Source organism: Pantherophis guttatus, chromosome 1 (assembly GCF_059756535.1).
Source record: "Pantherophis guttatus breed Tessera chromosome 1, ASM5975653v1, whole genome shotgun sequence".
In the NCBI taxonomy this organism is placed as follows: Eukaryota; Metazoa; Chordata; class Lepidosauria; order Squamata; family Colubridae; genus Pantherophis; species Pantherophis guttatus.
In genome coordinates this window covers 203,616,632-203,687,270 of record NC_142063.1, presented here as the reverse complement: position 1 = coordinate 203,687,270, position 70,639 = coordinate 203,616,632, and the positions used below count along the sequence as shown (strand labels likewise).

At 38.4% G+C, this 70,639-nt stretch overlaps 1 protein-coding gene across 1 annotated transcript; it reads left to right on the top strand.

Annotated features, from left to right (window-relative positions):
• The first annotated feature begins 13,156 nt into the window (after window positions 1–13,156).
• FOXO1 (forkhead box O1) lies at window positions 13,157–61,460 on the top strand. The gene is made up of 3 exons (XM_034432245.3): window positions 13,157–14,840; window positions 55,788–57,140; window positions 58,514–61,460. The coding sequence occupies exons 1-2, from the start codon at window positions 14,268–14,270 to the stop codon at window positions 57,129–57,131; spliced, it is 1,917 nt and encodes a 638-aa protein (XP_034288136.2). The 5' UTR covers window positions 13,157–14,267; the 3' UTR covers window positions 57,132–57,140; window positions 58,514–61,460.
• The last annotated feature ends 9,179 nt before the right edge of the window (window positions 61,461–70,639 follow it).

Below are 70,639 nucleotides of genomic sequence, written 5' to 3'. Positions count from 1 at the left end.
GGTTCTGGAATTTTAACTGGGTTTTCATTTATTTTTGAGCTATCTGCCTTTCAAAATATATTATGCTTTTTACTTTTGTTATTATTTATTCCATTTAATTATGTTTGCATTATTGTAGTTAGTTGCTTTAAAAAACACCATGTGGTTGAAAAGAGAATTTTGAATATTTTGAATATAGGTCTAAGGTTTTGTAAATTTCTCCCATTATATTATTTTTATAGCAAGATTTTAAAAATGCAGAGTACAAAAAATGCAAACGTTAAATAATGAAAGGAACAATGAAATATTAAAGAGAATTAATAAATCACCAAAAAATTTAAACAGAACATAGCATTTTTTCTCTTCTAAAGAAAAGAAAAAAAGATACCACACAAAAAATGGAAATACCAATCTAATCTATTTGTCTATCTATTTGTCTATCTGTATATCATCTATCATCATCTATCATCTACATATTTATCATCTTATAATACTATATAATTATCAAATAGAAAGAGATACTATTCTAGTGTAATAAATATCATGACATCTATACCAAGAAAAACACTTTGCTTCATTTTCTGATTAGGTGAAAATATTGCCTTTCCCAAAATAGATAAATCACACATTTTCAAGATCCAGTCTACCACCCCATACTTTCAAATATATATTCTTTGGGAAGTATAATAGATTTGAAATATAATGTTTTGTTGAATCATGTTACGGTAGTCTCAAGTCTATTGTTTTCTAATTAAGCATTTTTAAGGGTTTTCAAATACTGATGTGGCATTTTCAGATATTCTATATCTTTGGTTCATGGTTGATAAACCCCAGTGATATCCGCTCTAACTATCAATCAATTTTATATAGATGAGTATAGAACTACCATAACAATTGCGCTAACATAAAATAAAAAGTATTGATAGAATAAAATAAGGTATTAACATAAAATTACAGAGTATAGAAATTAAAATGCCAATTTTTTAAAAAAATTACAACCAATTTTACAATGAATAATCTAAACACTATAAATGACTGGGATCGATAAAAGGACATAACTTAAGTAATGCTAGAATTTATTGAACACTATGAGGATGTAAAACTATGCTAATTTATATTAATTCCAATACTCCTGAAACCATGTTAGGGTTTGTTGGGATTAAGAAAATTATAGTGAAGCAAATTATAACAAAGAAATAGCAAAATGAAACAAAAAGGAGAAAAGAAAAATGTGGAGAGGAGGAGAAGGAAGGAAAAACAAAAAAAAAGTGGGGGGCAAAGAAAATATATTGAGTTATGGAAGCCTAGTTAAGCCTTGATATCACCTCATTTGGAAGAGTTGTTCTTGTTTAATCATAGCTCTGACACAGATCAGGCTACATTGTCTGAGTTCTCTGCCACCTTTACAGCTAGCAAGAGTAATTAACCTCAGGCCTCCCCAGGTATTACGTTATACAGTACATGGGGAAATATACATCACATGACCCATTGTTTCAACTTTCCCCTCATTGCAAGGACAAAGTAACAGCACTTTTGGTATGTTAAAACAGAGGTTCCCAACCCCCAGTCTGTGGACGGGCATTGGGCCATGCTAACAAACGAAGCCCCATCCGCAGGAAACCACACTCCCTCCGGTCCGCAGAAAAACCTCTCTCCATGGAACCGGTCCCTGGTGCCCAAAAGGTTAGGGGCCGCTGTGTTAATAGACCTTCCTCTAAAAGGGGAGAAAGTTACAGTGGGCAAGAGTAAAAGCTCTTCTGGTATTGGCAGGACAATATTGTAGAGGTAATGTGTAGGAGCCCCACTTTTTTGTGGATTTGTTGAATTAAGATATGGTGGAGATATAGCATCTTAGCCACTGAGCCACCGCATCCCATTGTACCTCAAAATAATTGCCAACAATCTTTTGAAAACAATTACTTTAAAATCCTGTGAATACTTTATAAAGATCTGAGTTTGGTGGTCAGGCCAGTTTCATAAGATACATTGTCATGCAGCCTTCTTTGACTTAAGGATAGGCATTAGAAACTTATATAATTCTTTGTTGGCCAAGTGTGATTGGATACACAAGGATTTTGTCTCTAGTGCATAAGCTCTCAGTATACATACAAGGAACAATAACTGCCTTGAAGAGCTACACCTTTGAAATTGTTACAACAGGAGATATCCCCCGCAGTTGCTACAGCGGCAGTTTTTCTAACCAAATCATCAATTCTGAGTGGCAAATGTTGCTATCTTACTGAACTTCTGAACCATTAAAGTCTGATAGGATAAAATTGCAACATAAGCAATTATCTACTTGTCTTCCCTTCACATGCAAGGAGAACTGACAGTTAAAACGCAGAGAGAGCAAAGCTGACTAATTACAAAACTTGCTGGCTTTGTATATGTCACTCTGTATGTTAACAGACAAAAGCAGTGGCAAGAATGTGTACATTTTAAAGCATATGTACAGGGGTAGCCGAGTGCTGGTGGAACAGGGACCACAGTGAATGTAATGTAAAAGTTCCAGAAGGGAAATTTGGGAGAAATTACAAAACAACTGCTTTAATATGAGCATATGATACTTGAACTGAAGGTAAAATGAGAAAACACGAGGGAAAAGCTTATTAACCAAGATACAAATTGATGCTGAGTTTGCATGGATCTCTTGATTTTTTTTCAGCTTCATCCTTTATTTGTTGAAGTCAAGCATTTCATTGCTAGGCTGGAATGAGTGAAAATGCAGTAGCCCATTACTGCTACATTGTTTGTGAGCTCATTGGAAAAAGTTGTGCATGAACATTTGCAGAGTAATTTAGGGTATACTTATATACATTTCTTTCTATGTGTACCAGAGAATGCATGCACAAAATTGACATTTACTGTGTACATTCTCCTGTAGTCTGTGATACACAAGGAGCACACAACAAATTACAAACTTTACTGCAAATTCTGGAAAAAATGTTAATTTTGGCTTATATGTAAGTTCTATCTAGTCCTATGCAAAAGGTTTGAAATGTATTTATTCAAATATAAATTTTAATGTGATGTATACTTCATCCATCTCTAATTCCATGTGCAAGGTGCCAAGGACGGTTACAACAATGTGCTCACCAACAGAGCTGAGCTCACCAACAGTCTCAAAAAATAAAATTTGGGGGGACTAGAGCCCTCTGCTTTGTTTATCTTCAGCAATATGGATGTTCCAAAGCTGGCTACACCCACTTTTTCAGGCTGATGGCACCCCATGTGCCCACAAGGCTGAAAAGTGAGGCCCATCCTGAGGGAGCAGAGCTAAACCACATGTGTACAAGCTGATCTCTTTAGCCTGCATGTGAAATCTAAAACGTTGCCTTCAACCTCAGGAAACCTTCCAAAGTCATTATAAATGTGTAATTTTTAATGTGCCAGAAGTATTGGCTACGTGGCTGAAGATATTATATACATTTACACTTAATTTAAATATATAAGTCAAATTTAGTTTTTCTCTTCATTACCACAAGGAGTCTGATCCTCAAAGGCCAAGGATAGGCTTCAATCCAGAACAAACTGGTCATTCCTGGTCTGAATGAATAAAAGGCACCTTTGGCTATTACTTAAGGTTCTCCTACAGTAAAAAGATGAAAAAACCCTTGAGTCAAGCATGATTCTGGGCATTGTCTCGACATAAACATGTAATTTGATTTGCAATAATTTTGAAATGCTTGTCATTAATGCTTAACTTCCAGAGTATTTCTGCAACTTTAAAATTCTGGAATTTCCTTGCTTACCACCCAGGTGTAGCTCTGCTTATGTCTTTTAGCTGTGCCAAGATTGGTTGGGAATTGCTATTGGCCATGACACAAGTAATAATAATTCATAGCCATATTTAAATAAAGAGTTGGTTGTTACATTTCTGGAACCTCTCTCAATGTTATAGACTTTAAAAGTGTGTCAAATCTGATTAATCTCTGCAAGCAGACTAAGAACAGTGTTTGGAAGGATAGTTGGGGACCGATTGCAGCAACTTCATGCTTCTTAAAAGTGATTAGAACTGTGAGATCATTACATCATGATTTGTTGGATTATATACTGCAGAAAATGACAAGAAGTCAAGGAAGTAAACAGGGTTGTAAAACATTGAAAATGGATTTTTAAAAATGCTAATCCTTTTGCAAATCTGACCTGAGACTTTTTAAAATTAAAAATGAATTGGGGTGTAATGTGTCAAAATATATTATTTCCAGGTTATTATTCAAAGATTGAAATTATTCAATATACAAAGGTGCTCTGTACGATTAGACTCTTCCAGCATATTGCAATACAAAAATAAATAAAGGATGGATCTCAGAGGTGGTATGTGGGCAATACTATAATAGCTGTCCAGCACATCAAAACAGCAACATGATACTGAGAAAAATACATAGCTTTTTGTGCTGCATTTATTCTCAGGTACATTGCCCTTTGCATATGGGTAGACCCACATCATACAATCAATACTGAAACATGATCTACATTTACATCTTGTGACTAGTCCTGGCTTTTATTAAAACAGACGAGTTAGGGTGTGTTTTGTTTTGTTTTTTGTTAAAAGGAGGTTTATTTCATTTATGTATAAAATGTTTTACTTCATTTTAACTCAAGGTGATGAACAATACATGGAAAGTAATGAGCTCCAGCAATATTTCCAGAAATGTATTTTTAGGTGTTTTGATACTGCCAGATGGTAATGTCTTAATGATGGGGGAGTGAGGGTGATTGGATAACCAGGGGAATAGTAATAATTTAATATGCACTTTGAATCCCTACAACCAGGCTGCAAATCTCTACAATGTTTAATTGAAACAACATTCATAAAGTATGTATTTGTTACTGAAACGGATTATTCGGTTTAAGGTTGTATACAAAATGTGGTCCTGAATAGTCAGCAGTGACTTGTTAATTGCATCACGTTACTGATGCTCCTTTCCAGTTGAAGCAATTCTGACATGAAATGTTCCATCCATTCATTCATCCACAATATCAAACAGACCAAGGAAAGGCTAGGATTAAAATACGGTTCCTTTATGGTCCTCCTCCTTTAAAGACCAGACCTGAAACAGAGTTGCCTAACCAACCTGCAGAAAAGGGTTATGTCAGAGTTTTGAATGAGAAGCTGGAACTGCAGATAGCTCCAAGACCAAGACCTCCATGTACCCAAGAGCAGAGATACACAGGAGCACATTTCATTGAAATATAATTAAAATGACACCCCCTGCACCAAAGCCTGGAATTCAGCAGGTGTGACTCTTGCCTACATTTCTGCAGTTACCTTACAGGTAGACTTCAACTTGCGACCACAATTGAGCCCAAAATTTCTGTTGCCAAGTGAAACATTTGTTAAGTGGGTGTCGCCCCATTTTACAACCTTTCTTGCCACAGCTGCTAAGTGAATCACTGCAGTTGTTAAGTTAGTAACGCGGTTGTGAAGTGAATCAGGCTTCCCTGTTGACTTTGCTTGTCAGAAGGTCGCAAAAGGCATTCACATGACCCTGGGACATTGCAACCATCATAAATATCAGTCAGTTGCCAAGCATATGAATTTTGATCATGTGACCAGGGGGATGCTGCAACAGTTGTGCGAAAAATGGTCGTAAGTCACTTTTTTCAGTGCTGTTGTAACTTCAAACAGTCACTAAATGAACTGTTGTAAGTTTATTTACAATGTTGTAATTTTAAGATATCTTTAATATGCCAGTGTTCCTAGTAATGCACCCATTGAAAGCAGAACTCCAAGGCAGGTGTCACGGTTCCAAGTAATACCTGCAATGAAAGAAGACTCCGAGGCTAGAAGTTCCTCAAACTTCCATTTTATTAAAGATGTCATATTAACACATCTGGAAAAACCTGAATCTGAAAGCTTCCAGGTTTTCCCCACCCAAAATAAAGTCTAAATCCCTTCCCACATGTCCATCACATGGTCCAATCAATGCACCGTCCCAACTGGAGATGCCTCCCAGTCACGCCACTCCAGATGCAAGGCAGGATGTCCTTGACTCTCAAAGAAAAGAATGTTATTATGGCTAGATATCTCTCCAACTCCATATAATCCCCCGTCCCAGTTTCCCACAGCACTAAATGTGGCAGCCCTGGAGATCCAAAGTAAAAGATGGCTTCCAGGACTGACAATAGGTAGATTCCTCAAAGAATATATTTTTGTTTTGACGGATCAGCTGGTCTATCTACTTCCCTCCTCTCTTCCCCCTCTCAGGGCTTGTGGCAACTTTGAGGCAGCAAAAGATGGCTTCAGCCAGGTTCGCTTCAGAGTTGACATAATAATAATGTCCATGTTGGCCCTCTCATTGGGCAGTAAGGCAATTGCCTTACCCATTGGGGCAGGCACGGCAGTCTCCCAAGCTCCCTGGACATTCCTCTCTCCTGGACAGAATTGTGCTTCCCAGCAGCTCCTTGACTCCCTAACTAGTCTGATCTTAACCAAGCCAGTCATAGGCCCTGAATATTTAACTGTTTGTCTACAACAGCTCCATTGTCTGTTTTATCTTGGGGAAGAAAAGGATGCAGACATCTTTGCAAAACATGGCACACCTTTTGCCAAGTTTAGTTTGCCAATCATTGCTATTAAGAGATTTTAATGTCTTTTTCTATTGTTTTGGTTTTCTGATGGGAAAATGCTATGTTGGGGGAAGGGAAACAAAGCTTACCATAAGGATCAAGAGTCTATTCTTTAATATAGTAAGATAACATTGCAAAAAGGAATAGTTCTTCATAGAACTATTTTTTTTTTTGCGCTTCTTAATAATCAAAATGCTTTCATATGCATATTTTTTCTGAAGGAAATGAATCTGCGCTTTGTGTTGTGTATTTGGTGCACACCAGGAGTCTGCAAAGCAAGCAACTTGACCAGATGTATAGGTGCCTCTCTGGAAAAAAAAAAAGCACAGGAAGGAAGTGACAGCTTACTTCACCCTTAAGAAGCATTCTTTGGGGTTTTCTTTTCAGTCATTTCTATCAAGAAGTCAGACATTTCCCAATTTTGAAATGAATTTCTTAGCCAGGTTAAGTAAAATTTGGTGAAAATTTGCTGCAGCTTGCAGCATGATGATGCACGTTTATAGTTAAAGTTTTATAATTTCTTATAAAAGGGAAACAAAAGAGACTTTTCAACAAAATAATCATAAATATTTTATTCAATTAAAATATTCTAATGTTTGTTTCAGATATAATGCAAGCTGCCATGGCGAGATAGTATGTTATAAATAAAGCCAAGTTTCGTTGTTATTGTTCCCACCTGTAGGGAAAATTCAAAAGAAAAAAGAAAACAGGTGAAAGTGTGGAAAACTCCTGGACTGCATAGATTGGATTCTAGAAACTGTGCATTCCCCCACTTCTGGGAGAAAGTTACGGTATTTTTTACTGTAAGGACCTTCTCAGTCAGGGCTTCTGACTGGACCATAAAACAAATTTCTTTCTTCAACTACCACAGTCCTTTTGTTTCTTCCAAGTCTGGCAGTGTGAGACTTCCTGGGAATCAGGCTTGTTGTGGGGGCCTCTTCAGGTCACAACAGGCGAGTCTGTTCCTGCACATAACCAAGTCAGTTGTACTGCACCAGCCTGTTTTAAATATTTGCTATTGACTTTTTAAAAAATAATTAAGCATGATAATGAAATGATTATAATACATGAGATTTTCATGAGGGCATATTCATGTTAATTAAATCTAACCCCATTTAAAGCTATTCCTTCTTTCAGCATATATGTACGTGTGGCTATACACACACATGCTGTTTCTTGACATTGCTATTCGCTTCAAGCATGAAAACAAGGACTTAGTGTTCTTCTGGATAAACTTGTGTGTTTTCCTATATGGGAAATGGAACAATGGTTTAGACTTCTGGCAATACAACCTTTTGCACTTTTAATCTCTCCTGAGCTTGAGGAACTGACATCCTGCAGTGTATATAGCCTTCCAACTTTATGGTTGAAAATAAATACATTAGGCTCACTGTTCTAAACAAGCCGATATATAAATAAAGGAAACAAAGCATACAATTAACATTTCCACAAATCATAAACTCCTCGGATGGCTGTGTCAATACCTCTTTCTAAGCTTAATTGTTCCACAAGTTGTTGAGATACAGCTATGTTTGCTGCCAAAAGGTGGGTACCTTGGACCTTTTATTTATATTCTAGTGTACAATAGATTAAAATGCTGAATCTGGGGGGTGGGGGGAAAGTGGCCCCTGTATTTATGAGACAATGCTAGGAATAAAAAAAAAAAGTCATATTAACGCCACGTCATCCGCAAAGGCTTGCGTTTTATAGATCTCTTTTCTAATTTTTAGGCCTTTAATTTCCTCGTTATTTCTAATGTTCCGTAGCAAAACTTCCAGAGCCAAAATGAATAGTAGCGGTGACAAAGGGCAGCCTTGCCTTACACCTTTCTTAATTTGAAAAATTCTTGTCCTGTCACCATTTACTAGAATGCTCGCCCTCTGATTATCATAGATAGTTTTTATCATTTTTTCGAAGTTTTGCCCGAATCCCATTATTTTAATTTGCTTAGTCATAAAATTCCAGTTTAGATTATCGAATGCCTTTTGGGCATCCAAAAAAACTAAGGCCAGCTGCTTTTCTGGATGTTCTTCGTAGTACTCTAGAGTATCTAATACAATTCTCAAGTTGTCCCTAATTTGTCGTCCCGGGAGAAATCCATTTTGGTCTTTATGAATCCAATTATTTAATATTTTTTTGGTTCTTTCTGCCATTATACACATGAATAGTTTGTAATCAGTGTAATCAGTGTAATAGTTTGTAATCAGACCCATTAATATCTGGACAAAAAGTACTAGAGGAATTGGGCAAATACGGGGAGGTGGCAGGCTTTAAATTGAACAAATCTAAAACCAAAATACTTACTAAGAATGTAACTGAGATGCAGAAGAAAGAGATAGAAGAAACCTTGGGCTTACAAGTTGTTCCAAAAATAAAATACTTAGGAATTTGGCTAACCAAAAGGTGCTCATCTCTAAAAGAAGACAATTATACTCCATTAATTAATAAATTAAAACAAGATCTGGACAGATGGAAAAAGATCAAATTATCACTTATTGGCAAAATTGCGGCAATTAAGATGAGCATCCTCCCCAAGATCTTATTTTTATATCAAAATTTACCAGTAATTTTAAAGAAAATTTTTTTCTCAGAATTAAATAAGACCGTTAGGGAATTTGTTTGGGAGGGAAAAAAATCAAGGATCTCACTTAAAATTTTACAAGAAAAAAGGAATGTGGGAGGATTTGGACTTCCAAATTGGGAAATGTATTATAGAGCAGCAAAGCTGATATGGATAAAGGATTGGATCACCCTGGAGAATAAGAGAACCTTAGTGTTAGAAGGACACGACCTACAGAAAGGGTGGCATGCTTATCTATGGGACAAAGACAATAAAAAGAAAACCTATTTCCACAGGCATAAAATTAGAGACTCCCTAATACAAACGTGGGTGGGAATTAGGCAGAGATACTATTCAAAAGTCCCAAACTGGCTTTCCACGGCAGAGGCAATGATTTACCCCAACAGGTGGGGAATGGAGAAATTGTGCAGATACAAAGACATTGTCGATGGAGGGGGAAATATTAAATCTAATGAAGCCCTGAGAGACCAAGGTATAACTTTAGATTGGTGGACTTACCTGCAAATAAAATCAAGATACCAGAAAGATAAAGAAGAGTATGGCCTAGAATTAGGATATAATGGATTAGACAAAATTTTGATGGGACCAGGGAAAAAAGCGTTGGCCAAGCTGTATAACTATTTGTTAGAGGAAGACAGAGATGAGGATATAATTAGAAATCAATTGAGAGCATGGGAGAGAAATATTGGACACAGTTTGAATTTTAATGAATGGGAAGAAGCCTGGAATAAAAATTATAAATTAACTAGAGCAGCCACATATAAGGAAAATCACTACAAAATGCTTCATAGGTGGCATTTGGCACCTGCAAGATTAGCAAAGATGTTCCCCAATGCGCAGCCAAACTGTTGGAAATGTGGCCATGGCCATGGCACCTTCTTTCATACGTGGTGGACATGTCCCGAAGCAAAAAGGTTTTGGAGCAAAATTTGGAGATGGTTGAAAGACATACTTAAAGAAGACATTGATCTGAACCCAGAAATATTTCTCCTGGGAATGGTAAAGAAAGGATACGTAAAGGAAAAGGTCCACCTCCTAATACACATAACTACAGCTGCCAGACTAGCATATGCTCAATACTGGAAAAAGAAAGACCTACCACCAGATGACCTTATAATTAATAAAATATTAGAGTGTGCAGAGATAAGTAAATTAACTCATGAGATAAATGACGATGAAAATTCTGATTATGATACTGTGTGGGGAAGATGGTACGAATGGATAAATGGTAGAATTAAGGAAGAAACAAAAGGTGCAGAAATTAATTAGAAATGTATAGTATAACTGACACCAGACACTTATTCATGTATATATGTATAAACACTGCGAATCCGATGTTAAACAGAATTGTTATTATATTTTATTTGTGTATAAAAAAAAAATTAATAAAATTATATTATTAAAAAAAAAAAAAAAAAAAAAGTCAGCCTATGAAGGCAGTGTAGAAAATTCAGCAGGGACCTCATCTACTAACATTAGACAATCTCTTAGGAAGATCTTGGATTCAAGTTTGCTACATGGTAGGTCTGTTTGTTATAAGCTTCTCTACAGGTAGTCCTCATTTAGTGACTGCCTTGAACAGAAACATTTGAGGTTACGACAATGATGAAAAAAAAGTAACTTTGCAACCAATCTTTGCATTTATGACATTTTCAGATCTTTAAAGCAAAGGAAAGCTGAAATAAGATTGTAAGCACAGCAGCAGTTGCACTTAGCAATCTCTTACTTAATGATTGAGTTGCCAGTCCAAATTGGGGTCACTAAATGAGGACTACCAGGAATGGAGAAGCGAGTAGAGCTAGAATGTATTACAGAGCCTTGGCTCAACAAGCTCTGGGAAACAGATTTCAAGTTGTACACCAGCCACTACACCAAGGTCAGGAAATGGAGGAGGGATATACTGTGAGAATAAGATGTATTTTTCCTCTGAATCTGAAGTCACTATAAGTGATTTTTGTTAAAAGCCATAAGGTGGGAGTACTACTAGTATACTAGTCTATATAATATCCTGTAGGTTCCCTCCCTAAGAGCTTTGATTTCATTGCCAGGCTGGTGGTCCCCCAAAATTTGTTTACTGGGACTTAGATGAGTGTAGTGTACTTCTACTATTATTGCATCTCTAAATGATATTCATCTAATGCTCTTGACCATGGTATTATTTTGGACTATTTATTAAAGACTGGAGTTAGGAGGACACTGTTCTTTCTGAGTAGGTGGTGCCATTTGATGTTGGTGGGAGAGAGGAGTCTTCTGTTATATATTTGCATCCCCAGGCTGAGTAGAAGAGATGGTGAAAGTCTTGACCTGGAGCATGGATTTTGTGGCGACTTCTAGTTTCTATTGATACAGAACAGGTACTATGGATGATCCATTTGTAGGTCTTGATGGAGTTGCACTTCATTTGGAGGATCAACTCTACAATATGTGGATTCTTCTGGACTTCTGGCTCCTGCTAGAGCAGCAGATAGAAATGGTGGTGCACCATTTGCCATCTTTTCTAGATGAGAAGGTTCCAAACACAGGGAACCATGCTGTTATCAATTCCCGGTTAGGCTACTGCAATTTGTTGTACATGAAGTTGCCCTTGATGTTGTCCTGGAAGCTACAAAAGGCACTGAATGTGGCTCCCTAGTTTGTAACTAGCACTAACAAGTTTAGTAGCAGAATCATCTCCATCCTGTGGGAGCAGCACAGTTCACCAGTAAGCTTCTTGGCTCAACTCATGGTGGTGATGTCACCTCTAGCTCCTTTTATGGATTAGCTTCTTGCTACCTTTGAGGTGGTCTGCTTCAGGAAAAAACTGAATACAATATACATTATAATGGGAAGCAGCATCTAAGAGATTATGTGAGAGATCATGGTCTTTTTGATGCAGCCTCCTCATCTTGGAAGAGTTTGTCTACTCCAGTCAGAAAGCCACCTACCCTTAATAATACTCTGGTTGTATTAACTGCCCAGTTAATACTCCGGTTGCAAACAATGCTCTTCCACAGGGAAAACTCCCATTACAGGGAGAGTATGGAATTTATTTATAGATTTTAGTTGAATTATTGCATTACTGTTTTTAAATTATTATTATATTTATATCATAGGGCATTTTGAGTATTGTAAGTAGGTGGCATGCCAATGACCTGATTATTCATTAAAAAAAAAAAATCTGGAACTTCGTTCCCCCCCCCCTGCCTCCACCCCACATTTTTAGGAAATTAAATTGCCAAAGAAAGAGCGACTGGATTGAGAGGAAGGTGAATACTGAGGAAGGAGTAGTTGGAAGCAATTGATGAGATCTTCCAAAAGGCAGGAAGGCCTGGTTTGTACTGCGCATGTGATGGAGTTGAGTACTGTTTGTAAGCATAAATGAGTTTGGAGAGGCATGGTGAATGGGGTTGCTGTAAAGTTGGTTTAAGATGGGTTTTTTTTTAAGTCTTGTGCTTTTTAATATCTTTGCTTTACCACACTTTATTATTTTTGCTTTCCATGAGTTTATTCTGAGAGAGAACAGTGTGCTCAGTATATAATTTTTTTTGAAAAAAAAAAGGTCTTACATGGCCCTAGTCTTCGCATACATTACTCTTATTGTGCCTGAAGGTCTCTGCTGCACCCAAAGGCCTTCCTGCAAGATCCTACCCCAGATCGTGAGGATCTTAACTTGCTCAGCAGATTAATAAAGGGTCCCTCCTCCCCTTAGCCTCCCGTCTATCGCAGCGGATCTGAACAGTCTCCATTCTGCGAGTAAACAACCCACATTTAAGCCGGTCTTTAAACTTCTTTAAACGGTCTTTATGCTTTGCGTTGTGCTTCTTTCAGATAATAATATTATCTTATTATTTTCGCGTTCCCCTTTCATTCCAAAGCCCCGCCAAGGTCTACTGATGATCGGAACGCGTTTCTGGAGTTTTTAAACCGATCTAAAACGCGGCTTTCGATCTCCCTCACGGCGCTCGCCGCTCACACCCTCCACCCGCACATCCTGCCTGGCTCACCGCAGCCGCACCCCTCGCCCCCCCCTACGGCCTCTCCCGCGGGCACATGCCGTCGCTCCACGCGCGCGGGTGGCTCCATCCGAAGAGGAGCGGGGTCCCGAGGCGGGAAGGAACACGAGACGCTGGGTTGGCCCTGAGCGGCCGGAGGGGGGGCACTTCAAGAAGCCCCCACCACAACTCGCCGCGGGCAGCGCTTCCCCCCCTCTTTAGCTTGGACTGCGAAAGTCCAGCTGTGTTTGTGGTGGGGGGGCTTGGACTGCAAAAGTCCAGCCGTATTGTGTGTGTGTGGGCTTGGACTGCGAAAGTCCAGCTGTGTGGTGGAGGGCTTGGACTGCAAAAATCCAGCTGTGTGGTGGGGGGCTTGGACTGCGAAAGTCCAGCTGAGTGGTGGAGGGCTTGGACTGCAAAAATCCAGCTGTGTGGTGGGGGGCTTGGACTGCGAAAGTCCAGCTGAGTGGTGGGGGGCTTGGACTGCAAAAGTCCAGCTGTGTTGTGTGTGGGGGGGCTTGGACTGCGAAAGTCCATCTGTGTGTGTGGTGGGGGGCTTGGACTGCAAAAGTCCAGCTGTGTGTGGTGGTGGTGGTGGATTTGGACGGCGAAAATCCAGCTGTGTTGTGTGTGGGGGGGCTTGGACTGCGAAAGTCCAGCTGAGTGGTGGGGGATTTGGACGGCGAAAGTCCAGCTGTGTGTGGGGGGGGGACTTGTACTGCAAAAGTTCGTGTATGTGCTTGTGTGTGTGTGTGTGTGTGTAGGGTGGGGGAAATGCCCCGACGCGCTTCCCACCCCAGGGCAGAGGAGAGCGCCTCCCGCCTCCCGCCACCCAGGCGGGCAAAGCCTTAGGGGCGTTTCTTTCGGCCCTTTGGGCCGCCCCCTCGCGCTCGTCCCTTAGGCCCGGGCGGAGTGGGCGGCGCTGATGCTCGTTCCTCAGCCAGGACGTCGAGCTAACTGCGTGAGCCCTGCCCGCCTGTCGCCCAGCCAGCCAGCGAACGAGCGGCCGCCGCGGGACGGAGTTGGAGTTTGTCAAGTGGCGTCTGGCGCTCAACAGGAGGCCGCTGCCAGACGAGGAAGCCGCCCGCCCGGCTCAAGAAAGCTCGCTCTTCTCTCTCTCTCCCCCCACCGCCCCGCTCCGCTCCTCCTTCGCCTCCTTCGCCATGGCCGAGGCGCCTCACCCCGTGGAGACCGACCCTGATTTCCAGCCGCTGGCTCGCCCGAGGTCCTGCACTTGGCCTCTGCCCCGTCCGGAGCTCGCCCCGTCCAGTCCGGGACAGACGCCCACTGCAACTCCGGCGAGGGCCGCGTCTCCGTCCCGCTGCGGGCTGGTTACGGCCCTCGGCGCCTCCTCCTCTTCCTCCGCCGGCGGTGACCTGCTGAGTTTGCTGGAAGCGGGCGGAGGCGAAGGCTTCGAGGCGGGCAGCTCCGGAGCCGGAGACCTCGGAGTTTCAGGCGGTTGCCTTTGCGGGGAGTTCCCGTGCCTTCAGCACCCGCAGCAGCAGCAGCAGCAGCATGCAGGGCCCGCCGCTTTGGCCTCGGTGACGGGCCCTCGCAAGAGCAGCTCTTCCCGCCGCAACGCTTGGGGCAACTTGTCCTACGCGGACCTCATCACGAAGGCGATCGAAAGCGCCCCGGAGAAGCGGCTCACCCTCTCCCAGATCTACGAGTGGATGGTCAAGAACGTGCCGTACTTCAAGGACAAGGGAGACAGCAACAGCTCCGCCGGATGGAAGGTTAGCAGGCACCGGGATTTGTGGGGTTTGGGGTCGGTGGCATCGCTCCCCCGCCCGGCCAACTCCGGCCAACTTTGCTTTCGGCGTAGAGGAAATGTGGAAAGGCACAGACTCTGCCTTGCCGAGAGGTAACGTGAGGCCGGCGGAGGAGAGGAGGAGGGAAGTGGAAAGAGCCGAGCAATGTAGCTGCTCAAGACCCTTGTCGCTTCCTCCGCTTCCTGCCCCTGCAAATCTGCAGAGAGCCAGCGGGATAATCTCTACAGGTAGCCCTCGATTTACGATCACAACTGAGCCCAAAATGTATCTTGCTGAGGAATTGGTTAAGTGAGTTTTGCCCCATTTTACGACCACAGTCGTTAAGTGAATTACTGCAGTTGTTAAAAGTTAGTAATAGGGTTGTTAAGTGAATCTGGCTTCCCCATTGACTTGACTTGTCAGAAGGTCGCAAAGGGGGAAATCACATGACCCCAGGACACCGCAACCGTCATAATATGAACCAGTTGACAAGTGTCCGAATTTTGATCATGTGACCTTGGGGATGCTGCAATGGTCTTGAAAAATGGTCATAAGTCGCTTTTTTCAGTGCCGTTGTACCTTTGAATGGTCACCAAATGAACTACTGTAAGTCGAGGACTACCTCTAGTTGGCTCGTATACAGTCGCTTTTTCCCCTTCCTATTGATGCTGGGATGTCTAGGGGTGGGTTTTCGTGGACTTTTAGTTTCCCACTGTGTCCTCTTTCTTCTTGGTGTTCGCTGATGAAGAGCCGCTTGGGCAGTGTTAGGTTGAAGAAGGGTCTGCAGATCCTTTGGTCCTTTCCTGTCTTTGTCCCAGTTGCTATACATAACTCGCTAGACAGCTGGTTTCAAGCACAGCTGTGTCATTTCCTCTGGTATTTTTGAGAGGCCCTTGAGTGAACCAGGCACTTGAGCAGTTTTGCTTGACTAATGCAGCCTTTCTGAACTTGATGCTCTTTGAGTCTTTCACGCTCCCACACGATAGTCCAACACATCTGGAGGGTGTCAGGTTGGTTAAGGTTGGATTGAGGAGTAACTGGATATTACAGGTCTAGCTGTATTGCAACGTTGACTTATTTCTATATTGCTTCCACATTATACCAGATTTTCTTCGTTCTCTGAAATCTACCAGAATTCATAGCCATGGTCAGTTAATTCACGTTAAGCATCTATATCTGATAGCTTTGAGAAAGTACAAATTAGGAAAAACAAATACTGTATCTCAACAGTATAGTTTGGTGTTTTTTTTTAAAAGAAAGGTACTGCTACACTCATATTTTACTAATGTATCTTGGTGCAGATGTTACCTAATGGACGGAAATGACTAGTTGAAATGCTTGAGCTTTTGGGGGTTCCTTCCAGTTGGCAAGATATTACAGCTTACTAACATTTGAGAATTTCTCATGGGAGTGGATATGTTTTCTTGGCTCCTGAATTCTCACTAGCTATTTAAGTTCAGTAAAGTAGCGTACAAATATTATCTGAACACTTTCCAAAGGAAAAAATTGGAGTCGAGATTTTTTGGTAGAAGGAAAAGAACTAAATTATTAATATATTAAGGAGATATACTGTTAATTACAACAAATTCCCAATGTTGTAATGTGATAATTACTGGTAGAAAAAAGGACAAATGTATTGAGGGAGAGTGGTGGCAGTCTTCATCAAAGTTAGCCTTTTGGTGGTGTCCAGTATTGTCAATCCCAGAAGAACATTATGGAAATATATGAGCAGTGGAACTTGGTAGCAAGTCATTTGAGAAAAGAAATAGTTTGTTGGCTTTCCCATCTCCATTTCTGAGAAAAAACTAGTTAACAATAATCATTTGCTTAGCTAACATATTATTAAACAAAGCATGACCCCCAGATTTAAAGTTTAGTTTCATATTGTTAGCTTTAATTAATTCAATATTTCAATTCTAATAAATAGATCCCATAAATACAATGAACAGACCAATAGTTTTCATTTTCAGGAAAGGAAAATAGGAAACACACTGCAATGAAGTCACTGGCAATCCAGTAAAGTGCTCAAATGTTTACGGATTGTTGAGATTGAATGTTCAATAAGACACTATTTCCAGTTTCCTTTTGTATGGACGTAATTTCAAATATAATTGATCTCTGTTGTTTATGTAGACAGCTATAATTTGAGTATGTCACAAATACTGAACTTCTCTACAGAAATCTGCTATGTACTAATACAGTATGAAAGCAGGAAGTATTCCTGCCTTTAACTAGTTTAGAGAAAAAAAATGCTTTTCTTGGTGAAGTTTTTTTACCCAGGAAAATGTATGCTGATGAATATTTTTACATAGCATGGCTGTGCAAGGTTCTAGCTGCTGATGCCCACTGAATAGGCTAGTATAGGGTGAAAAATATGTACAATATTCAGTATTCTGTAACATGCATCTGTTGTATCTTATTCTCAGTGTCTAATTGCTTAAAAAGCCAATACAAATATTTGTGTGTGCCTCAATATTTGCATTATTTGGCAAGTACTTTTCCTTGAAATGCCCTTTTTATACAATTCTCTGGAGAGTACATTTGATAGTATATACAGTTTTAAAAATTGGAAATCAAGGACTACTGCATTCCGGTTTATACTAGAAAACTTCAACTTAATTTGGTTAAATTTATATCAAATAAATATATCCCTAGACACAAATAATTGTCTTGCATTTGATTGATTCAAAACTAAATGACACTTACACGTTTCATTACATTTCTATTCAGCAATTTTTAACATTCAAGTAAAATCTAGTTTTTATAAATCTTGGTAATATATTTACTTTGAAATAATTATACATGATAATAAAATACACCTGTCTTTCTTGAGTGCTGGTATAATGAGTGAGCCAGGCATTCCTGACTGTCCATGCTTTTAACCTCTTTAAGATGAAAAATGCTCTTACAATATATTACATTTTTTAGTTTTAAAACTTAAGACATTGCAAAAACAACTAATCAGACTACAGTTTGGCTTAGCAAAAGCTGCACCTTTCATCAGTTTGTTCATGTGCTGTCCGTATCCCTTGAATTATATAACAAAGTATAATAATTTGTATGGATAAAATTAGAGAAATCGGATATGGGCTGTAAGACTCCAGTGATCACTAGATGGCAGGAAAGAGACACAGAAAACTCCATTTTGTTTGCTCCCATCTAGTAATTGTCCTGGGTTTTGCAGGCCAGATCTGGTGACCCTAGAAAAAATAAACAGTAACAGTAACAGAGTTGGAAGGGACTTTGGAGGTCATCTAGTCCAACCCCTGCTCACGCAGGAAACCTGTACTAGGAATTCGAACCACCGAACTGCCAACCTTTCTGATCGACAAGCTCAGTGTCTTAGCCACTAAGCCACCAGCAACCTCTGTTGTAAAATCTGCATATAGATCACAGCCTACTGCTCACTGTGCTGCAGAAATGCTCTTTGAGTCATCTGAGATTTCTGTCAGTAGAAGCAGCCAGAAGTAGTTTTCAGTGATTTGCCCTTTTTTTTTTGCATTTCCAATCTGCTTTGAAGGCTTTAAAACAACATGGAAAATGGTGTGGTGAATTGTACAGAGAAGAGGAATTGCCAAAAGTACTATATAATTTTTCTGCTCACAGTGGCCTGCATAAAAATTTGTATTTAAAATTCTATATTTCCTTCAGTGTTTTTGGCGATATAACCTAATAAAGCTAATCCTCAATGATCTCTAATTGTTACCGTAATTCTGGAAAAAAAATATACAATTTTGTCCTTTGAGCACCAAGAAATTTGTGTGAATCAGTTTATTTGAATCTTAAAAAATGAACTGTAATCTGCCCAGGTTAAATGTCAGTAACAATTTGTTCCATTTTATAGAGAAACTGGTTTGGAAAGATGGTTTGCTATGATAGGATTAAAAGGAGATTTCTAGTATAGGATGTGGGTTTTTTGTCAGTGTTTTAGCTCTTCAAACAAGCTTGGAGATGTAGCTATTCACACTTCTCAATGCCCTCTGTTTGAACTGATGGATTTGTCAATTTGATTTTTGAATGTAAGTTTTACTCAAAAAGTAAATCAAGTAAAATAGATTTACTCATCTATACGTCGAAGTGATGATGTAGATTGCATTGTGCTCTATATTCATAAGTCAGTACAGACTGTTGATGACAAAATTACCTGTTACTGCTGGTGAAAATTATGTGAAATTTGTGTATTTGACTCAGTTTACTTGTTTTCTGGACTCAAAATTGAGGACAATGTTATAACCAGTAAAATAGGAGCTTCAGCATATCCATGTGAATTTGATATTCCATATTAGAAAGGAATATACAAACAAAGCAGCAATTCTTCTCAGTTTTAAGAAAAGAGATCATTTGTTTCCTGAGTGTTTTTACTTTTTCATTACTTAAAATACTACATTTGTTGCTAATGAAAACTGTGACTCTCCCATTCTTAAATGTTTCTTAAACTTTTGGGCAAAAGTTTGCAACTGGCTGTTTGGGGCTATAATCTCTGTAGCCAGGATAATCAGTGGTCAGAGATAACCTGAAGTTTAGAAATATCCAGGAATTAGAATTGTATCCTTAGGGGTCATTTTAGTAATTCTGAAAAGTGAAGAAGTATAGAAGTCGCTCTGCTTCTGAAGCACAAGAATAAGTCTCCACACCACAACCCAAAAGGATGAATACAGTTCTACTACACACCAGAGTAGATTTTTTAAAAGGAAGTTTTTAAAGAGATATGACTGGTATAACAATATACCATTATATAAAATATTTTCAAACAGTATACTAATTTTTGTTTGAAAACAACAAGAGTTTCATTGCACCTGCTTTCTGAAATAATAGGGTTGCCTCAAAAATTACCCTCATCTGGTTGTGACATCTGGTATAATTGTTCCAAGTTATACCGCGTGAACTAAAAAAGCCTATTCGGTTTTCTGATATTTCCATTTTTTAAAGTATTTAGGCTGAGCAGGAGAGAAAAGTCCCACTTTTTTCCAATTTTTTTGCAACTTGGAGAACTGGTGAAAAGGAAAATCAAGTTCAGTTGGACAGTGGAATTATTGTGAAGCTCCAATGTGCCTTTCAAGTGAAGTGAGAAATGAATTCTGAATTATCTGTATTTGTCTGAGGCACAGACATAAGAAAGTATACAACTGATAATTTCTTTGTCTGCAGCTCGGATTTCCTGGTTTCATTTGACACTTTGATAATCTCTCATTAGAGTGGAAAAAATGACAGCCTCTGATAGGAAACAGTGTAGAAACTCAGGACCTCTCAGTGATGTGCTAACAATGTTTCCTCCTCATTCTGTTTTCAAAAAGTAAAAAACAGCTTGTATTTCTTTAAATCCCAGTCATCCTATGTTGCAAAATTATATTTTTCCTTTAAAATGCCTTGCATATGCTTCCTATGTTGGAAAAATGGAAATCACTGGTCCGGTATATAATATTGAAAATACTATTTTTGCATTATTGGTTCATACATGCAACACAAGTTTATCAGACTGTCTGTGTATTATGCTTGCATGGATGTATGCTGGTATTTCAGGTGGTGCTCACAGTCAAATTTTCTAGTTCAGGTGGAAACTGAAATTCTTAATGTCTCGCAACAACTCCTCATTAATAAAATATTAATGAAATATTAAATAAAATATTTAAGAATCTATTTATCTGTTTAATCTGCAGGATCATTGCAATGCTAAACATAAGTTTTATAATGAAATGGTGACAATGTGCTTATTCCTGAATAGACTTCGCTGCAGAAAAAATGCTGGTTTGTGATGTTAATTCAAAGCCCACTAATAGGAAGGTTCACAGAAGAAGAAAAAAACTGCTATATTTAGAGCATCTTAAATTCTTATTTGTAAATAAATCATTGGATGTTACTTGTTTATTTAAATGATTTATGTAGCCACCTATGTTGGGACTGTGACACTGCACTTTTACTGATTAAATTAAATGAGAAAAATATGTCAGTTTTACCCATATAAGTCATTTGCATGAAAAATGCTGAGTTTCAGGGCTTTCCTCTTTGGCAAATTGATTGGTTTTTTTATGCTGCCACCCCCCATAGGAATAACAAAACATCTGGCATCCTTTTACCTGCATAATATGCCTTGCTATCCACTTTGCAAGCTTATAAAAGACATGTGAATTTCCAGCACTTCATATCTGGGAAACTGCTTTTAATATCAAAAATAGCTTTGCTTTTTTTTTTTTTACTTTGATACACTATTTGCATTGTTTTAATTATATTATTATACTGTATTGTATACTCTACTACTATACTTATAGTAATCATACTAATACTACATTATATTTTAAAATTTTTATGTTGCCCATCTCACTGATGCAGCGACTTTGGGTGGCTTACAGTTTATTATGACTTTATATACATAATCTAATACCTTTCTAATGTTATTTTATATGTCTTTGCCCAATAAGATACTGTTGCTTGGGATAACACAATTAACTATAAAATCATAAAATATTTATTCAGTAGAAACTATTTTGAACTTTTTCAGGGTAATTCAGGCACTTTTTTCTACATATATTTTCTTAAAAATAGACAGTTAAAGATTTGTATTTCTGCATATGAAATCACTTTTTATCTGGAAATCAGTGGGCCTTGGCTGATGTCAAAAAAACTTAAGTTGGACTGCATTTGATTAGTACTTTATTGGGAAGTCACTACAAAAGAGCAGGCCTATAAGAGGCTGGGAAATTAAAAAAATAAGATAAAGCAGTGACAACCACTTCTGTAATGCTGCCAAGAAAACTATAGGGATGTGCCACACACATCATGAGCAGTTGAGCTCAACTTGACTTCACTTATAAGTTTAAGAATGAGGATGTGGATTTGATTTTGAAACCTGTCTATTGTACAATTTTACAATTATATTGTTTTTTCTCCTTTGTTTCCAATGTAAGTAATAATAATTTATTAAATTCATACGCCACCCAACTCCCAGTGACCCTGTTATTTCCCAGCTTTCATTATTTTTTCTGCATGTATTGTTTCCTGCCCCAATGGTAGAAAAAAATCTTGAGCAATCCTTTTCTACTCTGTGGTCCTATTTGTTACATTTTCCCACATTTTACTAGAGAAGTGGCAAGAAAACTGTACTTGCATGTCTAAATGCTAATTGAGGACACGTGTAATTTTGACACCTGCCCAATGTACAGCTTAAAGAGCTGCAATGTTAAAAGCAGACCCCAAAGGGAATTTATTAATACTAAATAGCTTGAAAAAGACAGCTTGCTGCCATCCAATAATTGACTGCCAAGAGGCATGTTTAAAAATATTTTTTCAGGATGTGCTTTCCCATGTTTTACTGCCTCAACATTTCCTCTTACTGATTACTGTAATGGTTCTTCTTTTATATGCTTTGCCCAGGAATTTAAAGCCAGTCAGGTTAGATGGAAATTACAAGAAGAATTACTGGTTGTACTTTCTTTATACTTTTCTCTTTCTCCCTCCCTCCCTCTCTCTCTCTCCCTTTCCTTCCCTCCCTCCCTCCCTCTTCCTCTCTCTCCTTCTTTAAAAATGCAACTGAGTGTACATTTTAACTAAACACAGAAGTAAAGATGGGGGCTGCAGCCATGTAATCAAAATCTCTTACTGGGTTTAATATGTAATATGTTATTTGATTTATATGGACTTAAATGATGTCATTCTGGCCATTTGCATTTTAAAGTTTTTTAAAATAAACTTCCTGTATTTTGTATAGCTTTTATGCACAAGTAAGTTCTGGCAGTGTTGTGAATGGCCTCTATATCTTTTTAAAAAATTGTTTTTTAAATTACCGTACTTAATTTATACCCCTCTTTTCTACCCAGTCAGGGTGATCAGGCTGACTCGCATAAAAAGATACAAAACAATGTTCAAAGATGGGATTACATTTTTTAAAATGACATAAAAGGTCTGATTGAAGATCCAAAATTTAATTTATTTTCCAAAAGTTATGAGCCTGGGGAACAGACACACCTGTAAGAAAGAACATGTAAGTGATTCAGAAGAAGCATTCTTTTGCATGCCAAAAAAAAAAAAAAGAAAGAAAAAAATCCCCCACCTCCAAAAGGAGAGGTATTTTCAGGATAAATTTTACTTCTGTGACTCAGTACATTTTGGAAAAAGAATGTCATAAATACCAAATGAGTCACATTTAGTCATTCTTTCATATAATATATGTTTCATTGATTAAGACCAATAATAATATTTCAAGAATGATGTATATCTGCTTTATTTCAAAAGATAATCTCAGTGTTTAAATGTAATATTAAGCCCAGATATGTTAAACAAATATCCTTCTGAACAGAAATACTAAGAGTGAATTCTTGAAAAATTTGTATTAAATTCAGAAGTGTACATTTCATAACCTACAGTACTTTACCATTTTTATTTTTTAAAGTTCCTCTTGTTTTTAATTGATTTATTAGATTTTTATTCCACCTTCAATAGTTGTGAATAAAATGAAGCTCACGCCTACTGCTTCAGTGACTCCATCCAACCACCTCATTCTCTGTCATCCCCTTCTTCTTTTGCCCTCAATATTTCCCAGCATTAAGTTCTTCTCCAGTGAGTCCTTCTCATTAGGTGGCCAAAGTATTTGAGTTTCATCTTCAGGATCTGGCCTTCTAAAGAGCAGTCAGGGTTGATCTCCTCTAGGACTGACTGGTTTGTTCACCTTGCAGTCCAAGGGACTCGCAGGAGTCTTAAATAGGCAGGGCGATAGTATACAGCTTTGCCAGACTCCTTTCCCAGTTTTGAACCAATCAGTGGTTCCGTGTCCAATTCTCACTGTTGCTTCTTGACCCACATATAGGTTTCTCAAGAGACAAATAAGATGGTCTGGTACTTCCATCTCTTTAAGAACTTGGCACAATTTGTTGTGATCCACACAATCAAAGGCTTTAGCATAGTCAATGGAGCAGAAGTAGATGTTTTTCTGGAATTCCCTAGCTTTCTCCATGATCCAATGTATGTTGGCAATTTGATCTCTACTTCCTCTGCCTCTTCGAAATTCTGCCTGTACTTCTGGTAGTTCTCGGTCCACATACTGCTGGAGCCTAGCTTGTAGGATTTTAAGCATAACCTTACTAGCATGTGAAATGAGTGCAATGGTGAACATAGAACATAGAAAACAATTTAAAAAATCTTAGGGATATAATCTGAATATAACAAAATCCAGTAGTTAGGTTGCTTGTTAATACAAGGGTACGCAAGGAACAATAATGTATTTTTGGATAAGAAAAGCAGTCTTTTCTATTTTATAGGCACAGTTGATCGATGCAACTGAATCCAAGGTGTGTGCATTCAATTAAAAATAAACTGATTTTCTTATTTATTTAATTTATTTATTAGATTTTTTTTTTACCCCACCTTCATTACTTTATAAACAACTCAAAGCAATGAACATACATAATACTCCTTCTTCCTCTTATTTTCCCCATAACAACAACAACCCTGAGATGTGGGTTGGGCTGAAAAAGAGAGAGTGACTAGCCCAGTCACCTAGCCAGCTTTCATGTCTAAGGTGGGATTAGAACTCATGATTTCTTGTTTTCTAGCCCAACACCTTTCTTTATGAATGTTTTCAGAGATTATTTTTGTGCAACAAACAAATAAATAATGTTTTTCTACAAATACTAGGACCCAAGGAAGAGGAAATCTCACTTGATAGGTCTTGAGCAAATGTTAGAAAATTACCCTTTGAAGAGTTCCTAAACAATGCCCTTTTTTCCGATCTCTCAATAAAGAGATGATAAGTGGCTCAATACTGTATATCAATTAGCAGCCTAACCACTGCATTTTTTTCCAGTGGAACTTCTGGATGCTTCTGCATAGATCACACTGCCGTGGTATGATCGTGATTATGTAAAAACTGTTGCTAGACCAATAAAGAAGAATATTTCTAGTTCAGGGTTGAAATAAAGAGTCCCTGGGGCTTTCTGAGCTTAATTGTTTCCTTGCAGACATTTCATTACCCAAACTAGGTAACATCATCAGTGTAAGTAGGGAGTAGGATTTGCTCTCAGTTTATTCTACTTCTATATAAAGTGAGAGGAAACCCCATTCTTTACTATTTACTACCGTAGCACTAATGATGTTACCTATCCCTCACTGTTGCTAGATCAGATTCACTCAGAAATATTTGTAGCTTCTATATTAGGCATAGACAGTGAAACATTTCTACCGCCACCGATAGTATAAATTTATATGCAGCTGAAAATCAAGGAGTCCTTGCAGACCTGATCTTTTAATCGGAGGGCAACTGATTGCAAAATAGGCTGAACTCTGCCCTAAACTAAATACTGCTTTTCTGCTTGCAGTTCACATTCTGGTGATTTTCTTTCTCTCTCTTTTTTCTTTTTTCAACTGAGCTGGGAAAATTACAAATGAATAATAATTCTGATGTGATTCTTAAACAGAATCCCTACATTGTTCAGATGCAACTTTCTCTTCCTATTTGGGATGGGGTGGGGAATCTTACTGAACTCTCATTTTTTAACGGCATTGTTATTTGTCACTTTAAGAAAAAATAAAGGAAATAATTAAAGTGTCCCTCTACAGTTATACCCCTAGGAATATATAAAAATGAGGAGGGAGATAGGGCCGAAAAAAGTTCTGAGATTTTACTCAAGAATTGTTCTGGCCTTCCTTCTATATAACTCTAGAACAGAGACCTATATGGCTCAATCTTAGTGAGACTGTTCAAGAAACAAATCAGTAGTGATTTGATAATAGCTTAACTTGGACTAGCAAGAAGTAGTGTAGGAAGAAATATCCTTCTGGGTTCAGCTCCAAGTGGGGAAAAAGACACTGGAAATATGGAGACTGCTTGGAAAGATGGTTTAATGGTGGACAGGATCACATGGTTTGAGTTCCTGAACAGAAAAAGGGGCAAGACACAGCGAGTCCCTGGGTTTTATGCTCTCTCTGGCTTTGAACTTCCTGGGGCCCTGAAAGAGTATCCTGATTGGTTGTCAGACTCCCAGGGGGTGGAGGTCTTAGCTAGCCTTGCTGGCTGATGTAATCTTCCCAGGTGCCATGTGGTGAGTTTCTGCTGCTAGATGGGTCCCATTGTATTGCAGATGATCGTCCATTGACAAAGATGGGAGGGAATTGAGTTTCCACCTCTGGCCCATTGACAAAGGGTGGGGGCAGGAAGATGGGAGCTGCTTCATCTTTAAAACATGCTTCTCCATTTCTCATCCAGGGAAACATAATATTCTGCCTTTTTAATATTTCCCAAAATTTTTCATTCCTCTAGGAAAGGGGTGGGTGCTAACTTCCTACAGTAGTAAAGTAGGGGGAGCCTGTAAACAAGCATTTAGAAGCATTAGGAGAGCAGAAATGATTTAGTTTATTAAAAATACATTTCTGTGGGTATTAAAAATATAATAGCCTAAGAGATTAAAGCCATGAGAACAGATGCATATTCACTTAATATACATGGCGATTGGGTCAACTGCATTTAAAAATTGAGGACTCAATCAGTAAAGAATGAATTATGAATACATTACATAAAGAGTTGTGATGGAAGAGCATTGATTGGTAATACAATTCTATATTAAAAAAAATAGTTCTTCTTTTAGTAGCTTCTAGTTGATTGAAAAAAGCTATTATACATTTTATGTTAAAAGACTCAAGAATGGAAAGCTGAACCCAAGTTTTTCAAAGTATTTTACCAGTACCATAAATATATGCTGCCTACTAATGAATAAATATATAAATTCTCACGCTTTCTTTTGCTGCCTTTAGTGTGATGGATTAAACTGAAAACATGTGATTTTAATTGTTGGTAACCAAATATATAGAATGCTAAGATTTATTAAATTGAAGAGTATATTATCTGAAGTTTCATGCAAATGACATTATTAGGCAAATTGGCACCATGGAAATTTTGTCTGTTGCATCTCAAGCCCATTGCATTGAGGCTTCACTGTATTATCACTAATCCAAGTTAAAGAGGATCATTGGCTTATGGCAGGGAGCACATTCAAATTCTTTTTCTTCCATTGAAAGGAATTGAAAACAATGGCATTTTATATGGCATATATAAAGTGACAGATTCCTATTTGAGATTATAGCACATTCAGGTGTTTGGTAATTAGCAACATTGAAACATTGGCAATTAGAGGTAAGATACCAAATCTTATATTTAAACAATTTATAAATTGCTTTTCAAAATGTAACATATCAGAACTGTGTATACCAGGAGAATATATATAGGGAGAATATATATGAGGTGTTATACACTTATATATACTTTACAATTTGGAGACATATAATATTTTATTGCTGCATAAAAACAGTTTTAAGTAATAGGATAGACAAGAAGAGCACCTGTCCAATCTAGCCAGCGAGCCAACAACTCCTGTAATCTCAAGTAAGTATATAAATCTAAGGACTATTGCTGTTACTTCTGATCAGCAGTAAATCAAAGGAAAGCAATTTTGTTTACAATTTTGTCTAAATACCAAAAATGAAAAATCAGGAGCATTCCTGTTCTTTAGAGAAAGAGGTGCTTTCTCCACTGAACCAGGGACCAACAGCAATAGCAACAGCACTTATATACCGCTTCACAGTGCTTTACAGCCTTCTCTAAGCGGTTTACAGAGTTGGCATATTGCCCCTAACAATTTGGGCCCTCATTTTACTGACCTTGAAAGGATGGAAGGCTGTGTCAACCTTGAGCCGATGAAAATTGAATTGCTGAACTGCTGGCAGTCAGCAGAATTGGCCTGCAGATCAGTCACTCCTTGTCTCTATCATATTTATTTATTTATTTGTATTGAGTCTTTATTGTTTTAGATATCGCTCAAGGCAGAGAACATATTCAGCACAGCTTCCTCTCCTATTTTCCCCATAATAAAAGCCCTGTGAGGTGCGGTGAGCTTAAAGAGAGAGAGAGAGAGAGAGAGGGAGGGAGGGAGGGAGGGAGGGAGGGAGGGAGGGAGAGAGAGAGAGAAAGAGACTGGCCCAAGATCATCCAGCTGGTTTTCATGCCTAAGGCTTTCACACTCTCCTGTTTCTAGCCTGGTGCCTTAACCACTAGACCAAACTGTCTCTCACGAGAAGAAGTTCCTCTCTTTGATTTGGGATTGTTCTGCACAGCGGGCAGTCCCAGTGCAAGCATGACCTACTAACCATTTTTCAAGGGCAGGAACTCACATTGTCATCAGATTGATTGGGTATGTGCTATCAGATTGTTGTTAACTCTTAGATTAACCACATTGTTAACCACATAGATATATGGTCATTATTATATACCCAGTTCCAGCTCACTGGGAGGGCAACTTCCACTTGACTTTTGCATCAAAAATAGTGCTTTCTGATTTCTTCTGGGGCAAACAATGTTGTCGGGTTAGGGTTAAGGTGCTGTCTTACGTTTTATGTTGACGAATATCTCCACTACAATTGGTGGAGGAAAGGACACCACAGAGTGCTTCCTAAGCTTGGTTGTTTGGATATTTCATTACCAGACTAGGTAGCATCTTCAGTACTAGGTTCAATGTTAGTGAAGGATATCCCTTTCCTTCTAGTCACTGATCAATCTCCCAGCTGTATGCCCCCTTCTGAAGAGACCTTAACCAGTGAACCATTTTTTTGCTTTTCTAGTGGTCCAATTAAATGATGGATCATTTTCATTTCTTTTACAAGTTCACTGGTGGAATGATTAACATGTATTCCTTTTTGTGTGTGTGTGTGTGTGTGTGTGTGTGTGTGTGTGTGTGTGTGTGTTCAGCTGAGGGTGGGCCTTTTGTTAATCAGATGAAATTGACAACAGTTCTGCCAGATTCCCCTTTTAGACTAAGTGACAAGAAGAATAGTAAAACTAATTATCGGGGGAAAATTAAACATAATACTGTTATCTTAGAAATCACCTTTCTTAGGGAAGCAGGGACATGATTGATGTTTAATGAAATTGCATGTCAAAATGCAATTGAGTGTACATTTTAATTAAACACATCGGTAAGATGATTTTCTGGTACTTCTGTATCTGATATTGCTACTCTTGGGCATCCAGAGGGAGTTAAAGAAGTAAAGATAGCAGCTGCAACCATGTAATCGAAGTCCTTCCTTCCTCCCTCCCTCCCTCCCTCCCTCTCTATTAGGCCACTCGGTGTAAGGGGATTCTTACACGGTGTCCCTCAGTAGAAGCCACATCCTTTAAGATCTGTCCAGCTTCCTTTCCCAGCATGAATGGATGGAGCAAATAAATGATCACATCAAGTCCTTTAATCCAAAGACAATAGTAGGCCATCCCCTTGGCCAAGTGGAGGAAGCTGAAATCAGAAAAGGGATTTCTTGAATGAACTTGGCTTCTAGCTGGTTTATGCATGGGAGTCATTCACGCAACTTAAAGCTGTGGTGTGGAAGAGCTTTCAGTCTGGTCCAGCAAGTTTAGGAGGAGACGATAGAGCCCTTGGGCCAGGTTATGTTCTCCATTCCTTTAGTTAATGCAAGACAACTTAATTTCTAGAACGTCTGGCAAATGAGTTTTAAGATAGGGTGGATGCCCATTCATCCAGAAGGCCTCAGTGATATTTACAGACAACACCACAAAAATAAATTTGATGGTGATGGGTTTTTTTTCCAGTAAGAAGAGAACATTGAAAGTTACTGGACATATATATCATGTAAACATAATAGCTCTGGTGGCAAACCATTAAATGTCAACAAATGGAAAAATGTTACCTGGATTCTCTGTCATAATAAATAAATGATAATAATATTTTTGTTCTGAGACTTCAGATATACCAGACTTTCTTATCTGATAGAAAGAAGTGGCATAACTGGCCCACTCACAGACCCAACTTTGCAAAGCACCTGATGTTTTAAAGGCTGTTCTCAACAACAAAAATGGAAATATCCCTTATGGTCAGATATCTGGGTTTATTTGTTTGTTTTTCAGTTCTGACTCAGTTTTCATCATCCTTCCCTGTTATTCCAGTACTTAATAGAAATTGTAGGCGGAAAGAATGGAATTAACTTTTGTTCCAGAAGTAGATAATAAGATTAGGCTATTTTTTAGATGGTTGAATCTTGAGATTCAGATTTCCAAGAGGAGTAGTACCGGTAGTAGTTATAGACAGACATAACGCAGGTTGCTTAGGCTCATACAGGTTTCTTCAGAAGACTTTCAAATATTGGTCAATAATATATTGCTACGGTACTGCCACAGCAATCTTTTTCTCTGGAATTGCTATCATTTACCTCTTCCAAATAATATAGATGACATTACCACCTAAAATGATTATATTCCAGAGCTTTCTCTCTTTTTCTTTTCTGTTTTGTGCTAATATGCAAAAAAATGCAACAAAGGAAAAAAATATTACAGAAACTTTGGAGAGTAACTATATCTGGTCTCCAAATACAGCTGAAATGGCAGCCAGATTGATGAGCAAGGAAAGACAATTGGCATTATGTTACAACTACATAATTAAGACACAGATTCTCTACTCTTGAATTAAAAGTTTACGATATGGATTTTGGCAATCTTATTGCCTCCTGACTAGTGATTAATGCTTGTTAATTAGTTGACTTAATTCTTTATATGTGCATATAGTGGGTGGGTGTGTTAATTACTGTCTATACCTTGCATAATCTTTTCATTTCTTCATGGCAGTGATATTTCACTGTAAAAGGAGGCCATGATACTAGGAAGCCAGTAACTAAAAAAATCTCCTGTAGGAAAGAAACACCAATTAAAGGAATATTAAATACTAATCATACTTAATCTGCAATTATGGATAGCTGGCCAGGATGAACGAGTAGAACTTGCAATAAGGAAATCCTGCTGGATATAATGTTTTTAAAGATCATAGAAGAACCTTGTCTTGTGTATGTCTCAGTAGCCCCATTAAATCTAGCAGTGTTCATTTCCACCCCTTGGAGTTCAGGTGTTCATCTTGAAGTGTGCACTCATTGATTTTTGGAAAACTTTCTCAGGAGAACCAGAAAAATTCTGTATAAATACAACCTAAATGTATGCCTTTTTTCTAGAGTTAAAGAACAGTGGCCTATAGGAAGAGTTGATTTGTTCAGCCTTGTCAGGTTATGTTTTTCCAAAAAAAAATTCCTTTCTTAAAATTAATTAGAGGTTCGGTTGTTTCTCCACTTGAGATGCAGTTTCCTTCTAAATTCACTCAATGTATTGAAAACATGTCTTTTCTTTCCCAATGAATTGTGGGAAGGTGCTTTTTTTTTTTTAATGTTAGTAGCAAGGCAGATTGATTCAGTTATTTTTAAACTTTCCTGTGAAAACAGCATCTGTGAGTGTATCACAATGGGTCATGATGTATTTCCTTTACCAGGATGAAAAATAACTCATTTATTATTTCAGCTATGACTTTTTGACTCTTGGGTCTTTTAAATCAAAATAATGCAGAATGCTAGAAGAGCAACCTGGTTACCAAATTGCACCTTTTTATTATATTGAACTATAAGCAAGATGCTTATGACTTAAGAAAAATATAATATACAGTATCTTCTTTCAGATACAGTATAATGCATGTAGGATAAAGCAAAATAATTTCTTTTGGGCTTTCATTATAGGAGCTCTACTTTCCTGATTTCTAGAGAGGGCAAACCCCCTCTAAATCTCTGGATTCCAGGACTCTGTAACTTTAGAGGCTGGTATCCTTCATATAGCTTCAGTTCACTCTCCTTGTTAATTGTCAATCTTGACATCAGAAGAAGATGAAAATTCCCTAGCTATCATGCTAGGAATTGAAGTCCATGCATTGTTAAATTGCGTTAAATTTAAGAAACACTGGTTTAGGCTCTAAGAGGAAGGTGTAACAGTAATGGATGGTCTAGTATTGAATTGATCTAACTCTTTTGTGCCTCCTTTCTTTTGGCACTGATAAGCAAAATCATACAAATAAAGAAATTAATGGCTAAAAAAGATCTTCATAACGCTGAAGTAACCAAGGTACTTATAGTTTCCAATTCTTGTTTTCTGCTGAATCGATTGATTCCATCCCCTGATGGAAATACCTACTAAGCCAGGTTTGTCAAAACCAGAAATGAGAATTCCTAAATATAAATGTCTGGAGGTTGACCAAGGGACTGTTGGAGAATCAAAATTACTTATTTTTTAAAAAGTTTCAATTCTCAGAAGGTCCCCAACAGATGGAACCAATGAAGAGCCTTGGTACTACAGGGGTTTAAGGCACCCTGTTATTAAGCTTATTAAGACCAGCTGCCTGCAATTACTGCAGGGTTCGAATCTCGCCAAGGCTCAAGGTTGACTCAGCCTTCCATCCTTTCTAAGGTAGGTGAAATGAGGACCCAGTTTGTGGGGGCAATAAGCTGACTTTGTATAAATATACAAAAGGATGAAGGCTATTGCTGAGCACATTGTAAGCCGCCCTGAGTCTTCGGAGAAGGGCGGCATATAAATCAAATTTAAAAAAAAAAAAAAAAATACATATGCTAGAATTGAGGACATCCCTATACTGTAGAATAGAATAGAATAGAATAGAATAGAATAGAATAGAATAGAATAGAATAGAATAGAATAGAATAGAATAGAATAGAATAGAATAGCAGAGTTGGAAGGGACTCTAGTCCAACCCCCTGCTTAGGCAGGAAACCCTACACCACTTCAAACAAACGGTTATGCAATCTCTTCTTTAAAACTTCCAGTGTTGGAGCATTCACAACTTCTGGAGGCAAGTTGTGATAAATTGTTCTAACTTTCAGGAAATTTCTCCTTAATTCTAAGTCACTTCTCTCCTTGATTAGTTTCCACTCATTGCTTCTTGTCTTACCCTCAGGTGCTTTGGAGCATAGCTTGACACCCTCTTCTTTGTGGCAACCCCTGAGATACTGGAACACTGTTATCATGTCACCCCTAGTCCTTTTCATCAAACTAGACATACCTAGTTCCTGCAACCATTCTTCTTATGTTTTAGCCTCTAGTCCCCTAATCATCTTTGTTGCTCTTCTTTGCACTCTTTCTAGAGTCTCCACATCTTTTTTACATCATGGCAACCAAAACTGGATGCAGTATTCCAAGTGTGGCCTTACTAGGGCATTATAATGTGGTACTAACACTTCACATGATCTTGATTCTATCCCTCTGTTTATGCAGTCTAGAACTGTGTTGGCTTTTTTGGCAGCTGCTACACGCTCTGCCTCATATTTAAATGGCTGTCCACTAGGACTCCAAGATCCCTCTCACAGTTACTATTGTTGAACAAGGTACCACATACACTGTACCTGTGCATTTTGTTTTTCTTGCCTAAATGTAGAACCTTACTTTTTTCACCACTGAATTTCATTTTGATAGATAGTGCCCAATGTTCAAGTCTGTCAAGATACTTCTGTATCATAAGCCTATCTTCTGGAGTGTTGGCTATTCCTGCTAGCTTGGTGTTGTCTGCAAATTTGATGAGTTCTCTATCTATCCCCTCGTCCAAATCATTGATGAAGATGTTGAAGAGTACTGGGCCTAAAACAGAGCCTTGGGCACTCCACTGCATACTTCCCTCCATGTAGATGTAGTTCCATTGAGGACTACATGTTGAGTACGGTTGGTCAGCCAGTTACAAATCCATCTGGTGGTGATGTTGTCTAACCCACATTTTTCTATTTTATCAAGTAGTAGGCTATGGTCTACTTTGTCAAATGCCCTACTGAAATCCAAGTAAATTATCTACAAAGGCTTTTATTTCCAGTCAGAAAAAGACTTTCAGCAGATCTTAACTGAAGAACTTCAAGCATCTCTTATCAACATGTTGGAAGGATTATAAATGGAGTTTCCAAACTTTAGAAGATGCACAAAGATGCACATGTTCAAAACTTCCATGTTAGGAAGTTGTTCAAATTAGCTGCCCTGATTAGTCGTCACCAAGTGAGCTTTCTTACCCCCAGATTTGTTTTTTTATGGGGAGGAGTATCATTGACTAGATTTTACAAATTAATACATTTGAATGTATGTTAATATGCTGCTTATATCTTTTATCCAGTGGGATTTAGTACATTTAGTAGACTAGAGATCCTAGCTTGCATGGAATAGCATGGGATACAACTTGTAGTATAATTGAGATTTGTTTATGCTTGTAGGATATTGGTAAAGTATACCAAACTGACGAACACTGTCCTTAACATTAGTAGTTAATGCAACATGTGTTGCATTATCATAAGTAAAGATGGTTTACATCCTTTATGTTACTAAAATATATTATATGAAAACCTTGATTGACTAAAGTGACAATGATCAGTAGTGGTCAATATTTGTGGGTCCATCTGATGACAAACAAATCATAATAATACAGAAGATTATGATTTGGCGTGTAGAATAAGTAATATAGGTAAAGAGGAAGGGAAGAGAAAGGAAGGAAAGGAAGGAAGGAGGGAAGAAAGAGCATCTGAAAGTAAGATACAGTGGAAAGTTTTGTGATGAATAGAGGGAATTAGTACATGCAGAAAAGTTAAGGCTGTATTTAAGAGAAAAAGCGTATATCAAAAGTACTAATTGTTATCTTCTAGGTTCTTATGATATGTATGAAAATAGGAATCCATAGGTTTTTGCACTGTTCTCCAGTAAATGGAGATAATAGAAGAAACAGAAATACTGTATATAGATGATGATTGGTTCAGAATATAGCATATGTTTGGTAATATCAAGAGTAGATCTTAAGAAAAATGAACAGGAAAAACTCTAAAATACTAGAATAAGAATAAAACATCTGAAGGAAGAGATATGATTCTTTTATACAAAATATTAATTTCCCATCAGAATGAGTGAAAAGTGGATATAACGGAGATCAAGATGGAAAAGAACTGTTATTAATATTATTAATATTAATAAATATTAATGATAAGAATAGAAAAGATCCTTGGTGGAATGATATATTTAAAAAGGGTGTGGATGAAAATGATCTGAATTTTAGATGAATGGTCCATCGTTGAGCAGAAAATAAGATAAAGTTACATTTTAGTACAGTATCTTCAACAATGTCTGAAGAAATGTACCAGAATGACAAGAGTTTATTTGTTTGTTTGTTTAATTACTTTATTTATTAAAACAAATATCAATTTATTTATCAGAAGACAGTGCCAGTGAAAATTATTACAGTATCCTTTGAAAAATATTATAAGAATTTTATGACCAAGATTACTTAGTAATCTAGCCAAATTTCAGTTGCATAATTGCTGCCTGCATTTTAAAATAAATCTAAGTTATAGCCAAAGAAAATTCAGCTTTGTTTTTATTGTCATGATATGCCTAATCTAGATCTACTTAGCAATGTCTGCCAGCTTTCATTATGAAAGTTAGGGACTTTTAGGCAAGACAAATTCTTGGGAAGAAGCATCTCATGTTCTTTACTTTTATATTTTTATAAGAAAGCATACAAGTTCTATCATTTTCCTGGCTGCAATATGGTAAATTGAGCAGTGTTAAATTTTATTCTATTAGCCTTGCTGCTAAAGTCAAATCGATACTTTAAGCAAATTTCTACTTCTTATTCTAATCTATGTACACTATCTCTAAGGACAAAATAATGTGTGATACAGCCTAAGAATCAAAAATGGAATGGAAGGAAGTTGCAAAAGGATGTCTCCCTTTAAATTCTGATTACATAAATACACATAAAATACGATCCACTTTGTTTTTGTCTCATCCTTGATGTTCAGAAATGGCCCTTTGAAAATGCATTTAATAACAACTTGGCAAGGTCTACTTTTATTCTCTACCCCACTCGTTTCCTGTTCTACTTACCAGATAGAAACCTAAAAGAGAATTCACAAATTACTACACAGTCTTTTTAAAATATTCATTTCAAAATAGCTCCAGAGTGCTGCCTTCTAGGGTACTTTGTGCCATTCCCTTAGCCTGGCATTCCCACCTAAAAATACAATTCTTATCCCTTCAATTGTGGTTAATTACTTCAAAAATCATACAGAAAGTTACAATTTATAATGGAAAAGGGAGATTTATTGTAATTGATCCCTTACCCAGAAAATCTGAGATTCTGTAATTGCATAGAGGGAATTACATATGTATCCTTTATATGTCTCTGATAACTTTACAACTGCAACAGCCTTTTAAGGAGGTTTAATTCGAAGCATCTCTATCTCTTTTTGATAGACACTTTCCCCGCCCTAACACAGTGCTGATTCATCCAATATTGTTGTCCCAATTTCATTCTGTGACTACCATAATTATGAAATCAAAACAGCAGCAGCCATATGCAAGCAGGAGGTATCCGCTGACATGGGAAACCCAAGTGTATTCTACAACCCTGCCCCCCAAAAGAAGTTTTAGAGGGGAAAAAGCTTAAAGAGGGGAAAGCAAAAAAAAGCCAGTGAGGACTGAGCATGGTTTATTGTCTGAGAAATTCTGCCCTCCAATTGAAAAAAAAAAATGAAACAGGGTGGAAGGAAACTCTTGAACGGAAGGAATTCCTCCTACAAGCTTGCTGGTCAGTAGCATGTCCAGTTTTCATTATTGTCCCAGCTTTTCTTTTAAAAGGAAAAGGGCCTTTTGAATTTTCTTTCCCCGGATGTCTGAGGAATCATGTGGGCTCCAAAGGAAAATTCTAAGGAGACATTCTATTGGGAAAAGAATGATAACTGATAATTAGAAGCCATAAATTGACAGAACTGTGTATTTATGAAGTGTATGTGTGTCAAAGGAGCATAATTCAAAATGGGAAAAATCTGGTTTTGACATAGTCTTCTTTTGAGGATTGTTCTGTTTCAAAAGCACTATGAAATAAGCAAATTTCATGCTTACTGTGGACTCTGTGAATATCTGTAGGGAAGGAAGCAAAAAGTAAAGATCAAGAGAAAACTAACAAGAAGAGGTTTATAGGGGTATGATTCAGAGGTGGGTTTCAGCAGGTTCTGACCAGTTCTGGAGAACCGGTAGCGGAAATTTTGAGTAGTTCGGAGAACCAGTAGTAAAAATTTTGACTGACCCTGCCCCCAAGTCCCAGCTGATCGGGAGGAAATGGGGACTTTCTTTTAAAAGATCTGTTGATGATATTCTCGTTTGATATAATCATGCTTTTATCGCTTTCCTTTTTCCTTCTTTGCTTCTGCTGAAGTCTAAAGTTATCATGTAATTTGTATATGATAACCTAACACCTCACCTAACCATCTGAATTATGCATTAGACTGAATTTTGATGATGATAATTTAAAATTTCTACTATGAAGTTATCCCCACCTCAATCATAGCTTCGTGCAGGGATCTCTCCCATATTTTCTGTCAGCATGGACAAGATGAAATAGCTGCAGGACATTTTTTGAATGAATAACACTTATGGACTTTCTATCTGGAACTAGCCTGAATTGTTCAAGATGCTGTGATGATGTTACTTATTTTCTACATTTTGCACCCAGATGTTTGAGAAAAGTTCAGTATTAACAAAGACACAAATCTTCTAGCACTTGGGCATTTTACAGCCCTTTGGCTGTTCCCGTCTAGCCTGCATGAGGTCAATTGGAAATTAGAAATCAAATGCAGATAAGTGCATACAATACAATTGCATTACTTTTTTTTGGAAGGTGATTGCTATTTTTTAAATTTTACATATGTGCATGCATCAGTGCCTACGCCCCTTGTTGTGCCCTCCACAACAGCCCCAATTTCACATGTGGCCCCTTGGGAAAATTAATTGCCCACCCCTGTTATAGCACCACCCAAGCTTGTTCTAGAACAGGGGTGTCAAACTCAAGGCCCGGGGGCCAGATCCGGCCTGTGGGGTGCTTAGGTCTGGCCCCTTGGGGCCACCCTGGAAACAGCAAAAGACTGGCTTGCAGTGCCTCTGCTAGCGAAAACAGAGCTCATGAGGGCCAAGCCCTTTCTCTGGCAGAGGGTTGTAGGAGGCCATTCAGCCAAAAACAGAGCTCTTGAGGGCTGCGTGTGGCCCTCCCCGAGCACCTTTTTCATTGGCAGAGGGTTGCAGGAGGTTGTTGAGCTTGAGAGAGTGCAGCCGAAAATGGAGCTCGGGAGAGCGCTTGGGCCACCACAGGCACTCCCTCTGACACGAGTGACATGCTGGCCACGCCTACCCCAGCCCCCTGAGGTCAAACACACCTTGGTGCGGCCCTCAATGAAATTGAGTTTGACACTCCTGTTCTAGAATAATTCCACATAATACAAGAGAGCACATATTAGACATCAGAACTAGTAGCTGTTGATAATCTTAATATTTAAACTCCATTTAAAAAAGGCTTTTATATGCAGATAGTCATTAATTAAGATGAATATATACATTATTCATTATTAGGTACAAATAAATAAATAATACATTCCTCATTATTTATAGTACACCAAGGTATGCTTTATGGAATAAGTAATTTGCTCACGTACTGCAGGTCTTCCTCATAAAATCATGATGTCAGCTCAAAGAGCAGGCAAGGAAATTATAACAGACAACAAGTAATTTTAAATGATTAAGAGTTCTGTACAAGTAGGAGATAGTAAGATAATATTGGAAAAAGATTGGGGGTTGACCGTTGCAATCTCTTGCTTGCTTTCCATCTATCTATACAGAATATATGGTTGACTGAGGATAGTGAACGTTATTTTTTTACATATTGCAGGAAGCAGATGGGTGATAATTGATGGCCTGTTTAAAGGATGAATGAATTTGGGGCCCCTGGTTTCCTAATTTTAAATGTTGTGGGTTTGTTTGTTTTTTTACATTTGTCACAGATTTTATTCTTGCTGTACTGCTGTAAGATATGCAGGGCCGGATTTAGATGAAAAGAGGCCCTAGGCTATTCCACTTATGAGGCCCTTTCACCTATAGTGAAAGTGTAATTTTAATTTTGCTAACAATTTGAATGTAGGCCCCTCTTGATCTTGAGACCCCCTCTTGATCTTGAGGCCCTAGGCTGAAGCCTAGTTAGCCTATAGGAAAATCCGGCCCTGAAGATATGTGTCTGTGTGGGCAGGTGGCACTGGCAAAGCTATATTGTGGAAGTTTAAGGATTATTATATATATATTATATATATATATATATATATATATATATATATATATATATATATATATATATATATATATATATATATATATATATATATATATATATATATTATATATAATTATATAAAATTATATAATAATTTTATTTAGCTAAAACAAGGGTTCTCATAATATTTCCGAATTCTTACAAGAGGCTGGATCTCTCAGGAAAAGTAAATAATAGATAGATTGGGGCAGATACTGTTGTCTTCTTAATTTATACAGTTTAAATTGTATTTCCATCCCTAGCACAAACTTTTAGAAAACCCACCAGTGATGGGGAAGGGAATAGGAAAGTTTGTATAACCAAACGGGCTAAGAGAAGGAACCGTATTTATTTTTAATATACTGTAGGCAGCTGTGTCATACTGTACAGCTAATCGTCAGTGAAAGTGACAGTCTCATCATGCAGGTTCTTGCAAGAACCTCAAAATGGTTGTTGTGACTCTTCCTTTTGCTTTTATTTTTACTCAGCTGTAACTAACAAGTGGCTGAATTTTGTGTGGTGAGCATTCTAGATTTTTCATCTTGACATAAAACTAGTTACCATAATAATAATCACCTATTACATTGCTGATAACCCAGACATATCTTTATATAGAGTATGGTAGTCCTTAAGACTACAGTAGGGACCAGAATGGCCATCACTAAGTGATGTGTTTGCAGAGCACAATGTAATGTGACTACATACATAGCAACGGCAATCCAGGCAATCCTAGTTGTTGTTGTAATTCCAGACACAGCAAGAAGTGGAGGGAATCCCAGGTAAAGTATATGGGGGGATGTGTGTGACTCAGGTAAGGGAGTCACTGGGAAGCCCAGTTCAGGCTGCGCACAAGTTGGAAGAGGGGCTGCTGTGGTGCGGCACGAGGTCAGGAAGGCTGGGGAAAGAATATGCTGTGGTTCAGGGGCTCCTTAGTGCACTGTGGCTGTGGGCTGCAAGAATCCTCAGAGTACTTGAAGCAGTAGCCACCCTGGAAGTCTCAGCTGTCACAGCCTGGCCCAGTAGCGTGGCACAGAGGGGCTTTTTGGTATGCCCCCAGCTCTGAGGGTATCACCCTCAGCCATCCCATCCCAGCAGCCCTTGCTGTCCAGCACTCCAGGCCCCCTGCCACCCTGCCTCCCACCATCCTAGATGACCTTCGCTGTCTTGTTCCTGTTTCTCCTATTGAGGCTTCCTCAGGTCTCATGAAAACAGGTGCACCATTTGGAGAATGGCAAATGCACCATTGTCACAAAGCTTTGGAAAACCTCAGAAGCTTTCCAAAGGTTTTCTGAAGCGAGGGGTCCTTGGTGCTCTCTGAGCTTGGTTGCTTTCTTGCAGATGTTTCATTACCCAAAGTAAGTAACATCATCAGTTGCTAGAGCACCAAACGTCTGCAAGAAAACAGCCAAGCTCAGAGAGTACTAAATACCCCTCATTTCAACCTTGAGCTACAAATATTCTCCTTTGTTGGTTTTCTGAAGCATCACAAGAATGGAAAAAGACATGTGCCCCATTCTCGGGATGTTTTGGAGAAGTTTTCTGAAGGCTTTTTAAAGCACTGGATGAGCAGGGAATGCAATTTAGACAATGGCACTTGCGATTTGGTGAATGGGGCAAGCAGCCTCGGGGAGAAGGCCTGGTGTGGCTAGTAAATGCCTCACATAAGGTTCTGCTAGCCCTGCCTGATCAGCAGGGGGACGAAGATGGCGAATGTCAGCTGGGCATGACAGGGCCTATGGAAGGGGGGGGGGGCTTTAGGGGAGGTGGCAACTGGTTGAGACTGCTGAAGACCCTGGGCCTCTACTTCAACCCCAGACCTCCCACCGTTCCTGGTAAGTCCTGCTCTGCAGGGCAGCCAAAATGGCATAATTGGGGCAGGGGAGGCAGGGGAGGGAAGTTGAAGCTTCTCTGTGATCATAAATGTGGGCAGATTGCCAAGCGCCTAAATTTTGATCATGTGATCAATAGTCACTGCAATTTTTGATCAATAGTCACTGCAATGGCTATGACTTCAAGACTTTTTCAGCACCATCGTAATTTTGAATGGTCACTGACTGAATGGTGTAAATTGTAGACTTGTTGCAAGCATTTTCTGATTATTTTGGCTTTGACTTCTAGTGTTTGAAATCATTATCCAACTGGAGGACCACACACAGATTGAAGTACTAATGAAAGCAATTGGGAATGACAAGCATGAACCCTTGTTGGATTACATGTTAAGGGAGAAAACTTAAGTTGCAGAATGTACAGAATAAAGAAGATGATCTTGACAGAAATATGCAAAAATCCTTACCCAAATAAGGAGGGCTCAATTTTTTTTCCCTAATTCAGTACAAGTATACAGGTGCCAGAGAGCGGTGTGGGGAATTTACAGCACAATCAGACTTGCAATATTCTGATGATATAACCAATCTCAATAAAATTAATTTTAACCTTCACATGGAGTTGATTCTTCATCTGCTATACCTAATTGCTCTGACACAGAAGCACCAGTTTTAATCCCACACAGATCCCATTTTACACAGGTTTCAGACTCACTATAACTTTAATCTGGATTAAAGAAGTTCCCAGATAGTATTTGCTTTGAATTCAACGGTAGACGATTTGAAGTCTCTGAGAATTAAAATGCCTTGATTGTGCTTTTACTACCCAAAATTTCTCCCCACAATATACAGTATGTTCAGAGTTGTTGTGTGAGTAATAGAAGAGATTCTTTTCTTTTTTCCTTTTACTTATTGGGTAGCAGGACTAATGGATGACATCAGTTGTTTTGTATATCATGTTGAGGATGTGGTAACTTTTCCAATGAGATTTAAGGATGAGGAGAAACAATTACTGCCTGTATCATTTAGAAAACATGAAGTTTCTTTTGTGTATAATAATCTCATCAATCCATTTTTTGATCAGCAGTTCCTTATGACTGTACAGAGTCCATGAAAAGGAAAGAAAGAGAGGGAGAGATTGTATTATTACGTTGACTGTGATAACAATAGCATGACAAAAGCACTTCTACTAAAGTCCATCTATTAATTTGATAATTAGCATCTAAGTCATTATTTCCATTCCAAGACGGCCAATGCAAAATCCATCACTCAGTGGCTGAATATGAAATTAGAGAACAAAGAGATTAATTCTTGACTCCAAGGTCATAAATAGTTGCCAGATACTATGAATTTGTTAGTGATTTCCTTATGTGACTCAGTCACTGCAGAAGGCTGTAAGACTGGCAAAGATACCGTAGAAGGAAAGAGGAGAATGACCACCAGCAAGATAGATGGATTTAGTTACAATGGTAATAAGTATGCTATTAGAAAAATCTGAATATCCAGGTTAGGAACAGATTGTCTATAAAAAATATCTATGCGGTCATTAAGAATCAACATCAGTTTGAGTACATAACCAACAAGTCAGTCAGTGTCAGTCAGCCACCCAATCTGTTTAATTAAAAACATATCGGATAGAAATGTTTCCATTCTTTTTTAATTAGCAAATTAGATTCTTAGAAAGTAGCACACCTTACTGTATGTAAGTAGGGTGACTTCAGTGCTATGCTGTCCATTTTATTTTTTATTCTTGGCATTCTCATTGTTATAGAGGAAGACAACATAGTAAGTATATCTGAATTATCTTGAGAGTTTAGTCATCTAGCAGTATAACCTGAATAGCGTGCAAGTCCAAATAATGTCAGTGATAGGATAAGTCCGGATGATCCTTCATATTTGAAGTTGCAGCTTATGTTTGTGCACTGTCATTTTACAAGAAGGCCCTGCCAGATCAAAAGTTTTATAAACATTTCAGCAAAAAGCATCTCCTGGCATTTCAGGGACTGAGTCCAAACCTTCCTTGTTCCCCAGAACAAGGAAGGTTCCCCACTCAAAAAGTGATAACCTCAAACACCTGCATCAATAGCTGAATTGGTATGGGGATACTGGACTGATAGTCTTATGTTTTTCTTATCATTCCCTTCTGCGAAGGTAGATAAATAGTAGTTAGCCAGTCATATACATTTATTTTATACACCATCATATTTTCTACAGCAAAACAATATTACTTCCCAAGTAAATGTATCTATCAGATAATTGTTTTGAGAATTTCAATTAAATCTTTTGGGGAAGGGTGTTGGGGGAAATTCATGGTTAGAGAAATAGTGTTAATGTCTTAGATTAGCTGATTTTCAATTAAAGAATGTTTGTGGGGCTGGAAGAACAATTTGCTCTATCTAAAAACATGGAATGGCAGAGTACATAATTAAAATATTGCTTAATTATACAGTTTGGACTTGCACCAGCAGCATACAAAACACTTATTGTAAATAGTTTTGGAAAATTTTTAAGACCAACTTTTCTTAAATAGACTAATAAAGAAAAATTTTCAGGTAGGTATCAGTAATTTGCAACAATAGTGGAACAGGAATTGGAACATTCAATATTAATTAATCAACAGAGTTGGCCTTTAAACAATGTTAACGTTAAACAATGTTATCTATGTATCTTTTGATCTAAAGGCATTTAATTCAAGAAAAACCTACTGGGGTTTTGTTTTGTTTTTTTGGTTTTAAAAACAAACTTTATTAGATTTTAAAAAAATAAAATTGTATAAAACATTCACAGCCTTAAAATACAGTCAACAATATCAACAAACAACAAATAAAGTATATATAATGTATACAAGTACACATATATACAAAAACTTATTTGCCCTTTTTTTTCCTTAATGACGGTGTAAAATTATTACTTTTAATTTCTTACTAAATTTTGACTTTACCTTCTTTTCCATTGGTTTATCCACTCATACCAACTGTCCCATATCTTAAAATACTGGGAGTCTTCCTTATCTTTCAATTTCAACGTTAGTCTATCCATTTCTGCACATGTATAAATTTTTTGAATTATTTGCTGCTCCGTTGGCAATTGATCTGTTTTCCAGACTTGTGCTAGGGCTAACCTAGCTGTCATAATTATATGTAATATTAGGTACTTTTTTTCCTTTCTAATGTTTTGTTTAAGCATTCCTAACAAAAAAAATTCTGGTTCTAACTCAATATCCTCCGCAATTATTTCTGATATCCAAATTTTTATTTTTATCCAATATTTCTTAATTTTTGGGCAAAGCCACCAGACATGAAAGAAGGTTCCCTTGCATTTCCAACACGTTGGATTAAGATTTGCATACATCCTCGCCAATCTCGCAGGGGCTAGATACCATCTGTACCACATCTTGTAGTGGTTCTCCTTATATGCTACGGATTTTGTTATTCTATAGTTGGTTTCCCAAACCCTTTCCCATTCTTCCAATTGTATATTTTTGCCAATATTCCTTGCCCAAGCTATCATTTGTCCTTTAACTAAACTTTCTGCTAGGTCAAATTCTAATAAGTATTTGTAAATCTTTGAAATCAAATTTCAAATTTGAAACCAAATTTTCAAGTGTATTGAATTTGTTGTATAAAAACAGTTATTTTCTTATATATAAACCATAGTGTGTGTGTGTGGGTGTGTGTGTATAGAGGATGGGGAAGGAGAGAGAGAGGGAGGCACATTTATTTCTATTTTTTTTAATGTGTGTACTTTTTTAAAAAAAAGTATGAATGTTTAGCATTGACAGAAGCAAGGTTTCAATTCCTGTAGCTACAGTGTGACTATGAGAATGGAGCTGCAATGATTTAAGTACTGTAAGTTTAAAATGTGAAAATGCATATGCTCAGGGTATTTCCTTTCTTTCTCTTTGGTTTTAAGTCTTGTAGTGGCAAACCTTTTGGGGCTGTATTCTCTATTTCAGGGATTATAAAAAAAATTAAATCACAGAGTGATAAAGAGAAGAGAGAAGAGAAATATTTGTTGAGTGCTTCACAGCTGAAAAATTTTGGAAGGGGAGAATTCCGTAAGATAATTAAATTCAGAATGTAAAAGTGCTTAAAGGAACCACAAGGCAGTCTATTGATGAATTGCATTTCATCATCTGTGTGTCCTTGTGGAAAAAAGAAACCCCTACACAAATGTTGATTATTTCCTTTTAACTGTTCAAATTGGTCTGGAAAGAAATTATGACAAGATTGACAGTAACTTGAAGAAAAACAAACATTCTGAAACAGAAAACACATTACATACCTAATATGTTAACGTGTAAACAAATAAATACTAGGAACCGGGACAAACCTCTCTTTAAAAGAAAAAGTCATGCAGAAATGTTAAAAAGTAGAATTGTTCTGAGCAGCAGAATGAAAGTTGGGATATTGGACTGTTTTGCCAGCAGTGAAATAAATTCTTTGTGTAGAATAACACCATGCCCATGCAGTTAGAAACTACTTATGCTAAACAGAACTTTATAGTCTGGTGCATGTTGCTTTGATAAATCCCTTTGGGCCATTTGCATGTCTTTTGATCTCAGTTGCTGCCTGCCCCATTCATAAACTTGAAGCTAGTGTTTGTGGCACTGCAGGAAACTTTCAAAGGCTGCACTGAGTTCCTTGGAGGTTGGGTGGAATACAAATGTAACAGGCTATTTGTCTTTCTCATTATATAGTGTGTATGGCATGTTTTTCCCCTTGGTGTTTGTAATACAGTACTGGAATTTCTGAGCAAAACTCATCCTGTGAGGGGAAGGGGAGACAAAGAGCGGGTGAAGGCAGTGTGAATGGATGCCTGGCCAGTTCCACTTCCATTGTCATTTCCAGCCTGTTATGCCAATTATTGAGTGCCTCCATTGAAAACAATAGAGGCTCTTGGCTTAGGGCCTTGTCATTCCAGTTTTATGATTCTGAAGTTGCAGGAAATACTAAATAGGAACAAAATATAAGCTAAAGAAGTTGGTGGCGTTTTCTTGTCAGCTCAGATGGCTTTTAAACAGTGATCTTTCAAAAGTGTTTAGGTGGCCTAGGTGGACAATTAAATGACAGCTTTCATTACCGATTCTAACAACTGTTTCCTTTGATACCTAAATATCTGTAATTCTAATGAATGGTTCACTGTAGGCATAAATTAAAAATATATGGGCCAAGTTTCAATGTTTATGATATGCACTGATAAAAGAAGTTTGACTCACAATGAAAACGTACATATGTACGTACATACGTACGTATGTATGTATGTCATTTATTTGCTTCCTATCTCACCATAGGATTACTCTAGGCCAATGATGGCGAACCTTTTCAGCACCGAGTGGCCAAACCGGAACACACGTGCATGCACATGCATGTGAGCGTGCCAGAGCTCCAGAAACCTGCACACTGGCCAGCTGGTCTTCAGCTTTCCAGCGCGCGCATGCGGGCCAGCCAGCTGGTCTTCGCGCGCATCCGAGGACCGGAAACCCAAAGACCAGTTGGCTGGTGCGCACATGCCTGTTTTTTAGCCTTTTTTTGGCCTGTTTTCAGACCATTTTCAAGCCGTTTTTCGGGCTGTTTCCAGGGCTGTTTTTTGGCTGTTTCCGGGCCATTTTCAGGCCATTTTTGGCTGTTTCCAGGCTGTTTTCAGGCAATTTATGGCCATTTTTCGGGCCGTTTTTCTGGCACTCCAGCACCCATGATGACCAGCTGGGGGCTGGAAACTAGAAGAGCAGCTGGCGACGGCGCATGTGCCCACAGAGAGAGCTCTGTGTGCCACCTCTGGTACGCGTGCTACAGGTTCACCATCACGGCTCTAGGCGGTTTACAACAATAAAAAGCAAGAAATGGAAAAAAAATAAACGAAAGAGAAGTAAAATAAAAGAACAATAAAATAAACAATGAAAAAGAAAACAATACAAATGAGAATACATTGGTTTTTCCTTTCCTCTCCCAAAAATTACCTGTGAATAATCTGTAATTTCATACTGGGAAAAATAAGGCACCTCACGTACGGGTAATGGTGCTTTATTTTACAGTTAATTTTAATTATTCATCATTAATTTAATCAATTTTCATTTGTATATGTGTGTTTTCATTCATTCATTCATATTCATGATTCACAAGGTAGATTACAAGCATGCATTTATTGGATTGGGAAAACTCCAGGATTGATTTTAATGGCCATTGGCAACTCTGGTTGACAAGATAGGAATTTTTTTTAAAAAAATTATATCCCTTTTTCTATTTAATCTTCCTTTCCAATCACACAAGACGCTTCATGACTTTATGGAAACGTCCATATAGTTTTGTTGGAGGAGCCTCACTTTGGGATATATTTTGACTTTCTAATAATCTAGTTTACAGTATTCTGGTATTCCAGGAAGGGAGCATTTTGAATTTAGGGGTTCCTATCTTTGGGGTTAAACAAAGTAGTTATTTCCCCAACTATACTGGCTTTTCATTACTTTCCAGGAAATGCATGATGATTCTACTTTTGACTTATCAAATCCATCATTTTGTCTATATTTGTCCTGGAGATTTCCCAGGAGGGAACCTATAAGGACTTTCCTGAGTCCACCTATAAAACAGATTGCAAGAGACCATCTTAATGGACAATTCTGATCTGTATTTAAAGGAGAACTGCTCATAATAGCAATAAATACAGGTAGTCCTTGATTAACAACCATTCATTTAGTGACCGTTGAAAGTTGCAATGGCACTGAAAAAAAGTGACTTATGAGTGTTTTTCACACTACCGTTGCAGCATCCCTGTGGTCACATGATCAAAGTTCAAATGCTTTGCAAGTGGCATGTACTTATGACGGTTGTAGTGTCCAGGGGTCATGACATCACCCTTGGTGACCTTCTGACAAGCAAAGTCAACGGGGAAAGCCAGATTCACTTAATAGCTATGTTATTAATATAACAACTAGTGATTCACTTAACAATTGTGGCAAGAAAAATCATAAAATGGGACATAATTTACTTAACAACTACATTGCTTAGCAACATAAATTTTGGGCTCAATTGTGGTCATACATCAAGGACTACCTGTATTTGAAAAGCATTATAAAAATGTAGTAAAATACCAGGATCCAGAGGCTGAAATACCATGAGGGCATGAATGTGAAAAATGCCCATGATTGAGGCAATACAATTCAACTGAGTTTTCCACTCAAACCAGGTAAAGAATCTGGCAGTTACACTATAGAGTTGGCCAAGGGCTCTTTCCTCACATCTTTGAGTTGGGAAGAAAGTATGTCAGAATGAAAAGGGCTGCTTCTGCTGCTTTGTTTTATTGCACCTCAGGAATAACTTCTGCCCTCTCACCCAGGGTGTAACCTTGAGCAGTGATAGCTGGATTCCCAGCTACCTTTCTCCTTCCTGCCAGCCTCACTCACTGGGTAGGAAAATAAACTACCAATAATTATTCATACGTGTTCTGGGATGGGTTTCAGGTTTGAGCTTTCATTTTTATTAGATCACCAAAGACATGGTTTCTACCTTCAACATTAGCTCTTAAAGCCCCTGATCCCACAGAGGACCAAAGCAGCATGATAAATTATACGGTCTACTCGGAGGAAACTACTTGTGTCCTGGTTTGTGTCTTTATGGTAGAGGTTAAGTCACTGCTTCTGGCCAATGCTAGTTCATGTGCCAATTGTGGCTGGAATGATTTTGTCTGACTCAGGTAGGTCTACATAGTGAACAAGCATAGGCTGTTCAGCTGTTTCCTGAGGAACCCTAGTGCCAGCAGCCAAAATCAGCACAATATTATCCAGGCTGCAACATTAGCACTTGTAGGCCTCCCACAAGCTGAGGTTTTCTTGAAGTCTCTCCCAGCCTTCTGATTGTGTCATTATTTGGGATGGTGCAACCTACCCGGTTGTCCCCTCCTAAATTCAGCAGTCCTTTAGGACAATACTTCTGAGGTTTACTTTTCTTTCTCAAAACCTTCGTCCTAGCTTTATTTTTATTTTGCTTACCAAATAAGGAAGACTGTATATAGTCCTCTATGAGATCAATATTCTCATATCCACATCTCCTAAAAGAAGAGGAATTAGGCCACTCACGGGAAGTATCCTGTTTCTCTTGTAGCCAAAGCAAAAATGTCCATGAAGATGCCGAGACCAGCAACCATATAGGAGGGGACTGTGTCACAGCTGATCTTCCTGGTCAATTGGAACCAAGCAGATTGTTGAACCCGAACATGTCCCCCAAAGCTGCTTCTCTGTGTGCTTTAGAATAGGGGTCTCCAACCTTGGCACCTTTAAGACTTGTGGACTTCAACTCCCAGAATTCCACAGTCAGCTTTGCTGTGTCTTAAAGGTGCCAAGGTTTGAGACCCCTGCTTTAGAATGTCCACAGGAGAGGTTTCGTGTCATTTTATGAGGGAAAACATTACTTTTTGGACTACAACATTTTACACCAATTTTAGCCTGGCTGTTCAGTGAGCTGGTGGTAAGAGAGGCAACCTTGTGAGGCCATGTCCACAAAACGTTATCAGTGGGTAGTCTTTCTATTACGGCAAGCAACATGAGAATGAGCTGAAAGTTGGTTAGCTTTGAAGGGGAAAGGCTATTTTGTTTTCGTGGCTTAGCATGTTATAAAACTAGTGTGCTTGATTGTATATGGTATAGTGTATTCTATCATGCTCAGAAAATATTTTGTAAAATATTTATTTGAGGTAAAATATGTTATTTGAGTGCAGTAATTGAGTTCTTTTAAGAACACTTATATGATTTGACTTTTTACTAAGTAAGATTTTGTGCTGCTTCTTGCTACCTTGAGTTTAAATTTCTTCTTTTTCAATCTATGTTTGATGTTTTTAAAAATCCATTTTACACTGTACATTTCACTTTCATTTAAAGTATGTATTCCCTAAGACCAAACCCAAAAAAACCAGAATGTAAACAATATATTGAAACATATAGAAAATTAAGAAATAAGCAGCTAAGGTTTTAATTCATTGATTCATAGACACATACACAAACACACTTTCTGAGACAATAGCTAATGAAACGGATGTTCAATTCCCCAGCAATATATTTCGTAACTGATTTCAAAAAATATTAGTGTATTAAAGACATCACCTGAAATTTTGACACAGTGAATTGTCCTCTGAAAAAAGCAGTACAACAGATCACCAATATAACTTTCTAATTTTAAATATCCTCTGAAAACTCTCTTCTATGTATCAGAATGGAAAACAGTTACCAAATCCTGAAATACTGGATAAAATCAGAACATTTTACTACCATTATATCAGTAGTGGGTTTCTACCAGTTCGCCCCGGTTCAGGCAAACCGGTAGCAATGGTGGCGCCAGGCTCCGCCCACTCACCCAGATGTCATCACGGATGCTCTCCGCATGCGCAGAAGGTTCTTGTACATGCGCAGAAGCTCCGCACACGAGCACACTCACAGTTCCAAAACGGTAGTGAAGGTAAGTGAAACCCATTACTGCATTATATGCATATCAATATATCCATGATTTTTTGGCTAAATAATTTTGATACGCCTCTAACTAAATCCATCAATATGAGAAACTTTTCAAAACTAACATTTACATAAGCTTTCCCATAGTTTGATGATGCATATAATTTTAGAAATTCTTGATAAAACAGCCATGTCTTAAAGGTGATGGGCTAATTTGATTATATAGTTATTGTAAATTATTGGATTCAAGCTTGTTTATTTTAAAATGCCTCAAAAATATTTTAAATGTTCAATGTTTTAAATGTTAAAAGATTTAACAAGTAAGTGATAATGTAATACCATTATAAAAAAACTACTACATTCATGCCTAACAGATATTCCTTACTTCTTTTTAATGGAATAGCAATGCCTTTCCCCATAGATGGTATTATTGCTAGAAATGGAGAAGATTTTCAGGTTTAACTGAAACTTTGAAATGCCAATATATTATGGATAGACAAGCTATGGTCTAGGGTCATAGACAGTTCTAAACCACCAAAAGTGTGACCTCCTGGAATCTTAGGAACTTGGTTTGCTTTTCCTGCCGGCCAACTAATCAGCACGATCAGCTGGCCGGCAGGAAATGGATCATTGGTTTCCTGCTGCTGTTAAGGCAGGAAGCCCAACAATCTGGTATCCCAACTGCTTGCTGATTACTTATTCAAAAGATTGGTGAGGATCAGACCACTGGTTTCCGGTTGCTAATAGTCATTGAAAATCAACAACCTGTATTAAGCCATAGGGACCTCACTGGTTCAGATTTATCTCTGTAGAGCTCTCTGCTTCCAAATTTCAGAGCATCTCTCCTGTACAAATATTTCAGGTAATAGGAAGCAGATGCTAGCTTTGCTGTGGATGGGCATAAGTGGGCTTCTGAATGAACAGTAGATGGAAAATTAACATATCTGATTTAGTGATCTGGGAACATAGATCAGGATACAATGTGCTTCAAGTTCCACAAACATTTGGTAGCAAATTGATAATAGCAAAACAATAAATATTACTCAAATGAACAGCAATAGCACTTAGATTTATATATCGTTTCACAGTGTTTAACAGCCCTCTCTAAGCGGTTTACAGAGTCAGCCTATAGCCTCCAACAGTCTGGATCCTCATTTTACCGACCTCAGAAGGATGGAAGGCTGAGTCAAACTTGAGCCGCTCAGGATCGAACTCCTGGAGTGAGCAGTGAGTTAGCCCTGCAGTACTGCATTCTAACCACTGCGCTACCACAGAATAATATTTGAAAAGGATGGAAATAGTGAGAAGTCTTGTCTCTCATTCCCCGATTCAGTTGCACTTTGTGACATTGGAACTATACAAGGATTACACAGAGGCATTTTCCCATTCAGGAAAATAGTTGCCTGAACATCATTTAAACTCAGCACTTTCTAGCAGATTTGACAGGCAAAGTTATAGGGTTCACAATTCCTGAAAAAAACTCTGCAGCTTGATTTGCAAAGTGGAGCCTTGAACTCAATTTAATCCTTCTCGTCCATTTCACAATCTCAATAAAGAGATTGGCATGGTTCCAATAAATCTCAATAAAAACCTGGCATGGTTTTTTTGGGGGGCGGTGGGGGCTTGCATCAAATTCTTCTATATCACATATTCAAATGTCTGGATTCAAGCAAATCATTGCTTTCTCTCTGGGATCTAGGGCAACTCGCCATGGCCAATTCGCCATGGGACAATTCAACGCTGTATTAATCATTTCATTCAGCTACTTTTATTATTGATGACCCCATTTTTGTCGAAATTATTGTGACTCTTGTATTTCTGGATTGATTTTATTATTATTGGCCACGGTTCTGTTGAAATTAATTTAACTTTTGTATTTGTTGAATTGATTGTGGCAAGTTGGCCGCGGCGAGTTGGCTGTGACAAATTGTCCCATTATGTTCTCTCTGCTTCCATATACTGTTCTACAGTGTGACCTATAAGTGTTGGGAAAGAGACAATAATTCTGTAATGCCTTCATCACAGGATTCAATGGAGATTTATTTGCAGAAAGTTTTGATTTCTGCAAATAAACAATTTTCCATTACACCAAAAGCTTAGATTTGTCTTTCTGTGTATCACAAGTAGCCAGATACATATAGCCTGGACTTGAAATGTGGGCTAAAAAATTAAATTCTCTTTTTTCTGTGCAGAGGGGCATAAGGGGAGTTTTATTACTGCAGGAATTGCCATAAGTTGAGGGAGGATACATGTTGCTAGTAGTCTTGTACTAGTAGTCCTTTCCAGTCCACTTGGTTGACTGGAAAGGACACTGGTTTGCCTAAATTATATCCTGCCTGTTGCTTGCTTTCTAAGCTGGGCAGGAGGAAAAAGGGTCACACAGATCATCTTCCAAATGTAATGTGGGGGGGATCAGGGAATAGAAATATAGATGTATGAAAGTGGCAATAGAATAATTATGCCCACATGTAGAAATATTTCCAGAGTGAAGTTTGCAAAGTTAGAGAGAAACTTGGTGAGTCCACTGAAGATTTATTGTGGATGAAGTTGCAATGAATCCTGCCAAAAAATAGAGCAATAAAATTTGACACACTGAGTTGATGCATGTACTTTGAAGTGAAACTCCTGCTTAGTGTTAGAAAAAAATGCCACCTTTCATTTTCAGTGTCGCTCAAGTTCTTTCTCGGCATAAGGGGCAGACTCCAAATTCAGTCATTGCACTTGCTGTCCCAGTTGCCAAGTTCCAGTGTTTAAAATTGTACCATTATCAAGTCATGTCTGTGTTTGGCAAAGATTTGTAGACACAACATCAATAACTATGCTAAATATTTTTGCAATACTTATTTCTCTTCCACACTTTTTTCCAAGTAGTAAATCATACTGTAGTTTCTTTAATCTCCCCCGGCTTGTGAAAAACAGGAATTTATGTAACAGGCACTCTGCTGCAAACTTTTTCCTGTTTGGAACTTCTGTTGTTGTTGGCAAAATTTGGAGATGGCTTAGCTACTCCAAAAGTGACCTTGCATGTCCTTTGTATAAGAATACTAGATTGTAACTTTTTGATGACTAAGGAAGCCTCTGCAGTTTCTGCAAAAGACTAGATGATTCTTTTGTGGATGGAGTGAATAATTTGCACAGATAGATCTGCACACAGAATTACATTTTCAGTATAAACATATATTAAGCTTTGGTAAGGTGGGATATATGATGGCCACAAAGCATCTCTCGTATCAGATTCTTTTTGGATGTATTAATGGATTTTAGTCGTAACAATCCAGAGTGTTGTGTTTTTTGTAAAGTATTCCAGCCTCATGTTCTTCTCACACTAAATTATCTAAAATTGCTTCAAAAGTTCTTAGCTGCCTATGTTGCCATGGAAAAGATGTAGCACTATTATTCTATCTGACCCTCTTGAAGTTATTTTCAGTAGGAATACTGTATACTGGAGTAGGAAGTAGGAATATACTTTTGCTCAGTAGAGGAGCAAAACTTGATGTTTCGAATTAAAAAGTGATAATCTCTGGATTTGACATTGAATGTGTGAATGAAGCAAGTTCACAGAAGCCTTGGCTAGAAACATCATACAAGATAAAACAGACATGTAGAACAGTGGTATATTTCTCTCATTCAATTATGAAATGGAGGAAGGGTCATGCTTCTCACCCGAAAAAGTACATGCAAAGGAGGAATGTAAAAGTTGACACCATACATCCTCCATTTCTCACTAGCTGCTTTAAACATTTTACCTGTCTGTCTAACTGCATTATCAAAAGTAAACCAGACAAGGAAGGTGAAGTGCAAGAAAGTGGGAAAAGAGGTCAAGTTTCTGCTCCCTTGACACAAAGCCACAAAAGCCCCCCCCCATACAAAACACCCACACCAATTTGGCCTTTAACCTATATCCGTGATGGCGAATTTATGGCTCGTGTGCCAGAGGTGGCATGCAGCACCCTCTCTGATGGCACGCGATCTGTCGCCCCAGTTCAGCTCTGCTGCGCATGCACACGCTCCTCCCACCAGCCAGCTGGTTTTCGGGTCTCTGCTGTGCATGCATGGGGGGGCATGTGTGGGGGGGCGTGTGCACATGCGTGGGGGCATGTGCGTGTGTGGGGAGTGCGTGCATGCATGGGGCGGGGCGCATTTAGGGGGCCACATGTGCATGCATGGGGGTGGGGCACATGCACGGGGGCTGGGCATGCATTGCATTTGGGGGGTTCAGGCATGTGCGCACTTTGGGCACTCGGTCCAGAAAAGGTTAGCCATTACTGACCTATATCTTATGCACACACACACACAGACACACACACAAAAACTTGCATCTTGCAAAAAGGGGGATTCATAGCAAATTATGAAATTGATAACCATATTCCCCTAATATTTCTAATGGGCTTGCCATACTTGTTCAAATGAAATCTGAATACTTTTATTCTGGTACATACACATACATACTTTTTAAACAAAAAGGTAAAAACTGACACAAGCTAATATAAAGTAAAAAAAAAAAGATAAAAAAGCAAAAAATGCAAGAAACCTGTAATCTTAATTATCAGGTGGTCCTTGAGTTATGACCATGGTGGAGCCTGCCCATTACGCTCATAAGACATAACTCTTGTATTTTATGACAGTTTTTCAAGAGGTTGTTAAGTAACTACCAGTTTTTGGCAAAAGCTTTGTAAATGCAGCTGGGTGCGTTATCCACCTGTTTCCATGCTGGATAAACCCATTGTCCATCATTCTCTGGAAACTTTAACAAGTTTGTTCGGCCAGTGTGAAAGCTATCTGTGCCTTTGCTGCCAACCCACCTGATTCCAGTCCCTTCTAAGACTTCTACTAACAGAAAGACATGCCCAGAAGTGCTGGGACAAGGTTTGTGTACTTTCCACGGTCCTGAGCCCATTCCCTGTTTCTCAAAGGCCAGAAGATGAATGGCTTAGTGGGAATGGACTGTTGGTTTTCCGCTCCCTTAGCAGAGGTAAAATAGCTCCTCTGTTCAGACCAATTAGCTGGTCAATTGGCAAGTGAAGAAATTGTAGTGGGTTTAACCCTTTTGAAGCCAGGTGCCATCTGCACTGTTCTGTGTCCTTTGATTCCTTTAGGCAGCCTCTCCTCCTCCTCCTTTCTCTGCATTTGCATTAGTCTAGTCTGCTTCCTGAGAAGTTTGTCTTTGAGCTGACGGGATGGAATTATTGATGAATCCAGACTTTCCAGTTCCTCTTTGGGAAAAAAAAACAACAACACTAACTTAGCAGGTCCTGAATTTTTTTCTCCAGCTATGCTCCCGTGAGGAGGGCTTTTTACGTAGCAATCTGGCTGAAAGTCTAGTGTCCAGACATTTGATAATCTATGGTGTTAATTTTCAGATGGAGCAGGTGTGGCTTCCTGCATGTGTGTAGTGCTTAACGACAACTACTGAGAATCCTGTTGATTCTAACAATGAAGAGTGTTGTTATTTGGTGTGGCAACCATGGTGATTTGTGATCTTGATTCACCCTCCTTGCATCCTCTCAGTATGATAGGTTTTGTTGCTGATAGAAATACAATTTAAAAGTGACTGTGCATGTGGAGGTGGAGATACTATTTTATATTGATATTGTTATATTTCTCATTTGAGGGACTTGATGGATTTGTGGGGGGATTTTTTGGGTGGGGGGAATCCAGGGTTTATTACCTTGGCAGAGGAATTCAATCTCTTTCTTACATTTTCCTTTTTTAGAACTCAATCCGTCACAACCTCTCTTTGCACAGCAAGTTCATTAGAGTACAGAATGAAGGAACGGGAAAAAGCTCTTGGTGGATGCTTAATCCAGAAGGAGGCAAAAGTGGCAAGGCACCCAGGAGAAGGGCTGCTTCCATGGACAACAGCAGCAAGTTTGCAAAAAGTAGAGGGAGAGCTGCAAAGAAAAAATCAGCTCTTCAGGCAGGTCAAGATGGAAATGGCGACAGTCCAGGAGCACAGTTCTCGAAATGGCCAGCAAGCCCCAGCAACCATAGCAACGATGACTTTGATAATAACTGGAGTACTTTTCGACCTCGAGCCAGTTCGAATGCAAGTACCATTAGTGGAAGACTTTCCCCAATTCTGCCAGAACAAGATGACCTTGGGGAAGGGGACGTGCATTCCATGGTCTATCCTCCATCAGCAACCAAAATGGCCTCAACTCTGCCGAGCCTTTCTGAAATGAGTAGTTCCGAAAATATGGAAAACCTACTGGATAATCTCAATCTTTTGTCTCCGAATACATCATTGACTGGGTCTACCCAATCGCCACCTACTACCATGATGCAACAATCTACTGGTTATTCATATACATCGTCCAATACAAATATAGGTTCAACCAATGCAGACTACAGGAAGTACAATTATGCTCAGCCTAGCATAAATTCTTTGTCCCAGATGCCAATGCCAACAATTCAGGACAATAAATCGAGCTATGGGACCATTAACCAATATAACTGTCCAGGACTCCTTAAGGAGTTGCTTACTTCTGATTCACCACCACATAATGACGTCTTGGCCTCGGTAGATACTCATGTTTCCCAGCCTAGTAGCCGAGTGCTGGGACAAAATATATTAATGGTCTCTAACTCTGCAATATCACCATATGGCAACCAGCAGCCCCACAACAAAATCATTGCCCCCAGTGCTCACTCGCACCAAGGACACGTCCAACCCACAGCCGTAATAAACAGCCATACTTTGTCTCTCACCCTTAGCACTCTGTCTCATGCTTCAAATGTGACTCATTCAACCTCAGCAAAAACCTCAGTCCAGGGGCTCATGAGCCACCCGATGCAAGTGAATAGCATAAGTCCCTTCACCACGGTGAACAGCTGCAATGGGTATGGAAGAGTGGGAATTGTTTCTTTCCATCAGGAGAAGCTGCCTAGTGACTTAGATGACATGTTCATTGAACGATTGGACTGCGATATGGAATCAATAATCCGTAATGATCTGATGGATGGGGAAACGTTAGATTTTAACTTTGACAGTGTGTTACCTAACCAAAGTTTGCCACACGGTGTTAAAACGACAACACACAGCTGGGTGTCAGGATAAGACTGGAAGGTTAGTTCTCTTTTTGTTATTTTATGACTATGTTGCAATACATTCATTATTTTAAAGCAATAATATAAGGGCAAAATTGAGCTTGGGGTAGTCTCTTCCATTAGAATGAAAAGCTGCATATAAATTCTCTTATTTTCATGAAGTTATCATGTACAGAACTGTTCCAAGCATGTTAAAGGAACTTCTGCCCTAGAAGGAAATTAGACAAAGGGAAAAAGTACAGTAGATATTACACGTAAAATGTCATTAGCAAATGCCATTATATAAATTTGGTTATATGATCAAAACACGTATTCTAGATCAGAAAATTTATAAACACATACTTTGCCTTGTTGATGAAGGATGATTTATAAATACATAGAGATAATCCTTGACTTACAATCTTTCGTTTACTGACCATTCAAAGTTACAACAATTACAAAAAGTGACTTGGGACTTTTTCACACTTACAACCGGTGCAATATCTCCATGTTCACGTGATCAAAATTGGGATGCTTGGCAACTGACTCATATTTATAACGATTGCAGTGTCCCGGGATCATGTGATCACTTTTTGTGACCTTCTGACGAGCAAAGTCAATGGGGAAGTTAGATTCACTTTACAATTCTGTTACTAATTTAACAATTGCAGTGATTTACATAACAAGGGTGACAAGAAAGGTTGAAAGATGGGGCAAACAACTGTCTCCCTTAGTAACAGAAATTTTGGGCTCAATTGTGGTCATAAGTCAAGGACTACCTGTATTTCAAAAATCATTATAGAAACTATAAAAGTAATAAAATGTTATGATAAAGGTTTAGTAGTGTAGAATAAATTTAGGTGCAATTTGGCCAATAAATAATCAGTGGAAAGGGCAACAAAAAAATGGAAGAGAAAGGAATACTTATTTTACTATTAATCTAGGCATTTTAAATGACTTCATTTTGAAATTACCATCATGCTTTTCATTCTCAGTTAATGGTTTTGGTAGGACATTCTTGCATATTTGCTTTTGTTTTGTTATATGACGAAAGGATGGGGTGGAATTACATTTTGTAAGTATCTAGATGATGAATCGCACTATGTGATCTTAGGCAAAGTGTCACAGAAGGGCAGCTCATCAAAAGGCAACAACAGACATCAAAGAGCAAGCTACCATGTGAAGTCAAATATAGCTTTATCTTTTACTTATTTTGCATAAAACCACAGGAAAGTCAACACCACCAGTTTTTAAGGCATGGGTACCTCAATATCCTCCCCGACAGACCTATGTCAAAGTAGCATAGTTTGCCAGATCCTGATGAAAAAGTCATTCATAAATGCATTTTTATATAGGGATCTGATCAATCAAGAATGCCTTTTATCATTGTATGTTTTCTTTCTATTATCCTAGGCTACAGTTTAAAGTGCTTCAAACATCTCTTGACTACAAGAACTGCATATGCATAAAGAAGTCCAAAGATGTTCTTCATCTTCTTTGCAATTTCTTGTATATTTTTTTTCTCTTGTCAGTCTTGGCTGCAGATCTGTCTGTCTGTCTCTCTCTTTTTTTTTGTACAAAATGTTTGCTGCCAGATCCTTGCAGGTTATTCGCTGCTGTAAGTAAGGAATGTGCCATTGGAAGTGTCTTTATTTGGAAGTGCCAAACTCACTACTATTTCATAGAAAAGCAGAAGATACTTGACTTTATGCTGCAGCTTTCCCCAAATAGATGGCTTCCAGATGTATTAAATTTCAAATCCCATAATCCCTGCTAACATGGCAGAAGTGTGGGCAAAGTGGTGTATAGAATAAGCTGCAGAAGTAAACTTCATTTCTGTAAGAACATAATACATTTAATTAAAATCATGGAACATGGTAAACAGTTTGATTAATTTTCTTTTGGTATGTTAAAGTTGCTGTAAATTTTATATGCGACAAACCATTGAATAATACCCAACCAAAGTTTTGGTATTCAGATTTCTACATTAGAGAGTATATTGAGAAGCTTTGTTTGCATATGGAGTAGAATTATTGTAGAGCTCATTTCCAGATTGATTAATTTTATTAATAAAACATAACATTTGTAATACATCTATAACTATTTTCTTACATTTGCTGTTTTACAAGCTTCTTAAAAATATGCAGAATCCAATACTTTAAAAACATTCAGCATATTTTATACACAGTATTTTAACAATATAAGAGGAGAGAATTTTTATTAGCACTCTGTAAGATTTATTTTTACATATAAAATTTCTGGTTTTTATCTGGCATGAAGATGATCTGTATTCTTAGTACTATGTTGACTGTCCAAAAGTCTTAAATGTTGTTAAATACTTTGTACATACAGATCATATTTGTATTTATTTTATGAAGTTTTATAAAGATTGTTAGGCAATTGTGTTAATATTTTCGTTAATAATCCATTTTAATTTACCTTTTTTAATTGCATGGTCCCTCATTTCTTTTTTATTACTGCCTCCTATTTTGATTTGAAGAGATCATACAGCTAGAAACCGGTTTACGCTAATTATGATGTAATAATGTGTTTTGTAGAAATAAATCTTGGTCATAATAATGTAATAGTTTTGCTGGGGTTTACCGACCATTGGCTTCAACATCTTACAATGATCAAGAAAAGTTCCAATAATTTACTCTTAAATTGATAAGAGCAGGCTTGCAATATATAAATAAATATAAATATCATTGAAATTGTGAGCTATATGTTATGTCTCTTTGATATAATAGCTGTGTTGTGCATCTTTCTTTTATATGATATTGAACCTCCTCCCTCCAAAATCCAAGCAAAGAAAATATTTATTCAAAAAAGTCTTTAAATCCTAGCAAATTGAATTTTCAATTCTCTGAAGTAGATTTCAGGGGCACCTGAGGAAAAGGCAGGGAGACTGGCCCCTCAAAATTGCCAAATCATTTTGTTTCAATGTTTTGGAGAATGAGGTTATTAGGAATAGCCATGGATGATTTAGTGGACATTAGGTGAGATACAGCCCCTGAGGGACATTTAAGCTTCAACCCTCCTCCAATGATTTAATATATCATGTGGTTCAACTGCACGTCTCATGGAAGACACATACAAGGTATTCTTTGAAGACCTTATTTTCATATAATACCACATGGTGTACAGCTGCAGGCATATATGTTAACTACCACCAGAATACTCCTAAGAGGAGAATGTCTCCATAAGCATATTATAACCTAAGAATATTGTAATAATGCTGGCAAAGAATCCTGGGAAAGACTGTTAAATATTTTCATGTCTCTGTGTATGTTTCAATTCAGTATGAATATTAGTTGAATATTGCTTGCCCAGATAAGGAACACCTCTGCTCATTTTAAACAACTGACAATTAGCGTTACCTGGACCCAATGCTCAGTAATGCTATTATAGGGCAGGAGGACAAGGAAATTAAAAATGTAATGGAGTGTGGTGTTATAAAAATCAATGTGAAGATTGATCATCTTTGATCATGTTTTTGCATATATCTTTATATTCTGTAATTTTAAATAATAGCAAATGATGGCTTTGTGAATTGTGTCAGTTGCTTTTCCAAGCAGCCAGGCTATTCTCTGTCTCAGTCTGTAAAAGAAATATGTAATAGAACTGTTCCAATTTAATGTATTGTTTTCTAATTATGTATTAATAACTGCATTAATGAGATCTCTGCTTTGATAAACTGACAAGTTCTATGAAATGATAAGCTAATGTTACAATGTTGAATGGTGACAACTCAACAGAGCATCTGTTAAAAAAAGAGATGATTATTAATATGGACCAGTTCCTTAAAAGTCTTACAGTGCAATTCTGCACATGCTTGCTGTGATATAATCCTGACCATTCAGTGGGTCTGACATCCTAGCAAGCATGTCTCAGGATTGCAATCTTAAATTTGCACTTGTTCCAATGAATTAGACTTTTAAACAATGTTAAGATCATGAGATGAAAAGTTCAGGCTTATTAATTTATAATTAATATTTCAAGAAAATGATTTTGTGTTTTATATGGTCTGAAATTAATGATGTGGTTTAAGATAACAGAGAAATGTAACTGCATTATAACTAGATCTTTTAAGAAAAGAATCATCCTCCATTTTGGTTTCCCTTGTATCCCCCTCACCAACATGTTGACATCCAAATATTTCAGATCATTTTTGCGATTTGTAAAAAGAAGGCAATTTAATTGCTGAACACCTTTTGGATATTTGTGGAAAAGTGCCTGATGTTTTTCCAAACAGAAAATAATCCTTTGTATAAACCCGTACATGTATATGCATTACTTTAATGATCTTGTCCTTCATATGGCTATCTGTATACTGATAAAGGATTCTGTTTATTTGTTATTGTTTGTACTCATTCAGAAATGCAAAGGTATTTAAGATCTTTCTAATCTGTCTTTACAGTAATATCATGAGAAGGGGCTTTTTAAAACAATTTCTTGGGCATTTTTTATTGGAAAGATAATATATTTTATAAATAAATAAATAAATACCATTTTCCTTTTTAATATATGGGGACCTGAGATTGAAGGGGTATGATTTGCTTCAGGAAGTCATTGCCTGAGACCCTATTTGCACCCAAATCCCCTGGCTCTGATTCCCAATTCTGCATTCACTCAGTTATTTGTATTCCTTATCTGCTAATTTTCTCAACACACACTTGTTTCAGGCTATAACATTTACCATCCACAACCAAAAGTCAGCAATAAAATGAGGCCGCTGTAGATTTTATTTTTACTGCTGTACCAACTTCTACAGCTGGAATCTTGGTCTATGTTAATTTGGTGTCCTTATTCCCAAAAGTGTCACTGCTGTAGTTGCACTTGGAAAAAAAGAGAAATTTGAGATGCCTAAATAGAGGTAGCAAGTTGTTCCCATGAACATTGAGTTAAGTTGACTTAAAGTCTGTTGATTTCTCCTCTGGAATATTCCGCGGCAGAACAGACTTCCTTTTTCTAAATTATCCTTCCCATGGCATTTAAACCAGGAAATTGGGTTTAGTGCCACTATAAAGCAAGATATACTTAAACTGAGATTTCAGAAACCATTCTCCTTTGCAGTTAAAGGGAAAAAATGGTTATATGCTAATGAGTTTTTTAAAAACCACTGAGAAAAGACACTAACAGTAATTAGTGGAATGGGAAAGTACTACTTATTACTAATGAAAACACCTCATCTCCCAAAGCCAATGGCTAACATAGGACTTCTTTTAAAACTTCTGTATATATGTCCCTGCAGTAGTCATATCATAATAGCAAATCACCATGAAAAATAACCAGACACTCTTTTTGGCAGCTCATTTACCTCCCTTTCTGTTGGGGTGCATCCTTTCATTGTCACAGGAGATAACACAAGAGTATGGTTTAGCCCAGGGGTCGGCAATCTTAGAGCCACAAAGGTCCTAATTGGAAGCCCCCCATTCAATTCTGGAGCTGACTGGAAGTCCAGTTCCCCCACCATAGAGACGACTCCTAGCACGGTGTCCTTTTTCCTCTGCCAACTGGAAGTCCGGTTCCCCCACCATAGAGCCGCCTCCTAGCACGGCGTCCTTTTTCCTCTATCTGTCCTAACCGAAAGCCCTATTAATTGTGGAGCTGACCAGTGACGGAGCTGCAGCAGAGGGATGAAAGAGCAACATGCGGCTCCAGAGCCGTGGGTTGCTGACCCCTGGTTTAGCCAGTATAATGTAGTACTTGCAATAGTATTTTATATTGCTGCCTCTGCTGTTGAGGAAAGTTGTGAGGACTTCGACATAGCTTCCACATGCAGTCTTAAGAAGAGAGAGCTCTGCTAATAGAATTTGAGGATTACATGGACTATTTCTATTCTGGTTCCCAAGAAGCATAGCTATAACTGAAGAAAGAGATTCAAACTTAACACTTGTTTTTGTTTGAATTCATATTTAAATGTAAACATTTTATAACAAGGTATAAAACAAGCCTAAAACTGACCCAACAAAAATGGTAAGTTCAATAAAAAGGTGTCTCTTCAAAGAATTTTTCCACAATAAATAAAACATCACTTGGTATGCCTGAAAATGCAGAATGAAACACAAAATTATGCTTCCATTATCTACTATAATGGAGTAACAGTTTCAGTTTTGTCACAATATACCATATCTTCTCATAAAACCACCTACTTCTGGGGCATTAATCTGTCCCATTCTTTGACATTTTACTTAGGAATTTTTCCAGTTTTTATTATCAACTATCTTCAGCTTTAGCTATCTATTTAAAGCCTTTGAAGCATATGTGGCCCTAAGGATGCTTCCAATATCTAACACCAAATTGTAATTTTTATATAAATAAAATATTAAATACATGTGAATCAATGTGATGTAATTTTAATTTAACTTAGTTCTGGCCCCATTCACTTTGCTTTGGTACCAGGTATTCTGTGGAGTGTGGCTCCAACAGACTAGTTAAAATCACAAGCCTTATCTCCTCACCAGAGTTAGATGTCTAATTGGGCGGAATTCAAAAACTCATGTTAAAGAAAATATAACAGATATGACTTTGTGCCTGCTGTTTTGCAACCCAGAAATGTTTATCATGATTAATGGGAGATTCCATATTATAGAGTTGGGTTTCTCAATCTTTGCTACTTGGAGAGTTCCCCAACCAACATAGCATTGCTGAGAATTCTGGGAATTGATGGCTATTCAATCTGAAAGTTGTCAAGAAAATTGAGAATCACTGATTCATAGGAAGATATAATTAGTATTTATGACACCTTTCTAATAAGTATACTACAGGCTACAAAAACAGTACAATATATACAACAAGCATTGACTATAACATGGTGATATTGTCTACTTACTCATCTGGTGGCCTGGGTTACTGAGAATATTTTATTACATATTTAATACATATGTATTTAACACAGTTATTTTATATGTATAATTGTACATGTACATTTTAGGAAAAAGAAACACATTCAGTCAGGAGTTTAATGATTTCATCAAAAGTAAAGGCATATGGCCAGCTATTAATTAATTTGATTGCTTAATTCAAGTCAGTGTGCAACGTGAACCTCCAGTCCATTGCATTCCAGGTCAGAGAATTGCTCTAGCAACAGAAGCTATCAACAGCAGTATTCTCTCCCACCAGCAGTAGATCTTCTAGGAGTGGGAAGTGGATACAAATCTAGCTCCAGAGAGCTCAGGCCTTTTCATACACAAGCAATCATTTTAGCACATAAAAAAGCAATGGCAAAAAATGGCACACCACAAAGTAATCAGAAACCGACTTAATTGGGATTGAAATAAAAATGGAGTTAGTGAGATGGAGAAGTTCCAGTGTCCTATAGTAGTTAAGAAGTTGATATAGGACTTGTGTCCATCTGGGCCACTGGATCAACTTTGGTCCTGTTACACTGTTTGTCTCAGCTCAGCCTGCATCTCACAATGTTATTGAGCAAATAAAATGAAGGAAGATTAACCAGTGGAACAGCTTGCCATCAGAAGTTATAGGTGCTTTATCACTGGAAGTTTTTAAGAAAAGACCGAACAGCCACCTGTCCGAAATGGTATAGGGTCTCCTGCATGAGCAGGGGATTGGACTAGAATATCTCTAAAGTCCTTTGTTTGTTTGTTTGTTTGTTTGTTTGTTTGTTTGTTTGTTTGTTTGTTCAATTTATATGCCGCCCTTCTCCAGAGACTCAGGGCGGCTTACAATGCACTTATAGCAATAGCCTTCATTCTTTTGTATATACCTGCTTATTAGGGCTTTTGGCCCTCCATAAGTGGTGTTTCTACAAAGTCAGCTTATTGCCCCCACAATCCGGGTCCTCAATTTACCTACCTCGGAAGGATGGAAGGCTGAGTCAACCTTGAGCCTGGTGAGATTTGAACTCGCACTAATTGCAGACAGCTGACAGCTAAGTGCTAGGTAACAGCACTTAGTCCGCTGCACCACCAAGGCACCACCTTCCAGCTCCATTCTGATTGAACTGAAAAATCTAAGAAATATCAGAAAACTGACTGGAGGGAGCCCCTAGTAGGGGATCCAAAAAATAAGTGCCCAGCTGCAATCCTTCCAAAAGAAGTGGTGAAGGTGAGCATCAGCCAATCTATACAAAAGGGTTTTTGTGGATTTTAAAATAATATATACGACTGGTCTCTGATTTTGAAAAAGATCTCAAGAAAAAAGCCATAGCACAAAATGAAATATTTGACAGAAGGAATTAATATAAATATGTTCCCAATTTCCTGATTTTAGATTTTAAAAGTACATTTTATTTAGTTCAGTTGACCAGTCATGGTTTGTATGATAATAATACACATCCAGATATATATCCTTGCAGTAGATTTTTGCTGAAATTCACATTCCTCCCTGATGCTTTGCCCTAAAGTTAGTTTTTGGACACCTTTGGAGGTGAGAAGCAGCCCATGAGGGAGATCTAGCAGGAAGCTGCTGAGACTTCTTGGTTGAGTTTGGAGCACTTTCTACCTGTTTAAAACAAAAGTGGCCTGTTGAAACACCTAGAAAGTAAAAATGTTCTTAATTACTGTTTAAAATATACTTTTTGGAGTGGAGCTTAAGGAACCAGAAGAAAGGCAGATGGAAAGATAGAATGGAGACAGAAGGCTGGAGGGAAAAAAAAGGACTTCCAGTTGGCAAGCATGCCACACATATGGTTCTACTCTTCTGCTGCCTGGTACTATCTTTTCTGCCCAAACAATTTCATTAAATGGTGTATGCTTGCATAAGTTGCAGCTCTGAAGAAGTAAATGGCAACTCACAAAAGCTTATGCCTTTTAATAAAATAGGTTAGTTGGAAAAGATGCACCAGATTCCTGATTTTTTGGGGAAGATGAGAATGGCTAGCATAGCTGACACTTGGAAATAGACACTCCCTAACAAAGCACATCTGCTCTAAGGAAGGTTAAAGGGAAAAAAGGTATGTTTTTTTTTTTTTAAATTTGATTTATATGCCGCCCTTCTCCGGAGACTCAGGGCAGCTTACAGTGCGTTAAGCAATAGCCTTCATACTTTTGTATCTTTATACAAAGTCAGTTTATTGCCCCCACTAACTGGGTCCTCAATTTACCTACCTTAGAAAGGATGGAAGGCTGAGTCAACCTTGAGCCTGGCGGGATTCGATCTTACTTTAATTGCAGACAGCTGGTCTTAAATTACAGAGCTCTGTCTGTTGAGTTATCCAGGCTTCAGTGTTGAAGGCATTGGGCTCTGGATACAGTTGCCTATTTGAAGTGCACATACAACATCATTTAATTCTTGCTTCTCCAACTTTACAGCATATACCCGTGTTGGCGAACCTATGGCACGCGTGCATGAAGTGGAGATGCACGCGGAGCCATGTCGCCTGGCAAGCGTTGCGTTGCCCATTCCTCTTCCAGGTTTCTGGCACACATGCGCACGCGATGATCAACTGGCCTTTGTGCGTGCGGCAGTGCCGGAAAACCGGAAGAGCTGGTTTTCCATTTTCCGGTATATGAGCACCAGCCAGCTGATTGGCGTGTGCACATGCATAGCAGTAACCAGAAGACTTGCTTGATGGTGCGCATGCGTGCACCAGAAACCAGAAGTACCTTATCCGGTGTGCACATGCCCCCTGGGCAGCTCCTGGTCACGGCTGGTGCGAAGTGCTCCCTTTTCAGCACTTGGTGCCCCGCCCGCATGCACATGCTCTCTTTATGTCACAGAGTGATATACCATCACTGGCATATACAATCACATGCACTGTTCTGTATAATTTACTTGATAAAGTGTTTCAGGGCATTTTACTCCCTGCTTCCACAAGGAGAACAGATTCATAGTTTGGGGTTACTCCTTGACCCCTAGGTGTGGTTAGGCTCATGTTTGCATAGTTATGGGGTGAATACTGTGACTTAGCCCTGACTATCTCAGAGACCAGATCTATCACTCAAGCCTACTTGATTTTTTTTTTTTAGTAGGAGAGGTAGCTCTTTGGAAGATGTCCCTGCTACCTGAAGTTCAGCTCATGACTATATAGCAGAGGATCTTCTCCTAAACGGACCATCCAAACATGGACTATGTTCCCCAAGGAGATGTATCTGATCCTGACTATCTCATCTCCACAGTATTTGGAGATATGGTGACAAGCTTTCAAAAAAAAGAATCGAAGAATTTTCTGAATTTATTTTCCATTTAATGATACTCATGGCAATTTTGCTTTTTGTTGTATTGACTTTTTAATTTGTGTTTTGCCATGAGTGCTGTATAAAAGGACAAACATGATATAAATTATATGCATAGATACGTGCATGTTGAGCGAAAAGAAAACCATCATTCAGTATGATTTACATCTTATGAATACTTTTAGACACAGCAGAACATGAGCTGCTACTACAGTACAACCAATCACAAGCAATGCCCCGGGGGCAGTATCTAAATGAGAAGATTTGCTTTGGCAAGGAGCTAGGGATTTATATACGTAAATAGACAGCAGCAACTTATTTTAAAAACTAGATCTGCAGATTATGGAAATTGATTCCACTTATTTGGCTTCATACTGCCTTTGGCATTGCTTTATACGGGCTTGCCTTGCTTGGAATACCTCCTACTTCTCATCATTCCCAAAATGATGAGGACTACAACAGTTAGGATTTATTTAGTCATGAAAACTTTTCTCTCAACCGCCTGCATCAAAAGGATGGACAAAATTATCTATTCCTCCATATGCCTATTAATATGAGAAATAATTAGAGCTAGCTGGAAGGAGAAGGAACGGGGGTGAAATCCAGCAGGTTCTGACAGGTTCTGGAGAACCGGTAGCGGAAATTTTGAGTAGTTCAGAGAACCAGAAAATGCCACCTCTGACTGGCCTCAGAGTGGGGAGGGAATGGGGATTTTGCAGTATCCTTCCCCTGGAGTGGGTTGGGAATGCAGATTTTGCAATATCCTTCCCCAGGAGTGGGGAGGGAATGTGGATTTTGCAGTATCCTTCTCCCAGGAGTGGGGAGGAAATGGGGATTTTGCAGTATCCTTCCCCTGACATGCCCACCAAGCCACACCACATCCATCAAGCCACGCCCACAGAACTGGTAGTAAAAGAATTTGGATTTCACCACTGAGAAGAAATATTGGCAAAAGGAAGAGCAAAGGTATTTGCAGAATAAAACAGTTAAGATGGTGGCCATGACTGCATGATCCAAGTCCTGCTGTGGCCCCTTTTCAGGTGCTTCTTGTCTATAACCCGTGTAAATGGGGGCAGGGCTTTAATCACCTGATTGAAGGACTCCATCTTGAGCTGTTTGCGCTTTTCTCACAGATGCCCCTGAGTTGAAAGAGAAAGAAGAATTGAAAGGCAAAATCAAAAATAGGGTAAACAGGAAAAAGAAGCAGCAACCCACAACAGTGACTACAGAATAAGGCCTCAGCAGAGAACCAACATTAATTTAACTAGGTTTCCCTCAGATTGAACCCTTATGTGCTTGTTCATTTAGTCTTATTTCAGAAATGTGCTGAGAATATCCTATATTTTATGAAGTATACTCAGTTAATCTGTCATGTTAAAATTGCTTTAACCATTGTCATAATAAACATTCAGCATTCTTCCAAATAAGAGACAGGAGGAAAACTCAGGGGTTAAGAGAAATTACATTTCATAAAAATGATTGAACAATAAATTAAATTATTGGACTTATATGCCGCCCTTTCTCCACAAGGACTCAGGGCGGCTCACAGCAATAAGCAACAACAAATCCAGATTAAAATTCAAACAATAAAAGAAACTAAAATTCCCATTAAAACCCCATTCAGTCCAGGCTGGCCTGGCAAAACAACCATGTTTTAAGGTCACGGCGGAAAGAGCGAAGGTCGGGGGTCACCCAGAGCTCCAAGGGGAATTGATTCCAGAGGGTAGGTGTGCCTACAGAGAAGGCTCACTCTCTAGGGGCCGTCAGCCGGCATTGCTTGGCCGATGGGACCCCAAGTAGGCCCTCTCTGTGTGAGCGCACCGGGCGATGGGGAGCTGTTGCTGGCCGCAGATGATCCTCCAAATACCCCGGGCCTAAGCCATGTAGGGCTTTATAGGTAATCACCAACACCTTGAACCTCAAGAATAATATATAAACTTCAATAATAGAATATAAAACCAATTAAATAAAAACCAAAAAATGATTTTGTTGTTGTTGTTAGTTGTGAAGTCCTGTCATCACGACCCCATGGACAAAGTTCCTCCAGGCCTTCCTGTCCTCTACCATCCTCTGGATTCCATTTAAGCTCATGCCTACTGCTTCAGTGACTTCATCCAGCCACCTCATTCTCTGTCATTCCCTTCTTCTTTTGCCCTCAATCCTTCCCAGCATTAGGCTCTTCTCCAGTGAGTCCTTCATTCTCATTAGGTGGTCAAAGTATCTTCAGGATCTGGCCTTCTAAAGAGCAGTCAGGGTTGACCGGTTTGATCGCCTTGCAGTCCAAGGGACTCGCAGGAGTCTTCTCCAGTACCATAGTTCAAAGGCCTCAATTCTTTGGCGCTCAGCCTTCCTTATGGTCCAACTTTCCCAGCCATATATTGCAACTGGGAAAACCATAGCCTTGACTATACACACTTTTGTTGGCAGGGTGAGGTCTCTGCTTTTTAGTATGCTGTCTAGATTTGCCATAGCTTTCCTCTCCAGGAGCAAGCGTCTTTTAATTTCTTGGCTGCAGTCCCCATCTGTGGTGATCTTGGAGCCCAGGAAAATAAAATCTGTCATTACCTTCATTTCTTTCCCGTCTATTTGCTGAGAATTGATAGAGCCGGATGCCGTGATCTTAGTTTTCTTAATGTTGAGTTTCAAACCAACTTTTGCACTCTCCTCCTTCACCTGCATCAAGAGGCTCTTTAGTTCCTCTTCGCTTTCTGCCATTAGAGTGGTATCATCTGCATATCTGAGTTTGTTGATATTTCTCCCGGCAATCTTAATTACAACTTGTGATTCATCTAGCCCCACCTTTCTCATGATGTGTTCTGCATATAAGTTAAACAGGCAGGGCAACAGTATACAGCCTTGCTGGACTCCTTTCCCAATTTTGAACCAATCAGTGGTTCCATTCCCAGTTCTCACTGTTGCTTCTTGACCCGCATATAGGTTTCTCAAGAGACAAATAAGATGGTCTGGTACTCCCATCTCTTTGAGAGCTTGCCACAATTTGTTATGATCCACACAATCAAAGGCTTTAGCATAGTCAATGAAACAAAAGATGTTTTTCTGGAACTCCCTAGCTTTTTCCATGATCCAGCATATGTTGGCAATTTGATCTCTAGTTCCTCTGCCTCTTCAAAATCATCCCTGTACTTCTGGTAGTTCTCGGTCCACATACTGCTGGAGCCTAGCTTGTAGGATTTTGAGCAAAGAATGATACAGACCAAAAAAAACCTTCAGTGATTCTTTAATCATTTTTCCATGTCTTATTAATTAGCAGCTTGAGTAATTAGAGACTCAGCCAAGGAGGACAGATCCAATTTTCCCTTGTTTCCAGAACGGTTTGTAGTCAGTAATAAGACTGTGCAATTATTTATAATGTTAGATTTGTAAGCCTCATCTGACAAAT

Excerpts from the sequence above, each read along its gene's own strand:
- FOXO1 (XM_034432245.3), top strand. The coding sequence starts at position 14,268 with ATGGCCGAGGCGCCTCACCCCGTGGAGACCGACCCTGATTTCCAGCCG. Across the intron at positions 14,841-55,787 it reads ACAGCTCCGCCGGATGGAAG|AACTCAATCCGTCACAACCT; the intron begins GTTAGCAGGCAC and ends TTCCTTTTTTAG.